General features: G+C 47.9%; 2 protein-coding genes across 2 annotated transcripts; both read left to right on the plus strand.

Moving 5' to 3' along the window:
* The first annotated feature begins 2,413 nt into the window (after positions 1-2,413).
* FAM117A (family with sequence similarity 117 member A) lies at positions 2,414-43,972 on the plus strand. The gene is made up of 8 exons (XM_044745821.2): positions 2,414-2,672; positions 26,516-26,685; positions 34,801-34,896; positions 36,318-36,428; positions 36,870-37,004; positions 38,122-38,323; positions 39,510-39,660; positions 42,739-43,972. Exons 1-8 carry the CDS (start codon positions 2,477-2,479, stop codon positions 43,037-43,039), a joined length of 1,362 nt encoding a protein of 453 aa, XP_044601756.1. The 5' UTR covers positions 2,414-2,476; the 3' UTR covers positions 43,040-43,972.
* A 2,184-nt stretch (positions 43,973-46,156) lies between these two features.
* SLC35B1 (solute carrier family 35 member B1) lies at positions 46,157-52,513 on the plus strand. Its single transcript, XM_014833564.3, has 9 exons — positions 46,157-46,640; positions 47,297-47,400; positions 47,992-48,122; positions 48,412-48,442; positions 49,031-49,188; positions 50,414-50,540; positions 51,312-51,418; positions 51,573-51,726; positions 52,292-52,513. Exons 1-9 carry the CDS (start codon positions 46,432-46,434, stop codon positions 52,342-52,344), a joined length of 1,074 nt encoding a protein of 357 aa, XP_014689050.1. The 5' UTR covers positions 46,157-46,431; the 3' UTR covers positions 52,345-52,513.
* Positions 52,514-56,024: the final 3,511 nt, after the last annotated feature.

Below are 56,024 nucleotides of genomic sequence, written 5' to 3' on the forward strand. Positions count from 1 at the left end.
ATCTCAGCCAAATTTGCATCTTTGGAGACTATGTAAAATATAAATAGTAATCCTTCTGTGTTTATAAGAAAGTTTTATAAGAATAGAAATTAGGAGTTTAGCTCTGGAGTCAGGCTGCCTGAGTAACCTAGGACATGTTACTTCTTTCTGAAGCTTCCTTAAAGAGGAGATGATAGGGGCCGGCCAGCAACATAGTGGTTAAGTTGGCATGCTCTGCTGCAGTGGCCCAGGGTTCATGGGTTTAGATCCCAGGGACAGACCTACATACCACAGTGCATCAAGCCATGCTGTGGTGGCGTCCCACATACAAAATGGAGGAAGATTGGCACAGATGTTAGCTTAGCGACAGTCTTCCTTAAGCAAAAGAGGAGGATGGACAACAGATGTTAGCTCATGGCCAATCTTCTTCACCAAAAAAAAAAAGAAAGAGAGAGAGTGATAAGAGGAGATGGTACCCATCTCATAGGTGTGGCCATGAGCATTAAATGAGATAACATATGTGTAGTGTTTAACATGTACCTGGCATGGAGAAAGAGACTCAATGAATGTTAGCTGCTACCATTACTGATTTTATTAATGAAGATGTGAGACAGGGAGGTCCAAGAAGATCTGATAGAGATCTGAGCTGGGAATCAAAAGGCCTCACCTTTTTGGGCCTCAGTTTCCCTACTTGCACCATAATAAGAATCATGGTTTTCTTCTTCCAGATTGTCACCACAATTTGAAAAAAAAACAAAAAAAGTAGATGAAGACTTTGAACTAATTGGAATGGAGGAATGTTGTAAATTGTGAGATTTTTAAACTAAGTAAAGTTTATAAAGACTGAGTTTTTATTAATTTGTTAGTTTTTGTTCGTTCCTATCTGCCTTTGGTAAAGTTTTCCTCTTCATGGAAAAGGAGTACAGCATTTCCCAGTCAATAAAAAAGATTTCAAATGTCAGATCTTTAAGTAAAGTCTTCAAATCTGCAAGAGTACACTCTTTGCAGACAAAACTTCTCTTCAGGATGTCCCATTACCTCAACTCATTCTTTGTATGTAGGCTGAGTTTAATATACAACCAACTCCTGAATTTCCACTTTGGGTATTATCTGCTTTCACTATTTAATCACAGAATGACCTCTCCTTGCCTTGCAGCACGCTCCCAGAATACCTCCTTTTCTCTGATTAGTTAGTATGGCTTCAGGGAATACCTTCATTTTAACATTAAACTGGGCAAAATAGAAATAGAACGATAAATCTGTAGCAAGATCAAAAATAGAATTCATAGCTAAATATAAATCTGAAGGGAATTATCCAATTATTTGGATGGTCCCTTATCGCAGACAATCCAGGGTTGATTGCCTTTTGCTTTTTCCATATATAGAACAAAATGGTTAATAAATACCATAAGTAATAATTTTTTCTTTTGAAGAGTAATAATTTTAAATAGCAACTTAACTGCTCTTTTCTTTCCCAAATGTCTTCATATATGTTATAGCATTGATTTTCACAACTGCATGCATTCTCTTTGGGGACCACCCAGTCTCATTTTGACTTGTAGGTCAGGGAGCATTAAACTGGGAAGACCAGGATTTACTAATGGAGTCACTGCAAATTTGGGCAAGTTTCTCAGTCACTTTGTTCCTTCCACTCTGCTGAGCTATACTTGGAATGGGCGACTCGGAAGGGAAATTCCCTGCTCCTTTTCTGTCTCAATTTAATTTACAGGCTAGCAGCTGGTTTTTTTGGTTGGACCAGTACCAAGTAGAGACTTGGAAACGTGGAGAAAAACAAATGTGGGTGTCACATGAGGCACGGTAGCCATTAAGTGCACGAATATAATGCAAATCGCATGCAAATATATGCAAACTTTCTATTAATTTGTAGAGTCTTAGTTTGGAGCTTGCAAGCAGCACTGAGATCCCATGAGGATTCAAAACCAATGTTTTTAGGTTTAACCAAAAGTAATGCTTTTGAAGTTATCGCTTTCTCCGTGCTTGCCGGGACTCAACTGCTGAAAGTTTGACACTCTTCCCTACCCCCATAATATTTCACTCATGCTTGTAGGATGGAAATCTTACACCGGCCCCGCCCCCGCTCAGCCTGACGTCACGTGACAACGTATTTGCATACTACCTGGGACTGGGTGTGACGCTCCCCTTTTCTGCGTGTTCTCATTGGTGGCGCGGGAGAACCAGCCCTCTTCCGGATGGGCCAATCAGTGGCCTCTCGGACAGAGGCAAGCAGGCGGGGGTGGGGTGGTAGATGAAGTCTTGGGTTGGATCGCTAAGCATATTTACCAATCACCTTCGGGAAAGAGAAGAGCAAGCCGAGGATTGGTTGGGAGGAGGGGTCTGGAAATCCGTAGGCCAATGAGAGCTCTGGGCTGAGGGGGCCGGTCTCCGCCCCGTAGGGCAGATAAGCAGCCGCAGCGGGGGTTGGGGGGCTGTGTGGGGCTCGCTGTGGGGCCGAGGCAGGCAGGCGGTCGGGCGGGCCATGGCGGGGGCCGCAGCGGGCGGCAGAGGCGGAGGTGCCTGGGGGCCGGGGCGCGGAGGGGCCGGGGGGCTCCGGCGGGGCTGCTCTCCCCCAGCCCCCGCCGGCTCCCCCCGGGCCGGGCTGCAGCCGCTCAGGGCCACGGTCCCCTTCCAGCTGCAGCAGCCGCACCAGCGCCGGGACGGGGGTGGCCGCGCAGGTGAGCCGGGCCTGGAGAGGGTGCTGGGGGAGGAGCCGTTGGGGGAGGGGGGTGCGCGTGACGGGGGGGAGGGGTACGGTGAGAAATATGAGGGTGAAGAGGATGGGGGCGAGAGAAGAGAAAGGGGGTCGCACAGAGTCTGCGAGAGCGGAGGGAGCGAGAACGAGGAGCTATGAACGTGGGGTGCACTGTCCGGACAGAGTGTGCAGGGAGTCGGGGCCAGGAGGTGAGGGGAGGGTCCTGGCAGATGGAGGCTGGCTTTAGGGGCGTAACCGAAAAGTGGGCAGAGGTGTCGTGTGGGGTTGAGTGGAAGATGCAAGGGTGGCAGCGAGGTGTGAGGAAGGAGTGAGTGGCGCCTGATGGGGGCGCGCTATTCAGGACTGGCGCTCGAGCGAGGAGCCGGTGGGCGCTGGATGTCGGCACGGGGAGGGGGAGGGGCATGGAGCGGAGCCCCGTGGAGCCATGTGTTACTTCTCCAACTTGAGGTTGGCTCCAGCATCCCGCTCTACAGCTCTGGAGTTCCTTTCCCCACCACTTCACGTGCGCTTCCCTTTATGCCACCTCCTGGAGCTGATTTCATCTCAGTCGTTGGAATAAGTTAGTTTAACGGCTTTTTCTGCGGTACAGACGCTCCGCTCAGATTCCCTACGTTCCTCTTGGTGTAGCGCAGAAGTTGTATGTTCCCAGATCATTGATTTGCTTAATATGGCTGTCTCATTCCAACCATAGTGTGTGTGTGTGTGTGTGTGTGCGTGTGAGCGTGTGTAGGACCTGGGCAGTTTGCCCCCTGCCTTTCCCTCCTCCCCCGACCTTGGCTGTTTTGTGCTGGGCATTGCCAGCCAACGTGGCAGTGGGGTGAGGGCTTCAATCAAGTACACTGTCGCAAATACCCCCACTTTCTGAACAGCTTTGAAACGGTGTCTTAATAGCAGCTTGATGTGGGTGTGGGGGAATTAGCGAGAAGCAAGCTTAACTTTGCTTTCATGCTCAAAGCTGTAATGGGTCCCCCACAAATGCAGACAGTTGGGAATGGGAAAAGGAACCTACTTGCATGAGGAGGTTGGCAATAAGTTGAAAGTGAGACTTGCATTTGATTCACACCAGATGTGAAAAGATCATTGCACACTTCCACAAAGCCTCAGAGTCTACCAAATGTACAAAAGTCATGGTCCTTGCCATCTAAGGGTGAATGGCATTCTCTAAGCCAGAGTTTCTTGAGCTTTTTGTGATTACTAAGCTTAATTACTGCACATCCCCTTCCTGAAAGTATAGCTACTGCTGTGCCTTCCCAGGTAGGAATGGAATTAAGACGGTTTCTGAAGCAGAAAGTCCAAGTCTACGTGGACCTCATTGTAAATGTTAGCATCGCATCCTGGAACACAGAAACTTGGTCAAATCTGGTAGCAAGATGGTGACCGACTAGTAAAAGTCTGCCTAGAGTCTGGTGGTGTAGCGCAAGGCAGTGCCCAGACAAACTCGTGCTTATCATGAACTAGAAAGAAAACCGCAAGACTACAAATCTGTTGGTTTTGTTTGTGCTTCCTTGGAGCCCAGCGACGTTAGTAGAACAGCAAGCACCAGAACCTTAGTCACTTTTAGTAGAAATCGACAGAAATACTGTCTGTGTAGTAGCTGTAAATCTATTAGCAGTCATATTTTAAGAGCAGTTATTTTGTGTCCACTGTAGAACTAACATTAAAAGGACAAAGACTGGTGGATGCTGTGGAAAGGAGAAGAGAGTAGGTTTGGATGACTGGGTTCTTTACATGGCCTGTTCCTTTTATAGGGCCAGGGGCCCTAAGATACTGATAAAATCATAGGAAGCTAGAGCTCTGCATAACTTGTTGGATGATTTAGGGCAAACTGGATGGTCTCTTGTTTGTGGCTTGGGTCCATGGATTATTTCCCCACCTAATAGTATCCCAGAGGCGTTAATAAGGCACTTACCTGGTATGTAGTGGGATTATCGATAGATTTTCAGTAAGGCAAGAGAGAGGAAAGAGTGGCCTGAGCCTGTGGACTTGTTTGTGGCCATACATTAAGGGAAGGTACCTGGCTTTTGGTTTGGCAATGCTTCAGGTCTTCTACATGTTGACTTTAACCTTTATGTGTGTTCAGATTGTTTCCATTCCTTGGCCTTGAGAAGTGGCAGAAGCGGTTTCCTCTAGGTCAGTAGGGTATGCGTAATAGAAGGAAATGCCTTGCACTCATAAACCCTTAAGAGAATGGCTTTGGGTGCCAGAATGCCTGGGTTTTGAGTCCAGGTTCTGTGATTTGCTAGTTGTGTGGCTTGGAAAAGCTACTTAACTTCTGTGCCTCAGGTTTCCTCATCTGTAACAGGTGAATAATAATGGCTACATCAGAAGAGTCAAATGAGTTAATAAAATACTCAGAACAGTGCCTGGTACATAGTAGGTGCTATGAAAGTGTCTGCTGCTTGTATGATTATTCTCTCCACCCGGCCAAGGTGAGAGCACTGTTGGCCAGAACCCATTGCCTTTTCAGGCTTCAAAGAGCAAACCCAAAGAGCAGCACCCATCTGAAACTGCAGGTTTCAGAATTTCAGGGCCTCCCTTTGCACTTTTATTCCCTCATCTTTTAAAATGAGCTTTCTAAACAGGCCTCTGAAACCCAACTGTTTGAAAAGGCATGTGAGCGGGGACTGGGTTTCGGGAACAATGAAGTGTCGTCACTGTTTCTGTCTCCCATCTCAAAGTGATGTAGTGCTCAGGGCTGTGCAGTTCTCTCGTCACCACACACCCTGTTGTGTTCTTGACAAGATATATTAGACCTTGTAAACAAGGGTTATGGTGTAAAGAGCAAGATTTACCTTCTGTGGCCGTTCATCCATAAGGGATGTCTTCAGAAAGTGAGGAATGGCTTCATTTTTATGACCCTGGGCTAGGGTTGTGGAAGGCAGGAGAGAATGGGGAGAAAAATGAAAGTCCATTCTAAGAAAGGTAAGAGCCACTAGTGGGTCATAGAAACCCAGGATAAATTTCTTACAGCAATTCCCCCTTTAAGTAAATTCTCGTTTGTGTCTTATGTCAATTGGAGGCTGCTAACTTTTATGTTCTTTCAGGACCACTGATGATGGGCACAACAGGACTAGGAGGTGAATTGTTCTGGGTTCCTGTCTTACCCTCCTGTTTAGTGTCTCTGTCTCTATATCCCTAGAATGAAGATAATGTTTAATCCAGTTGTGCAAATTCTTCTCCAGTGGACCAGCCCCACTGGGGCCACCTGGGTGCTGGGGGAGCCAAATGCTGCCTCTATACCTCCTCTGCCCACCAGAACCTTCTTAAACCAGGGGTTGGCAATTACAGCCTGCACGCCACATCCAGGCCTCTGCCTGTTTTCGTAAATAAAGTTTTATTGAGACACATACTCCTTCATTTAAGTATTGTCTGTGGCTGCTTTTGCACTACAGTGACAGAATTGAGGAGTCGCAATAGAGACCATATGGCCTGCAAAGCCCAAAATATTTACTATATGGCATTTTACAGAAAAAGTTGGCTTACCTTTGTCTTAAACAATGTTCCTGACCATTATTCCTATTTAAAGATCAATTTCAAATGTGTGTAGTATACACCTCCTCAGAAAATCCTAAGGGGGTAAAGAAAGCTAACAATTCTGTGTCCCCACTCATATTTTAGGGGAAAAGAAAAGGGGGTCATCAGGTTCCAGTCAGTTCTCAATCTTTGTGGAAGATCAGCACATGTGAATCCAGGCTACCCACCTCACTGTTGTCAGCTGACATGTGTTCAGTAGACATAAACTAATTTGGTTTTACAGAAAAGCTTAACTGTTAGGCAAATTTGCACCCCCTCCCTGTTACCCTTCTCTTAGACCTAACAACCCACAATTGCAGTGAACACATTTCAAAATCAGGTGGAAATTACTTTAGGCTTATCTCCGGTTTTGGACTTTTCTTGTTACCTGTTATTTTTCTGAACAGATCATTGAGAGCTGGCAGTAGGCGTGGCTGCCCCAAAATACTGGCTTCCCCACAGGGACATAGGAAGGGTTTATTTCACATGTCAATTAGGTTCTCCAGGATGGCTGGTTCAATGAATATAAGGCAGCATTGTTATTAGCAATGCTATTGGTAATTATTAAACTCCTTTCCTTGCAATGCTTTGAAAACTTGGTCCTTGGGGGATGGGTGTTTAGAGAGTTTTGGAACCACATGAAGGAGGTTGCTTATTAGAGACCCTGAGAGAAAGCCCTGATCAGACTGTGGTCCTTCTGGACCCTGGTGCCAGAAACAGCCTGGAGATTAGAATACAGTGCAGCTTTTCTATGCCAAGGAGCCATTTTGATATATTGAAGCTTGGGGGTGCAGTTAAAATCCCTTAGCAGCTACCGTTGTCCTCCAAAAACCTGTGATTGAGGCAGCTTCTGTTTGGGAAGCATTAAACACCAAGCACTTCCCAGCCTGACTCTGCTAACTTGCTTTTGACAGCTTTGCTGGCACCAGGCACATGGTCAGCAAAATGCACTGCTGAAGTATCTGACTCTTAAATGTTATCACTAGTGATGGCATCCTTGAAATTGGGGGCCACAGTGCCTAACTACTTTATCCTTTTGGTACCCAAACGAGTCTGAGTCCATGTGTTCTTCAATATTTTGGATAGCAAAGGATTATATATATGAGAAGTTCTCCACTTGTGTAACATAGAGCTAGATATTTTAAATCATTTGAGGTCGGTGGAGGAAGGGTGAGAACAACAGTAGGGTGTGGTGGTAAGAGGACAGCATTCTCTCTGGTTCCAGATGCAGATAGATCTCTAGACAATTTGAGGCAGGATTGCAAAACTTTCGTAGTTCTGGTGGCAATATGAGTGTTGCCAGAGTGTTTGGTGGGTTTTAGTAGCCAGGGGACTACTTACCTGCATTTTCTGCCAGTTTATACTGAATGGGGTCATGTGCACCAAGGCCACACTATTCCTTGATCTTAATGGAACTGTTAGAAATCGAGGGGCCTCCTCCAGTTTCTTAAAACTCTCACATAGAGCCTTTGTGCCAAAGGATTCAAACTTTAGGGTGTGAGATATTCTGGGGGCAGGTCTGGTTTTTCAGTTCTTAGTGACACTATCACATACGTCAAATGTTATTTGACACCAGCTCAAATGCTTTACTAGACTTACCTGGGCTTACTCGGTTCCACAGGTGGTCTGGAGCCCCTTAAAGGGGCTGGAAGGGACAACTCGGTGTTTCCTTTCCAGTTCAGAGCAAAGGTGGGTGCCCACCAGCAAGTTAGTTTAGTGAGAGTGAACAGTCTCTTCGTGGGTTAATAGAGTTACCTAGCTCTGAAATAGATGGAAGAGGGAGCAGGGAAGAGGGGAAGCAGAGGAGAGGTGAGTGGGAGATCTGGTCAGCTTTCCAGCCCCGCCTGAGTTGAATCTTCACAGAGGGCTCCATTATTTGGTTTGCAGGGTTATGAATTAACCAAACGTTAGCTGAATCTATTCACATTGTTAGGTCAAAAACAAATCCTGATCTCAGAGAGAAAAGAGTTTTGGATTATATTTGAAGTTATGAATTATCTGTGCTCCAGTTCCTCTCCAGTCGTGTGAAGCTCGTGAAGGGGCCGTTGTTCCTGGGAACAGCTGTATGGTGGGAGGTTCTGCACAGCTGGCTGCTCACACTCAGGCCTCCAGTTCTTGGTTCCCCCTGAACCTCCTGGTCTGGAAACTCTTCCTTTGGCATTTTGCAGTCTCCTCCACACTTTTCCTCAGGGTCACTACAAAGCTGAATGCCCAGCTTGGAGTCATTTAAATGTTTATCCTCAGGCCTGAATAAGCCTCAATTGACTTTTACTGTGTGGGAGCACCACAGCCAATCAAGGGTTGCTTTAACGAACTTAAAAGAATGCTATCAAAGTATTTCATAATAGGAAAACTTTTAACTCCAGCCCCTGGGGAACCTGGAACTGAAGTCCGGGCTGTGTACAGACACTTACCCTGCCCTGCTCTGCTCACGAGCCCCAGACAGCTGACACTGGATGGATGGAGCGCCTTGGGCTCAGCCCTGCCTGCACATTAGCAGTTCTTGCTTCCAGCTCCCTAGTAAAAGGGGTGGAGGTTGGGGATGGCCTGGGAAGACTCCTCTGAGGGCTTTGGTGTATCTGCAGCAGTGGGTCTGTGATCAGGAGTGGGGGAGTTTTCCCTCCGAGGCTGCCTGAATGTGGCTTCTAAGAGGACAGGTGGTATTTGGCAGGACAGAGGTTTAAGTGTGGGATGCATCTTCTCCGACCCTGAGCTCCCCATCTTGTGAATGGTGGGTGACTTTTGGCGGGGAACTATGTTAATAAGCATAGATCTAGTCTATCAACAGCTCTGCTACCTGAATCCCTTATCATCTGATCCTAAATGAAAACATGCAAGAGAGCATTGAGGTCTAACCTCCTTAAGAGGCAAAGGTAGGATTAAATATCCAACTCCAAAAGTGAATTACTAACATGTGCACAAGTGGATAAAATATAAATTCAAACTGGAGGAGGCGTAGAATGAAGAAATAGTCAATGTTAGTAGACTTATTTAGAGAATTACTAGGATGTTTCAAATAGGCTTTTTTTTTTTTTTTAATTGGCCAGTGTATAATTTTCCCTAAGGTTAAGTTTTTATTCTCTCCCTTCAAGTTCAAAAGTGGCATTGATGTGTCCTTATCTGGTCAGCTGTTTTCTTTAACTTTCTCAAATCTCTAGTCTCTTCTGCCCCATGCTGGAAATTGTGTGCCTGCCTTTTTAAAAGGTAGGCACCTCATGTTTCAAGTTCAAGTGCCATGGAACTCACCCTGCAGCTTGAACAGATTTGAGTGTTTTTGCAGAGGGAGGGCCAGGGCAGATGGGGAGTGTCGTGCTCAATAAATACTTGTTGGATTGAGTTGCTGGAAAGGCAGCAGGGGTGGGGAGAGTGAGCTGCACTTCCCCCAGGCTCACCTGAAATGGTCTCTCCCACTTCTGGTCCCCACACACTGTGCCCCCTTTATAATACCTCTCTGCAGCTACTTACTAGGCAACCCCCCCCCCCCCCCCCGAAGTGTTAGTGTTCTCTCTCTCTCTTTAAATCACTGGTCTCCTATTCATCGTGGTCATTGGGCTTGAAGCCCAGCTGGTAGCAAAGACGTGGCATTTCCATGGATGTCATTGCTAGGCCTGTAGGTTCTCTTCCCCACATACTTAAAGCCAGAGGGGGAGCTTGGGCAGTTAGTTACCAGGTCGAGCCATGGAAACAGCCAATGTTTAGGATTTTGTTATGATTTTGTAAAAAAGCCAGACTACCTGGCTTTAGGCTTAGATGTGGATATGGGTGAGAGGCCAAGGAGACCGAGATGAATGCTGGATGTCCTTACACTCCAGACAGATTTGCAGCGAATTCCCAGTGGTGCTATAATGTATAGCAAAGGCAAGCAGGCAAACGAAATTGGACCCAGCGACTTTTCTAGGCTAGGGAGGAGAATTGTCTATTGGCCCCAGGGTGGCTTCAGAGGTGTGATCAGCCTGGAAGCCCCCCTCTCCTAAGCCAGGCACCATCCTGTGATACGAAGCACTGGTGTTTCTCCTTCTCTTCCCCCCTAGATTGGGGAAATGCTGGGAAGAGATACTCATTATCATTCCCCAAGCCCTGGACACACACATGTCATCCATGGAGTCTGTGTTCCTCTGCCTTTAAAGTTGCCAACCCCAGGCCTGGTGGCTTAGTCAAAATGGTTTTATAAACCTGCCTAGCTGGGGGTAACTTTGAACAGAGTAAAAATGTAACTGGGAGGAAAGAAAGGCAGCTTCTCTTACCTCCTCCTCCCTTCTCTCCTTCCCTACCCCACACACTGTCTTCCCTTTAGGAGTTTTCTGTGCTCTGTGTGTGTTTGATCGCCCACACGGCTTTGAGAGAACCACTGCTGATAACACATGCGCTCCCTGCCCCACACCTGCGAGCTGGCTGAAAACCTGCCGCAAGGCCCCTGTTTGGGGATTGTCTTTGTAACTCATGCCCATCAGATACGACATACAAACTGGGGTTGAGGGTGGAGGTAGATAGCGTTTGGCATGACAGAGGGGATGCAGCCAGAGAGCTTTCACAATATTACGGAGTCTGCCTTTAGAGATTGGGGAGAGGAGGGCAATATGAGTCACGTCATGGGGTGTGTGCTCATCTTAGTGCTGAGAGCAGCACCTGGACTTTTTCTCATTAGAACTGTAATCCTGAGTAGCTCTGTGTTCGCAGCAGAAGACTAAAACAGCTACATCCGTGGAAGGAAAGAGTCTGTGAATCCCAACTCTGGTAGGCCCCAGAATTCATCTGTATTTTTCTGGGAAGTTGAGAGTATAGATAGGTTTAGTTTTGACAGTGTGTTGCATTTGTTTAGCTCTTTGTTGCTCATAGTCAGTACTCTCGAATATTTCTCACTCATCTTCACAACAGTCCTGCAGGTGCAGGTGGCATTTGCTCGTTTTTGCAGATAAGGAAACTGAGACCCACAAAGGAAGTGGCTTGCCCGAGACCGTGAGCCCATCCCAGGGCTCTTCCCACAGATGTGTGGAGAATCCGTTGTGAATTTCCTCCCAAGCTGGCATCCTCTGCTAACTGCCCAGCGCATGCCCAGCCTTTGTTTCTCTCTGCTTGTATACCTGTATTCCAGGAGCAAGAGTTCGTTTTTGTTCAGTTGACCAAAAGAGAATTGGAAAGGAAAGTGGACTGCAAAGAAGTCTGTTCCTTCAGCACCTCTTAAGTGACTATTCACATGGTGTGGCTGATTGGAAAGTGATGGTTATTACATTATATGTATGATGTGGTGGCTTTTGAGTGTTTCTAACTGGTTTGAGATATGCAATTTCCATATGGGATGAGAAGCTAATCAGGGATAGCTAGAGCCCAGGAAGCTGGCAGAGTTTTCCTGTCTCTGTGGGGTCATGGTCATGGTTACTGAGCTTGGGGCCATGTCAGGGAGATGCTCTTAAGATGGAGCTTATAGGAAAGGGTGTCTTTCTTATGTGGACTATGTGGAACCCAAAAAAAGCACCTGCGAATAAATGTGGATGGTGAATTCCTGTGGTAGGGAGTAGGTGTAGGTGCCATTGCGTCATAATGACAACTTCGTCCTCCGTGTAGGGAACCCCTGGTGCAAAGCTCCCCCCAACTCGCCGTCATGCTCTACCTGGCATGTCTCCCTCTCCTAGCTTTAGGTTCACTGGGAGTGGCGTCATTGTGATACATGATAGTGCCTTCATGAGACAAGCATGTGCCCAATGAGGGGAATAGCGGGGACTTGAACTAGGGAAAAATCTCCATCTAGGGACTTGGTATCATCGAGAATTGCCTGGCCTGCTTCACGGAGGTTACCTAACCCTCCCGAGAGGGTTATGGGCAGCTCTTACCTCCTTACCTGTCTTACAAAACCAGACGTTGTATAGAATTCCTGAATGTTCTAATAACTAATAATATGCTTACATGGAACCTCTCTCAGTTACTCCCAATTTCATAAGGTAAAATCCCATTATAACAAATATTATGCAAATGATTCTGTATAATAAAGCTATTTACATGGTTCATATAAATGGTTTGTTGTTGTTTTTTGTGGTTTTGTTTAAAGAAAAAGAAAAGAGTAACCAACTATCTTATGTAACAAGTACTTTTTCTGGTCCCTGTCCATGTAATGGTTCATCTCTAAACCAGAATGCTTGAGTGCTTGCTGTTTGCAGTGGAGGCAGGGAGAAGGGAGCAGAGCGGTGGAAGCATCGCCAATCAACAAGACCCCCTGTGCTTTCTCTTCATCTTGAACCTTCCACCCTCCGATACTTCCCTGTTTTCAAACAGAACACCACACAAAAACCCAACAAAGGATAGTATGTGTGTGTATCTGAATGTGAGTGTGTGTCTTGAGTGTGAATGTGGGAGAATGTGTGTGTGAAAAAAGTGCGTGTGAAAGAAAGCAGGTGAATGAAGCACGTGGGGCAAACGTTGAACGATAGGTGAGTCTGGGTAAAGGCTACATTTGTTCTATGTGCTTTTCTTGTTCTTGCATCTGTACGTTTGAAATTATTTCCAAATAAAAAGTTTAAAAAATGAACATATATGAAACTAATTTGACTGTACCAGGAGTTCTTTAGCATGGCAGTTTTCTTCTGTCATCCTTATAACATCTCTTATTCTCCCCATTTAACAGACGGAACAACTGAAGCCCAGAGAAGTTAAGTGACTTGGCTGAGTTCATGTAGCACATTGAGGCAGAGGCAGAATTTGGGCCCAGGTATTGACCTTATAGTAGGCTACCTCACAGGAGACTGCAGCTTGTCCTTACTGCTCGAGCTCGACGAGCTTGGCCTCAGATTCTGAGAATGATCGGTGCCCGCTGCTGTGTGTCCGAGCCCAGTCCCTGCCCCACACTGACCCAGCAGAGGGGTCAGCGGGGCTGCAACCGGCTGCTGAAACACACTGAGTGTATTCAGGATGTCCAGGTACCTTCCAGGGAAAACTGCTTCCTTATTCTAAGAAACGCTCTTACTTTGCTGTTCACTCAACTCTCTTCATTTCTTAAAATACATGAAATTGGAAGGCTCTCTTGTGGCAGAGCTGAGGAGTCATACTACTTCACGTTTTTATGGTAGAGATCTGAGGGGGAAAGGAGTTGAGTTAGGTTTAGAAAGTGATGCCAGGTTATGGGCCGGGGCCAGACAGCTGTCTCAGCTGTGGGCCAGTCGGGTGGTTGTACCGACCGCCTCGTGAATGTACAGGAGCCTGAAGAAGGGCGTTTGTATGGTTTAGTGCGGCACGACTTACAAGTGGACAAGAGTTGCAACTTCATCCACAAAGGGAGGGCTCACTCTTCGTCAATGAAAACTGTCCACTAAACCACAGGGCCCAAGGAGGGGCGGGTCTGGTGATCACCACTCAGCAGGCAGAGGTGGATGTTCAGACACTGCTGTTGGTTCTTGGGCCCTTTTCTCTCACACGAGAAAATCTGTCTCTGCTCCTGGAAGGCACTTGAATTATTCCTGACATTTTTGCTTACTGATAACTTCTCCTCATCTTCCAGAACTGGGGTAAGTGAATGAGTCCTACTCTACTTCTTAACAGAAAAAAACCAATTTTCTCAAAATATTTAGTTTTAGCATGCATCCTTTATCTGAAATGCCTCCCCGCAGCTACCCTACAGCCTTAAGACTGGTTAAGTTGACATCAAAAGAGTTTTTTCATGGGCTCCAGCCAGTTATGTGAAATAGACCAATGAGTATTTATTATATTACTTTGTTGTTGTTAGTGCCGTTGAGTTGATTCCAACCCCTAGCGACCCTGTAGACAGCAGAACAGAACCCTGCTGGGTCTTTTTGCACCATCCCCTCACCTTCTAGTGCTATGTTAGACAATGCTTTGCTAGACCACAATTACTATATTAATACCCCAGCTTATATACTTAAATTGTTCATCTTTGGCATTTATCAAGCTATATAGGCTATCCCCACTATTCTCTGATTCTTCTTGGCTCTGTCCTACCCTAAAATAAGTGCCGAGTGGATGACATCCAGAATCAGGACAATATACGGGAGGATGAGGAAAGCCTGCCCCCAAATTCCTGTTGGGTTGTCTGCAGCTTAGAGGTCTGTGTTGGAGCTGCTGTGCAAATGGCCAAAGCTGTCTGCCTAGAGGGGACCATGACAACTGAGCCTTTACCTTTCTGTTCTTGGTGGCACGGATAGGATGTCTTGGTAATTAACATTCCAAACTGTTTCCCTGGATTGAATTCTCCTTTTGCTTCAGGAGGATAAGCCTTTTCTTTACCTGACTTATAAAAGCAGGTGACATTACTCCTAAGCAGCTCTTGATTTAAGAGCAGATACAAGGCCCATCTTATTCTGGGGAGATGGTATAACTTACCTTCCAGCGATGTGTGTTGCCATGCCCTCCTCTGCCTCTGGAAGCACATGGGGAGAGGTGACCTGACAAGGTATGACCTTATGCTATGAAGTCGTCAGTGGTCTCAGGCATACATTGATAGTAGGAAAAATCGTCCCATTGTCATACGTTTTGAGGCTCTTTCTGGAGGAGCCATCTAATCTTGCTTGTTTGCCCTGGAGGCACTATATAACCTTTGAGCCTCCCATAGGAGGTCTGAGCAACCAGCAAGACCAGAGCTTCAGAGCAGGGGCTGCCCTGGAATGTTGCCCAGCACACTTCAGGGTTTTTCCACCGATAGGGCGCAACCTGGGAATTTGCCGCTGATTGGAGGTCAGGCTGGGTCAGTTCCAGAATGTCAGAGGCCAGATGGGGAACCACTAGATGGGATGTAGTGGTCTCCTGGGTGTCTCCTCTTTGAAGCTGGGGGGGACATAGTAGAACTTGAGTCAGGAGATGGAGATAACCAGAGAAGACTCTCTGCAAGTGGAACAGAATGGTTCGTGCAGGTTTTCAAGGCTGTGAGCATTGAGTAACCCTAATAGGATTTTAGACCCTGAAGGTGAAGCAAACTCTGTGATTATAACTTCCTGGCCTTGAGGAACATAACTCAGCAATTGCTCTTTGTAAGCCCCCTCCCTGCCCCCCAGCCCAGAGCAAACTGAACCAGAGTTAGGGTTAAGAGCAGAGGTCCTGACAGATTCCAACCTAGTGAGGTGTAGCAAGTGAGCAAACCTGCCCTCTGAGCTCTGATGTCTACTCCGTGGTTACTCCCAGCTTGCCCAGTCACGTGACCAGACCTTCTGCTTGTGGCTAGCCACAGGTAAATTGAACGCTATTTATACCCTCCTGCTGGGGGGAGGAGGTGGGAGAGATCATCTGGGAGCCCACAACACAGCTGTCTGATCAGCCTAGCTAAGGCAAATCTCCCTTTGACTTTGTCCTTCCCCTCCCTGAATTTATCTTGCCCCAGATAGTAGCACAGGCTCTGAACTTTCAATTTAGCTGAATTGATCAGTAGCCCTACCTTATTTGCCCGTTAATAGTTGGGGAATTCTAGAACTAGAGGAGGCTAAGACTCTTCTGGTGTAACCTGCTGCCTTCCGGGCGGTGAATGTTGAGACATCTAGGGGTATAGAATTATTTCTCCCTGGATCTGTTCAGGGGCAGACTCTGCAATCTCCCTCATTCAATTCCGATGAGCAAGAAGTTCTTCCTTTTATCTAGCTAGACTCTCCTAACTTTTTATTGCCCTTCATTTTTGCGCTACACAGAAAAAGACTGATAAATCCTAATTTATTTCACCTTCCTCCTAGGATCTAGCTACCTCCCCCCTAGCTATTTTTACCCATCTTCCCTGGGATCTCGCTGGTTTCCACATTCCTTTTGAAGAGCAATAATGGCAAATGAATGGCGGGGGGTGACTTGGCTGGATATAGCTGAGGTTATATCCAACACCAACTGTGTTTCTGGACCTATCGGAACCCCTTCATTCTGCCCGCAGTTTCGGTCTTGCTCCTGGGATGACTAGATACTTCTTAATTTAAAATCGTCTTCGCTTAGTGTCTTTATTCTACCTTGTACTGATTTACATCTTTCGATTCCTTGCCTCCAAGTAAGCCTCATTTACTGTTTCGTTTCTTCTTGCCCACCTTCTCTTTCCCCAAATTAGAAGTCCAAAGCAGTGACCCAATTGAATTTGACTACAGCCTGCCAAGATGGAAGCGCTAAAGAGTTTAGATCCTTGCCGAGGAGTGAATTGAATTTCTGTCTTCCCAAATCAAGCCAGTTCTTTTTTTTCTCACAACTTTATTTTGGAAAAATTTCAAACCTACAGAAAGGTTGTCAGCACAACGCACACACGTTTATCTTTCACCTAGACTCTGGTGAATCCAGGTGAAACACCACAATTTTCTGATCTCTCTTCTCTCCTGTGTATTATGTATATGTGTGTTTACATGTATACACATATGTGCATCAATAAGCACTTTTTTTATTGAGATAATGTTAGTTTATGGCATTATATAAATTTCTGGTGTACATCATTGTATTTTGACTTCTGTTTAGATTACATCATGTTCACCACCAAAAGTCTAGTTTTCATTTATAACCGTATACATGTGCGCTTTTACTGGCTTCACCCGCCACCCAGCCCCCTTCCTCCGTGGTAACCACCAGTCAGTTCTCTGTAGCTATGTGTCCGTATGCGCTTTTTCTGATAAACAATTTGAAAATAAGTTGCAAATATCATGACACTTCACCCTTCAGTGGCATCTCCTGAGTATAAGGACATGCTTCTACAGAATCACAATATCAGCATTACACCTAAGGAAATTATCCCATAATTCCATATCATCGAATATCCAGTTCGTTTTCAAATTTTCCCTTTGGTGGCTGTTTTTGTTTTTGATCCAGGATCCAGTCAAAGGTTCTCATTTAGTTATGTCTTTTTGAAAAGTCTATCTAGAATTCCCTTCCCACTCCTGTTTTTTTTCTTTGTTTTTTTTTGGTTTTGGTTTTTTAATGACTGACTTTTGAAAAGTCTGGACCAGTTGCCTTCCAGCTGTCTCACGTTCTGGATTTTTCTGACTTTGCTCTTGGTGGCATTTAACTTGTTCCTCTATCCCCTGTGTTTCCTGCAAATGGGGAGTTAGAGATGGAGCCTGATTCAATTCAGGTAAAAGATTTTTGGCAAGAACATTTCATGGGTGAAGTTGTGTACTTCATAATATACCACTTTGGGAGGCACATAGTGTCAGAATGTCCATTGCTAGTAATGCTAAGTTTGGTCACTTGAGGTGGTGACCCCCAGATTTCCCACTGCAAAAGCACTTTATTCTTCTCTTAATAAGTGGTTTATGGGTGATACTTTGACATTATTTAAGTATTTTGTTCCCCACAATGCTTCTCTTGGTAGTTTTGGCATCCACTGATGACTTCCTGATTGGGATATTACTTTGGGAGTTGGCATAAAGCAAGTTCTGAATTAACACTAGTGGATGTGGGATTGACACGAGCAGTTCAAAAGAGGAACAAAAAAATTTTTCTTTTGGGTTTTGGAATCATTGGGGGGAAGGTATCAAAATGGGGCCACCAAATTCAGTCAAAGTCTAGGTATTTTTTGGGCTGATATTAAATTGAGTATCAGTTGTCCTGGTTCCTAGCAAGGGAAGGGAATAGAACCCTCCCAATGGGTGGAGTAGTTGCTGAACCAAGGCGGCCAGGCAGTCACCACAGTTGCGTCTGACAATGAAACACAAGGGTGGGAAATGTACTTTCAAGAGTCTTCTTTTGAGGAGAAAAGGCCGGCGTCTCAATTTGCCCTGTGGCATTGCAGAAATCAGTTCAACTCTATGTGAGGGCATGTCATGGGCCCACCAACCTGTAATGCCTTGGAAGCTCTGTCCCCTCTTCCATAGGAGAATTCATGAGAGTGTGTGGGGTGACACGTTGAGAACAGAAATCAGGATAGTTTCAATCACCGTTGTCCCCTCACAGGATTTATTGTAGATGAAGCTCCCCAATCTCTGGTTCTTCCTTCACCTCACTTATCTTAAAAGAGCTGACTGGATGTCGTGATTTCTTCTCTGCTTGATAGGAATCAGATTGTTGTAAGAAGTGAAGATACTGAAGGGTTCATGCCTGTCCTCTGAGCTTATAGGCCACCCAGAAACTCATCGCTCCCAAATCCCCATGGGGTGAGGATTTTGTTTAGGGAGAGAAGGCTAGGCTATGTGCTATTTATGCTCTTCTGGCAAAGGCCAAGTAGATCCCAAAGGAAGGCATGCTCCAATCAGTAACTGCTGGTATTTTGTTTTATTTTTAAAATGTTGAAATCCTATAGAAGTCCTCTTCAGAAAATTCAGATAAAAGGTGAAAAGTTCACACCACTTCCTTTTCTTCTAACTGCATTTTCTTGAGAATTGAACAAATGTCTAACTGCTGTCTATTCTTTTTATACCCCTCCTCTCTCTCTGTGGGAATCACTTTTTTCCTCCTTGCTGATGCAAAGAGTTAGCATATTCCTTATTTTTCCCCCACGGTGTGACATCTCCAGATGGGTTTCTCCTGGCTCTTCCTTCGTGCTACCTATGGATATGGTCTGCATCCTGGGCAGTCAGACACACAGCCAGAATTGCTTTTACTTGGCTACCCACTTAAATATGGAGTTAGTAATTAATTGAGAGCCTGGCCGAGAAGTTTTTCCTGCATGCACAAATATCACCACTCTTTTTCATTTCTCTTTAGTTAACCCTTTATGGTTAGGAAAATAGGATGTTACTCTTTTTTTTTTTTCTTCTTTCTTTTTAATCTAGTTTCTTCTCCCTTCTTTGGCTGAAATGAGCTATTGCTTGGTGTTGAAAGAAGTATTCAAAGCCCCGGGTTTAATTTTCCCAGCTGGGATTGATGGGGTCTCCTTGGGCTTTCCAAAGAGGGCTTCTAACTCTTGTACAGTCATATAGGGGATTTCGGTTTGACCACAACTTCCCTCCAAAACCCACATGTCCCTGAGTTAAGCAGTTAAGCAGCGCTGGACCACAGGGAGCTCAGAAGACTGCCTGCACTGTTTAATCCCAGCACACGTACTGAAATGGAAAAATAATCCCTGTGAAGCTGCTAGGAGGAACTTCCCCTGCTTACTGCAAATCTCTTATTGGGGAAATGTTTAGAAATTCTGAATCCCTGTTTTAGTTTGCTCCTCTCCAGATTAACATTCCCCCCAACAAAAGCACTGCATCACAGCTAGGAGACGGGGACGGGGCGAGCCTGCTCCCTCCATGTCCAACTGTACACCCTGCCTCAGCCTCCTGGGTAGCCCTGCCCCTGCCTGCTTCTCCTTCTTAAGTGGAGATCAGTGACTGAAAATAGCAGATTGTAGGAAAACGTGTATAATATGATCCCATTTTATGAAAAATACATATGCATACATATGTGCCTGGAGAGAGAGCAGGAAGGATGTGCACCGTGGTGATCTCTGAGTGGGGGCATGCATGGTGTTTATTTTTCGGTTTTTGCTCATCTGCATTTTCTTATTTCCTCCAGCATATGTCTAGCTTCTGTTATAAGTTATTTTCTCTTTAAGAGGGGAGGCGGGGAGACTACTGCTAATAATGCTTCAAAGCCCAACGCCATGAGAAAATGACTCAGAGCTTGTTTGTTGGACCAGCTAGTTGTTGAGTTTCTGCCATGTGTGCGATCTCATTGGCTGCCTCTCTCTCCTTCCTTCTGTAATCCTTCTTAGGCATTTTGGGATTACTGGGCATCCTGCTAATGGAGGATGTGTGGAGAGCAGCCTTGTCTTATTTCCCAGGCTTCTCTCTCCTACATTGCCCCAAAGATAGTAAAATAAGTGGCCTCCCTAGATGCCCAGCTGGGACCATTTTGTCAGGGGCTGGTTTCTCCTTGTAAGCTGCTGAGCCTCCACCCCACACTCTGTCTCTGGCCAAGTTGAGAAGGGAAGCCACAAGTGCCTCAATTCCTGCTTCATCTGTTGCTTTCCTGTTTCTAAGAGCTGTCACCCTTCTCCTTCGGGCTCCTGGGGGCGGCATTTGCTGGTGTGGTCAGGCCTGAGCTGATTTCCAGACAGGGATATGAGGGAATATCAGAGACAGATTGGTGATCCTTCTGAAGAGGCATTGGCTGGGGGTAACTTCAGGTGCTTAGGGCCTCTATCAGCCTCCCCCTCTTCAACTTTGCCAGCAACTTCTTGTCCTGCTTCTCCTGTATCGCCAGTGCTTATCACAGCTGGCTGTGGTGGGCACTCAAAATCTGCTTACTGAAGGAATCAGTTTACTATGGAGTACCGGGCCCCTCTTGGCCACTCTTGGTTCCGTGTCTTGTCTGCTGTTTGTATGCTTCCGCCTTATTGACTATCCCCCAATGCACAGATGCTTGACCCCTGGCCCTCTGCACTCAGAGCCCCCTCTCCCCAAAGGCATACAAATGCAGCAGTTGGGAGACAGAGCCACGTGGCTCTGGAAGATAGAACCTAAAGTTTCTTATCTCTGGTGTGTGCTGTTGTGTTTTGTTTTTTTCCATTTGCTGTTGCCCAAGAACCAAAGCATCCGCCACTGCTCAGCTGCATGGTAACACGGCCTGGCTCTATGCCAGGATACTTCGCCAGGTGGTTGGGCTGTGGAGGCTGCTGCATGCGATGGGCCGATAATACCCCACAGTGCTGTAAACAGGACACTCCACCCTCCTGCAGCCACCCTGCCAGTGCCCCGGCAGCCTGCTGCTTTGTCATGGCCTGTCATGATATGGGTGTCTCTTCTCAGATAGGGGAGCCGATTGTCCTATATCCCGCCCCTCTGTTTCCCAAATCTGAGAGGGGTACTTTCCAGAAATGAAACCAGTTCATCTTCCAACCACAAGCAACCGTTGTGACTTCTCAACGCTTCTTCTCCTTTAAGCATAATCACACAATTGCAGGGCAGAGCCCAATGCCCAGATCTTTCCGGTATGCCCATGAGGGAGGGATAAGCCATGAGCCTCTATTTCCACTATACTCATTTGTGAGATTTCTTGGGGAAGGTTTGTGACTGAGGTAGGTCTCATTGGCTAGCACAACTTGAGTGCCGACCTGCAGCTGCCAAGACCCACGTCTACAAGCAGCTTAATTCTCCCTGCACCATTTATTCAAGGTGGTGTCCATGCTGGGTCAGACCATGATAGGAAAGGAAAGGGCTTTGACACAAAAGATGTGCACCTTCCCAGGGGATGGTGGTGGCCAGAACTCACACTGTACATCTTTTCTAGATAGTCTCCTCTTTCTTGGCTCCCTCACTCCCACCTTCTAGGGATTGTGGTTGGGGGAGGGATTAAGTGACAGTAATTGGTTTGACATAATCTATCTAATGAAGACTTTAAAGCGTTTTTGTTTCTCGTCTTCTATTCTTTATAGCATCTCTAAGAGGTAACTTAGACCAAGACTGTGCTCCTGCTTGTCAGATGGGAGAGCAGACCCAGTGAGGTTGAGTGGTGGCTGCAGTCACTCTACAGTGAGGGCAGAGCTGCAATCAGAACTAGGTCTCTCACCTCTCAGCCGCTCCCAGTTGACCCCTTGGTTTAGCCCTTAACCAGTTTTGATGCCCAAATTAGCAGGTGCTCCCCAAACCATTAGGAGTGAGGATTTTGAAATAAGTGGTAGATTTTTTTCCCTATCAAACTCTAATCTTTTTTTTTTAAGTGCCCCCCCCCCCCCCAATTTTCTGGGCATTGAAGGAAACATGGCATTTTAGTCTCCTCAGAGGGGCCCAGACATGCCAAGAATTTGGGAGTTTGGGAGGGGAGAGGGACCTTGCTGAGGGCTCTGGACGGAAGGTAATTCTGTCATCTTGTGGCTAGCTAGTGGCTGTGCCAGCATCCTAAGCTAGGATGGGGTCACTGTAGAAATAAGGCAGAGGCTCACCTTTCTCATTTAAGGAAAAGAAACAGGCGAGTCCTCCGGTTTGACTTAGAGTCAATGGGATCCTTGCAGGTCTAGCAGAGAGGAGGGGTCAGAGGCTGCTGCTTCTGGATGGGGGTGCTTGGTGTCTCCGCATTCCCATCTCTTCCCCCTTCTCTCCCTTCTTTCCTTCCTTTTTTGTTTGTGTGTGGGTATGTGACTTATGGATGAGGAAGTCAGGACTCAAGGACCTCAGAGTCTTTGTGAATAACTTTGGTCAGAGGTGGCCAGAAAGCATGTAGAGTTGACCAAAATGGGTGGTTGGATTCTCACACCAAATTCCAGGATTCTAGGTTCTCCCTAGCCATGGGATTCCTGGGAGTAAAGTACCACCTCTGATTACTGCCCTTGAGATTGGACTCCTACTATAGCTCATGAATGGGGTGGGACGTGAAGGGCACTGAGAACTGATGTAAAATAGGGCTGTGGTGATAGTAGAATGCTTTACCCTGGATTTCAAAGACTTCTTCAAAAAATAAACCCAAAAAACAGAAGAAGGTCATTGCAGACACCAGGGTCCGGCCTGCCATCTCCTGCCTTATTCCCTTTTCCTAAAAAGGAGCTAAAGAAGCAGTCCTTCCTCCAGGTGTTGAGGCAGGTATCTCTGCAACCTCAGAGGGTTTTCCTGATCTGATGCAAGAGGGCCTCAAGCCCCTGTGAGTTGATTCAGGAGGTAGGAGGCTTGGATTTAGATGTCAGACTGCTGCTGACTTGCTGGGCGACCAAGTCCAAGCAGAGATGGGGCTTCTCTGTGCCTTAGGCCCCTTAGGAGTCTTTCCAAGCCCTTCTTAGAGCTGACAGGAGAGTAAAAGATTACACACATGAAAGGGCTGTGGGGATGGGGCAAGACGTGAAAATACAGTATAATCACAAGAGAGTATTTAAGGTCTCAGTACGGAAAAAATCTAAAGGAGATTTTGTGGCAACCTCTGCCGAGGGGCTGGGAGAGGCAGCTTCAAGAAATCTTTCTCCCCCTCGATTCTTTCTCAGCCCTGGAGACATAGCCCTTGTCCTTCACACTGTTAGGACGCAGCCTTAGGAGCATTGCATTCTAGCCTTTAAGCCAATCTCTTGCTTGTCTAGTTTCCACCTGCATCTTTACTTCTCTGTCATGTAATGTTGTAAACTTACTTTCCAGGGCCCCTGCCTCATCGGTGGGCTCTTACAGACAGTTTGAGGGCCCCAGGACAGCATTTTGATGTCTGACCTGGCTGTTGGTGTGAGTCAGAAGCTCCCAGAAATATCCAGTTGCCTCCTTTGATCTTAAACCCAGGATAGGAAAATGAATAGTTGAAAAGATCATATAGGAGATGAAATTGGGGCTTGAACCCGGCATGTCTATCACCAATTTACTGGGCGACAAGGTACAGGGAGGGAAAGAAAGAGGTTGGGCCTTCCTGAGCCTCAGAAAAAGAGACAAACAGCTCTGAGGGCTTTACTTGTGGGGAGCAGGAAGAGCCTGGATGTGCAAAGTAGACGAGCTTAGAATCCATGGTATGATTGGAGCAGGTCTATCCTTGTAGTAACAGTTCTTTGATTTTGTTCAAATACTTAGGCACCTCCCAATCACCAGCCCTATGCTTTAGGCATTGCAGGGGGTACAAAGACAAGTTAGAGACAGTCCTTGGCCTCAGGTTGTTTATTATCTAGAAATTGCAAATGCCCGTAATGACAAGAGAGAGGGTGGTAAGTACTTTAAGAGTACAAAGTGTTGGGTAAAATCAGAGAATTCTGAGACTTTCCTTCCAGAGGATCCAGGAGACTCTGTGGAGTCAGAGACTCAGATTTCAACCCTGGACACATCACTCAGAGGAGGGAAGGCCCGGGACATGGGTGGGAAGTGGCGTGTAGTGTGGTTTGTCCAGGACATAGAGACCTTGAAGAGGAGTGAAATATAAAGGTAAGCAGGACCGGAACATGAGGCCTTTGACGACCATCTTTGAAAGGGAGCCTTTGAAGAGTTTTAACAGAAGTGTTAAGATCATTTAAAAGAGGTCTTGTAGTTCAATATATATTGATTTGGAAAAGTGTTTATGTCATAATGTTAAAACACCTTGTGAAATGATATGTACAATATGATCCCAATTTGTATTTTAAAGCATACACACACACATAGACATGCAGACGGTAAGACTGATAAGGATATATATCTCATAGTATCTTCAATGATTATCTGTGGATATTGAGAGTTGAGGGTTTTTTTCTTTTTGTTTATGTATTTCTTTTCCACAACTCACACTTAGTACTTTTATAATTGTCATTTTTTAAAAAATATTTTATTTTACCTTTTTCCTCCCCAAAGCCCCCTGGTACATAGTTGTATATTTTTAATTATGGGCCCTTCTAGTTGTGGCATGTGGGACACTGCCTCAGCATGGCCTGACAAGTGGTGCCATGTCCACGCCCAGGATCTGAACCGGTGAAACCCTGGGCCGCCGAAGCAGAGCACGCAAACTTAACCACTCAGCCATGGGGCCGGCCCCTAATTATGTCATTTTTAATTTGTTTTAAATGAACACATATTATATGATAGCTGAGGGAGATAACTTAGAAATATACCAGGAATTAGATAAAAACTGAGACTAAAAGTTGTCCATGCAATAACATTTAGGGTATCCAAATTGGGAGGGGGAAGACCCCTCAAATGTCCAATGATGTGGGAGTAGCTAAGCAAACTGCTGCATATCAACCTGGTGCAATATTTTTAGTCATTAAAAATGACAAATATGTAGACTGTTGATGCTTGGAAATGGGTGTATGAAATGGGTAGAACAAAGCAGAACTTAATGTAGTACATTTTGTATTGATTACAAGTATGTCAAAATGTATGTAAATACTTGAATGGATTTGGAGAATGTAGATAGTGTTGTTAGTGTCTCTTTTTTTATTGTGGTAAAACACACATAGCAAAATTTACTTATTTTATTAATTTTATTTTTTATTTATTAATTTTTAAAATAAAAATTATTTAACCATTTTAAGGTTACAATTCAGTGACATTAAGTACGTTCACAATGTTGTGCAGCCATCACCCCTCTCCGTTTCCAGAACATTTTCATCATCCCAAGCAGAAACTGCGTGCCCATTAAACAATAACTCCCCACTTCCTTCTCTCCCTAAGCCCCTGGTAACCTCTCTTCTACTTTATGTTCCTACGAATTTGCCTATTGTAGGTACCTCCTATAAGTGGAATCATACAATATTTGTCCTTTTGTGTCTGTTTTATCTTGCTTAGATAATGTTTTGAAGTTTCATCCATATTGTACCACGTTATCAGAACTTCATTCCTTTTTAGACCAGCATCGCATTGCACGTGTATGCCACATTCTGTTTATGCATTCATCTGTCAATGGGCACTTGAGTTTCTTCCACCTTTTGGCTATTGTGAATAATGCTGCTGTGAACACGGGTGTACAAATAGCTCTTTGAGACCCTGCTTTCAGTTCTCTTGGGTATATACCTGGAAGCAGAATTGCTGGATGGTGTGGTAATTCTATGTTTAACTTTTTGAGGGACTGCCAACTTGTTAGTGTCTCTTTAATATAAATCTCTTCAAGTTTATTTATACCTACAATCCCCAGTTCCTTTGCTGTGCTTAATGCACACATGAATTATCAAGGGCTTGGTACAGACGTGAAAGCATTTTGCTGTGTTTAAAGGAAAGAGGCTTGTAGATCTTGAGAGAGTAGAGTGTTCTGAAAGTGGCCGTAGAAAACATGGTCAACCCAGATGATTGAAACTTACAGATGATTCCAGAACCCTTACATTTTATCAACAGTTTCAACTCTTACCTCCTCCCAGAAAGCTTTAACCAAGAAAAAAGTAAAGGGGTTAGATTTATAATTGCTTTATTTTTGTCCCATGTAGTCAGAAGTCAGAGACAGAGGAGAGAACCAAAAGACTTGGATATTTTCCTAAACTGGATTCCTCAGTCCTGGGTAGTCAAAAGTAGTTGGATTGTGCTCTCTGTCTCAGTCATCTTGGCTCCCTGAAGTTAACTACTCTTGAAGGAAATATGAAGAGGCTTTCAGTTGACTGGGTTGAATGTGTGCAGTGTGTAGGGATCCTATAGTGGGTGCTGGAAGGAGGAAGAAGGACAGGAGATAAAAGATGGAAGAAAACTTGGGTTTTATCCACTTAGAGTTCCCTCTTTAATGATAGGAAACAGACCTGCTCTCGGGAAACTCAGTGTGGAGACCTAGGAATTCACAGTTCATAGTCCATTAAGAACAGGAAAAAGATAGAGAACGTGTATAAAGTAATCCCAATCCAAAGTAAAATGGCGTAAATTGTTTCCAGTGATAGAGGCCAGCTGGTTAAGTCAGGAAAGCGCTCGTCAGACTGTATGTGCTTTATGGGCCACTTCAAATTCTTTTAGGAGGGAGGTGGATATGAGTGAAGACGTGGCAGTCAGGCGAGGCTTCCTAGAAGAGAGAAGGTTGGTTACCACGTCTCCTTCCTCCATGCTGATGTCAAGGTGTGCGGGCTGTGCTCTCTTCCAGCCAGTGTCCCGTGTTCCGTGGCCCCAGAAAAGTCAGTGTGTAGGCCTCAGCCACCCCAGGTCCGGCGTACATTCTCCCTGGACACCATCCTCAGCTCCTACCTTCTGGGCCAGTGGCCACGAGATGTTGATGGGGCCTTCACCTGCTGTACCAATGACAAGGCCACCCAGGTAAGGAAGCTCTCTCCTAATGGGATAAGGGATAAGGATGGCGGGGAGGGCTGGCTGAGGAGGCCTTTGATCTACGTACCAACTCTCGGTCATTGAAATGACTTGTCCTGGGTTTGGGCTGTACGTGTTCACCATGTAACTTTTCATCATCTAATGTTTACCAGCTTGGTTTTCTTTGTAAACTTACACGAACATGAGTTTGCATTCCACCTGACTGTTGGAAGAGAGAAGTTAATCGGGGTTTTTCAGTTGGCTTTGAGGATTCATGTGTGGGTAAGCAAGAGTTGACTTTGGAATTTATTCTAGGTTTTAAAAAATGAGACTTACCTTGCTAAAATTAAACTGAGCCCAACGTTCAATTGAGTTTGCATTCCCCAGACAACTGCAAGAGGGGCCCTAAAAGTGTGTTAAGCCTGAGTAGATCTCACTGGAGCAATAGGAGTGGAAAGTTCTCAGATAATGGAGAGTTGATCCCTAGCCAGTCCTGTGATCGAGTCCTGTGGAGCCCAGGTCCCCTCCTTCAGGATTTTTCTTCACAACAATCTTTTCATTAAGAATCCTGGACTTGGGAGAACTCTTCATAGACCATTCAGTTCATTTGTCATTTTTTGAATAAGATAGTGTTAGCCTGAGCAAGAAGTCATCTCATATGTGAAATTACACAAAGATACTTCTTAATCTGATTTGGGACTTCAGCATTCTTAGCAGTGAAGTTGTTAGGAGTCGGATCTTCTCTTTTTTGATGTAGTTTGAACCCATTCCTATTCAACTTCAGAAAAAACGAGTTGTTCTCAGGAAAGAGGAAACAGGCTGGGAAGAACACAGGCTGGGAGGCAGAGTGGCGTCCCGGGGGTGCTGGGCAAGACAGCTCTTCCTCTGCGAGCTGGGGGGGCGTGCGCCCGCTCTGCCTGCTCACAGACAGGGTGACGGCCAAGTGGGAAAGTGTTTTGTGTGCTCACTTCCCCCTGCCTCCTCCTCTGAGAGCACCATGTCGGTCCCTGTCTTTGATATATTTTTTTTAATGAGATCCATTTTCAAATGTTATTAGTGAATGTTTGAATGCCCAGTACTGTTCTTGGCATGTTCAAGTGAAGAAGAAGGAAATGAGAACATGATTTGGCCTCTGCTAGTCTGGATGCCAGTTCCATGAAGGCCAGTAAACAGACAGCCAAGGGATGAGAAGGGGCCAAAGTCTGGCACAGCTTAGAGGAGGAGGATTCTCCTGGGAATACCCCACCTTGAACCAACAAGAGTGTGCTGCACTTAAACTCGATGGCCTGCTGTAGCTCTATGAACAGAATGTGGGGGGAAAACAACTCCAGGGAGCAGACAGAGTAGGTCAGCTTCCTGGGAGCCCTGGGCACTGGTGTTCCCTATATCCTTTGAAAAGGGCAATTAGGATAAATTATGCTTTCCCTCACAGCCCTGGAGCACGCACCCCTTTCTCTTTTGAGAGGAGTGTTTAGTCCAAATACTGTGTCTAGTCAAGGAGGGCTTCCTGGAGGAGCAGGACTTGAGGTTGCTTCGAGCGTGTAAGCTCACGACTACATCCCCCTTTGTCAGACTGCAGGCTTCTGTGTAGCCCACCTATCCCCGTCTCTGCCATTTCCTGCTACCAGCCTTCGAGGAAGCCTCCATCTCATCCCTCAGATAGCATTCTCTGTCAACTCACAGCCGGGTTGGCCTCAGATGGTCCCCGGCCGGATTTAGAGGCATGGGCTCCAGGCTGTGTGTTTGTGCTCAGGCTCCAGCTGCAGGCCAGATCTTTTATATAACAAGTCTGGGCTTCTTGCCACAGCAAGACAGAGGTCAGCGATGCGCCTCCATGGGTCTGGCAAGGCCGAGCTGTGCAGCTTTCCTCTCTCCCCGGGATGGGCTCCAGCCCTCGAGGAACTCTTAGCAACCTGTCAATATTGTGGCTGCAGTCAGGAGGTGGGAGAACTCTGATCAACGTAGGCATCCAAACCAAAACATGCGCTCTGCCCCAGTGTCGTTCCTGGCCTTCTGGGAATTTTCTGCTTCTAGGTTTTGGGCTCCATTCAAATTCCTACTTAAGCCCCCTGGCCTGGCACAACCCACCTTCTTCAACACTGGTATTACACCATGAAGACATCTCCCTAAGTAGCTGGTGTTCCTTTCCTCCTGAGCACAGGGGTATCAGCCAGAAAGACCTGGACGTGAGGGAGAGGTTTGACTGGGGACATACGAGGGAGTGTGGAGAAGATAGAGGAAGGTAGGGAGGCAGGGTGTGCCGAAGGCTTCTAAGTTGTTAAAAACAGATTGATCCCAGAACCTGTCCCTAATTCCTTTGAGCTCGAGGGGGGCTGTTCCCACCGCTGCCCTCACCTTCAGCCCTTTCTCTTCTAGCCACACCAGTGTCGCACATCCACCGTATCCGGCAGGCCCTCACGTCTGCTCTCCTACTTGTCCCCCACCCCCACACCTGAGCCAGCAGCCAGAGCATGTGTTTGGAGCTATGTCGGCCCTGGCATTCCCGGGGGCATGCCTTGCAGTGAGGGCCGCAGCCATCGTGATGGTTTAGGCTGAGCAGCTCCCCTCTCTGAAGCCCCTAGAGCCAGCGAGGGCCCTGCCCATTCCGAGCAAGTTTCAGACCTGGGCAGCAGACACAGAACACCTGCCATTTAGATAGCGAGGCATGCTGCATCCTCAAGACTTCTCACAAGACAAAACATGGGGTTAAAAGCTCTCGCTTCTCGAACATAGCAGGTTGCCAACAGTCCCAGTATTCCCTCCCTGGGCTTAGCTGTGTTTTAAGCTCTTAGGCAGGCACAAAGGATAGCACCGGTAGCCCCTGGGCAATTTAAAGTCTGACAGAGAGAGCTGGGTTACCCAGTGGTTTGGGGCAGGGAGGAAGACAGGTGGATGGATCTTACTTGGGAAACAGGTAGTTCTAGGAAGCAGGAGGAGGTGTGAAGATGGTCATCGGGGAAGCAGGGGTGCTTTGGAGCTGCAGCATGTTCTGAGCCAGGATGAGAAATGGGAGAGGGATGACCAGGTCTCCCAGAGATCAGCTTGGTGAGCACAGGAAGAGCTTGGCTGCAATGGGAGCTGGACACAGAGCAGCCAGCCAGGGAGAACTAGGAAGGCTTCTGTGTGGGGTCACCATCATCTGGAGGAGGTTTCTTTGTGTCCTGGAGGACTTTGTCAGGATTCTCCAGGTCAACCTGAGTACGTTTTCCCTTCTCTGGACCACCCTTCCCCCAGGTCAGCTGGTAAACCAGAGCCGGGCACCGCGGGCTTTGGGCTAGCCCCTGCTGGCGGCTGGGCCTGGGCCAGGGCGGGTGATGGCAGCACATGCTAGTGGTTGTGGTCACCCCTCTCTCTTGCTGTGCAAAGCATTTGAGTCTTCTTGCACTCTTCTAGAGGGAGGAAGTGGCCTCACCACAGCTGGGATGACTGTTTGAGCAAAGTTCCCCACTGATATTCTCATTCTGCAGACAGATGGGACCCTTGGTACCTGCTCTGCCTGGCCTCCCTGTCTGCTCCTCCCCAGCCCTGTTTTCTCTGTATCCTCCAGGTGTGGTGAGGAAGCCTCGATGGTAGGCCTGACTTACTCTTTGGGGAAAAAAAATGACAAACCTCACGGAGTGTCTTGCAGGCCAGAGGCGGAGGTGGCATGCTTTGGGGAGACTTCTCTTTCTGTGGCTTTTCCCTCCTTACCTGTGTACTGTCCTCCTCCTTTTCCCAAGCCAGTGCCTCAGGATTTAGTGATGATCCACAATTCAGCTGCCTATCACGGGCCTTCCTTTGTGGGTGTGGGGGCCTGGGCACTGCGCCTATTTTCCAGACCAGCAAGCAGGGTCAGTTGTTCAGCATATGGTTTGACAACAGCACAGACTATTTGCCAATGGGTCCATGATGGAAAATCTGAGGGTTGCGTAGTAACTGTAGGGCCAGAGATGGTGGCCTTGGCCACCTGCAACCAGAGTTCTCTGAGTTAGTGGGCAGACCATCCTCAGAGGCTTTCCTGCCTCTTCGTCTGGCCAGAGACCCAGGGCACTGATTCCCTGCTGAATTTCAGTTCAACACACAGTAACTGACCACCCATACCAGGCCAGACACCACGCTGCTCTGCACCTCCACACAGGTATGCTGGGTTATGTTCCCAGGAGCCAGCCAGGCTCTGCCAAGGTCACTGGAGACAGCACGGCCAGGACTCTTCTTGCCTCAGAGTCCAGACAGAAACTTAGTTGAGTTGTCCACAGAGAAACAGGTTCCAGTTTGGAGGGTTTTCCGCTCCATCCCTCCCCTGTCGTGTTGTTATATCGGGCTGCTCTTTAGAGAGCTGTCCCCCACCCCCACGCCCAGTTATCCTTCCACATGTTGCTTTGGGATCTCCGAATCCCAGGCCAGGCTTCCTTGGGCTAGGCCTCATTCAGTTTTGCATAACATGAGCATCATCTGCACAGTCGGCTGATTCCACTCATGGCTAGTAAGTAGCCCTGTTCTCCCCCAGCTGTTCCCTCCGGGCCAGGGTGTTAAAATAAATCTGTTCCAGTGTGTGCGTCCCTTTGACAACCACGACTTTTTTTGGTCTGCTGAGCTCAAGCTGGCTCTACCCTACTTCTGAAGGATCATCTGGAAGGACCACTTATGGTGCAGTCACAGCATAGCTTGACCCCTATTGTGCCATAAAGGGTCACTCTTTGAAGGGTAGTCTTCCTTAGCTGTGGCCTTTCTGTGCTCCAGGAGACCTTGGCCCAGACATCTGGGGCCCTGGAAATAAGGGGCAGCACATCGTCCCCACTCTTGATGCTCCCAGTTCAGTTGGAGGGGCCGAAGCCCACACCTGTGCACATGCCCACCTTCGGGAAACTCAAAGCCAGCATGTGAATGCCTCAAACACAGGATAACCTACTGTATTAGGTTCTTGAGGCTGCTGTAACAAATTACCTCACACTTAGTGGCTTGAAACAGCAGAAATTTATTCTCTTGTCATTCCAGAAGTCCAAATTCCATTCCACTAGGCCAAGATCAAGGTGTTGGCAGGCCTACACTCTCTCTGGAGGCGCTCTCTCTGGGAGGTCATTCCTTGCATCTTCCAGCTTCTGGTGGCTGCCAGCATTCCTTGGCTCCTGGCCACGTCGCTCCAATCTATGCCTCTGTGGTCACATCATCTTATCTTCTTCTGAGAGTGTTTAATCTCCCTGTGTGTCTCTCTCATGAGGACACTTGTAATGGCATTTAGGGCCCACCAGGATAATCCAGAGTAATTTTCCCATCTCAAGATCCTTAAATTAACCACATCTGCAAAAACTTTACCATATAAGGTAACATTCACAGGTTCCAGGAATTAGGGCCTGATATCTGTGGGAGCCATTTTTCAATCTGTCACCCTACTGACCTCATCTCCTGCTACTCTGCCCCTTGCTCACTCTGCTCCAGCCACACTGGCCTCATCATTCTGCTTCAGGGCCTTTGCACTTACTGTTACCTCCGTCCCGACCACTCTTACCTCAGATGTCCACATGGCTCCCTCCATCATCTCTGGTTTTTCTTTAGATGTTATCTTTTCAGTGAGGACTTTCCTGACATTTAAAATCCTGTTTCCCCACCCAGCATTCCTAGCCCCTTTGCTGTATTTTTCCCTTAGAACTTATCACTGTTTAAACTGTGCCCCCATCTAGAATGTAAACTCAAAGAGGACGAGGACTTTTGTTGTTTTGTGCCTTTATGTGTCCCCAGCACCTGGAACAGTACCTGACTGACACACAGTTTGCATTGGTAACTGTTTGTTGAATGTATGAATGATGCTTACTCTAAACCCATCTGAACAGAGGAGACCCAGAGCAAAGGAGCAGTCAGCATAAGGTGGACAAGTTAGGAAAGGCTTGCTGATGGGGATGCTGGGAAGAGTTGGCAGGCCGTCCTAGATGGGGAGACCAGGCTTACAGGTCAAGGGGCAAAGTAAGAAAAAGGAGAGGGAGCTCAGTTTGCCTGGGGAGGACAGAGAGCCAAGTGTGGAGAGCCCATGGAATGGAGGGTAAGAGGGTGATATCTACCACCAGGGGTGGGGGTTCAGGCAAAGCGATGGCCTTAGCAGCACAGCTGACACAGAGGAGGCAGAGGTTACTGGACAATGTCGCTGAGCAGAGAGCAGTGGGGTAAAGTGGAATGAGAAAGGAGGTGATCCTAGCTGCCCCGAATTTTCACATCCCTTCTAAACTCCGGTGCTAGCCTACACTTCTCCTTCCACCCCCTCCCATATCTCAGAAGAAAGAAAGGAGTTGAAGAGTTTGCGGGAGATGTTAGAACCGGTGGCAGCCTGAATGTGGCTGCTTTTTCCTACCTCTCACCACCCACTTGTGAGTACAGAACCTTCCTGGAGGAGGCGCCGTGGGCACCCTCACTTTATCCTCTCTCACCCCTCCTCTAGAGTCTCTGCCACCTTTCCAGGGATGACAGCCTTGCGTGGGACCCAGAGCTTTGATTAGCAGAGCTGTCACTCTATAGGGTTGGCTTTGGAGCCCTGGGAGGGGAGGAGCATTTGTGTGCCAGCCGGCGCAGGGGCCACCGGAGAGATGGACTTCCTTCTCACTTCTCGGTCTGTGCAGCAGCCTTTTCTGAGCCTCTGTCTGCCAATACTCTGGTTTAGAGAGATGTGGGCATTTGGAAGTAAACCAGCTGCTTGGTTGCCATGTGCTGTCAGACCAGCTTCACGTCAAGGGCTTTGGGGTACGGCCTGAAGGATGTGCTGTGGGCCCTTTTCCTAAAGGAGAGAACTGGGGCGGAATGGCTCTCCGGATGTCTCCCTTATGGTGCTAGTATCAGGAAAGGAAGTTAGGGCATCGTCCCACCCTGGCTGTGTTGCACAGCCCAGTAAAGGTCCTGATGGGTGGGCAGCTGGGAGAAGGAAGAGCCAGGCAGAGCCAGCCCCCTGTGGCCCCTCTCCACTGCAGCTGTCGCCCAGGCAGTCTGCTCCCACAGTCCCCCTCAGACTGCCCCACCGAGCTCTTCTTAACAGCTGTTGGGTGGTGAGTTGTTGGTTTTTTTCCCTCTTATCCTCCCCCTTTTCTGTTTGCAACAACCTCGGGGGAGGTCAGCAGATCTGCTGGAGGAGACGGTTCCCAGGCCCTCATGGTTTTGGCAGCTTGTGCAAAGAAGTTAGAGAGGAACTGGTTCCACTGGAGCGCTCCCCCTTGGGCCCCTCCCTTGGAATGGAAGTAGGGATGTTGGTGGTAGGGAGGGATCTTGTCCTCCTCTGCCTCACGCTTTGAGCCAACAGCTTCCTCCCTTGGGTGGGGACTCAGGAAGTGGGTCCACAACTCCCTGTGCCTCCATCTTGGGCCCTCAGTCTTCTGTGCAGCGGGGGAGGGAGGACAGCAGGCAGACTGAGAGCCCTGTTCTCGCGGGGGGCAGAGCAGGGCCCAGGAGAAGGAGCCATGGTAAAGCCAAGAGGGGTCAGGAGTCAGGGCTGAGTTCAGCACTCTGGCTCCCTTGTCCCTGAAAATGCCCCCCGCCTGCTTGCATGTTCAGGAGGACTTCGGGGCCCCCACTGCTTACTCTGTCTACAGGGAAAACTCGCAGAACTAGCTCAAGGCACCACACTCCACAGAAGGCTCCTGCTTCGGTCAAGGATGGGAGGCGGGGATCCATGCTGACCTTTTTCCTACTTGACCAATTCATGATTCCTTCACAGAGTCCGGTCTAGTAACTCACTTCCCTTAGGCTCCCAGGAACCTGGGCCTATGCTGGCCACATAGAGAGTGAGAGAGTTGAGGGTGCCAGTGGTTCCCTGAGTCTGTGCTCTCTTGGAGCTGGTTGGGGTGGGGCGGGGTAATACTTGTCCTCACTGCTGGGCACACCTGGAATAGCTGGGGCCATAATCCACATGTAAAAGTCATGAGAGTAAAGAGCAGGTTGACCTTATTGGCTCATCGGGGAAGGTTTCCTGGAGGAAGTGGGTTGGTAAAGAGGCAGTGCAGGTGGAGAAGCCTGAAAAGATGACAGAGGCTGGCAGTGTTCAGGAAGCTGATGAGCAGATAAGAGAGAAGGCTTCAAAGAGCTACCAGCTCTGCCCAGGAAATGGTGTGCCTGCTTCCCCAGAGCCTGCCTGAGAAGCTGCCCTGCCTCACTGGGTTTCTCTCCCTGCAGACCCCCCTGTCCTGGCAAGAGCTTGAAGGTGAGCGAGCCAGCTCCTGTACACACAAGCGCTCAGCATCCTGGGGCAGCACAGACCACCGAAAAGAGGTAACTGCCCCTCTGACTCCCTGGCCAGGGCAGCTGCCTCTTGGTCTAGCCCAGCACCGTGGATGTGTCTGCTCCAGAGTGAACTCACATTTCCAGTTTAATTTGCCTTTTCCTAATGAGATGGCTCCTCATAGCTGCCTCCCAGCCTCCTGGTGGCCAGGCCTTAGGAGCTTGGCCAGCCCCTGCTGGTGCCCTCCAGCAGCCAAGCAGAGGGTGGGAGCTGCCAACGTTCTCACTTTACTTTGAGGCTGGATCCAGAGAAGCAGTTCAGAGACTGGAGAAAGACAGAGTGAGTTCCTGGGAATTGGAAGCCCCCACCTCATGCTTAACTGTTCATCCAGCCTTATGTTTCAAAGAAGAAAGAAACAGTTATACTTTCCCAAGCACTTTTTCCTGGCTCTCCCTCTCTCTCAGGAGGGCTCCTCTTGTTGAGGTTGAGTAGAGAAAGCCAGAAATTGGAATTCCAGGGCTCCCAAACCAGCTCCACCTGCCATGCCTTGTGGCAGCCCCTGAGAAGCCCAGCTCAACCTGTTTAGAAGGGGAGTAGCTTCTGCCTTCTTGGTTGCAAGGAGAGAAAAAATTTGAAGTGAATGCTGTACAAGTTTAAGGCTCTGGGAAATACAAAGTGTTCAAAGTTTGTAATCATCAGAGCAAGCAAGTTATTGACACTAAGCATGGAGTCATGGCATGAATGATCCCCAGCAGCAAATCAAAAGCACTTTCTTCATGGCCGTCATCATAAATTGCATGGCTGTGGGTAGCAGGTCTGCTCTCTGAATTCCATTTAATTTAGGCCCATATTTCAGTAGCTCTGCATCTCCTGAGCATTTCCTAGCCGAGGGCAAGTAGGTGCAGCATTACAAATGTGACAGGGATAATATCAGAATTGTTGCTGATAATTCATAACTGTTAGAGGATATGGATCAGGACAAAACCTGATATTCCTTCTTGAGCACCTGCTCCTTGCTCAATGCTGTCTGCTTGAAAATGGGGGGAAATCCTTCCATCCTTCCTGTCTCAGGGCCTTTGAGATAGCTGTGAATGTACTTTGAGGAGTGAATTAAAAAACACCATTTCCCATTTCTATTAATAGAATAGTATTCCATGCCTTTGGAATCTGTGAGAGACAAAAATGGTTTCAGCGTTATTTTTAATTTTTTGGAAACTGATCCATCTATGGAACACATGGTAATTTAAAAAAAAATCAAATCCTCTAGTTAAGAAGGTATCCAGCTTGCCCAATGAACCTATCCTTGTAGTCCTGAACACCACTGAAGTGTTGTGAGATGGAAGATTAACTTCCATCCCCCTTTGATGTATTGTCATGGCCTCTGGCAGGAGCCACCCCTCAGGGAGGAGGGACCCAGTACAGTTTTGCTTTGCTTCACCTGCCTCTCCTCTCTCCCTCTCTGGGCTACCAGATTACCAAGTTGAAGCAACAGCTACAGAGGACGAAGCTGAGCCGCAGTGGGAGAGAGAAGGAGCGGGGCTCCCCACTCCAAGGGGACCATGCTGTGCGGGGAGCACTGAGGGTATGTTTTCCCCTCCTCCTCCCTCTGTCATCCTCCAGGGCAGGCCCCCCGCTGTGGGCAGATCCCTCTCAAGTCAATAGCTACTGAGCCCCACCACATTGCATATGGTCATGAGGGTGCCAGATGAAGTCTTAGTGCAACCTTGGACTTGCCAAGTAACAGTGGAAGGGCTTCTTGCTGCTCTGAATTTCTCTCTCCTCCAGCCCAGCACCCTCGACAGTAGAGGCAGTGATGCTCCTGAGATAATAAAACACACTCTCGACCTCTCAAAGCCCTAACTGCTAGAGAAAGCCCCCCTGAATGAACCTGTTGCAATCTGTGACTGTCCCCAACTCCTCCTTTCCTCTCTTGGTTCTGCTGTGCAGACATGACTGTCACCCCCTGGTCAGAACTGATAACTGTATGGGGGCTTAATGATCGCTTTGTTTGCCTCCTCCTCAGGCATCCCCTCCCAGCTTCCCCTCAGGGTCCCCTGTCCTGCGACTCAGCCCCTGCTTGCACCGGAGCCTGGAAGGGCTCAACCAAGAGCTGGAGGAGGTGTTTGTGAAGGAGCAGGGGGAGGAGGAGCTTCTGCGGGTGAGTGGGGGCCGCGTCCTGGATGCTGACGGCAGCATCTTGCTGAATCTGGACGTGGGGAGATGAGACTCTTGTTCTCTGAGGCTCACAGGCTGTGGCTACTTCCACAGAGCAACATGCACACTCCACCTTCTGGAGGGAACCCAAATTAAGCTTCTTAGACTTGAATTATTAACCACCAGAACAGCAGAGCTGGGTGGGTGTAACTGGGGAGGGCTTTGCGGTGGTGAGTAGAAAGAGAAGGTCCCCAGCTGGGAGCACTGGGTGAGGCCTCACTCTTTAGCTCAGCACCAGCTCACTGTTCCTGGCGTTCTTGGTGCCATCACCCTCACCCACCTGTGCCTCAGGTCAAGCGACCCCCTTGCCTTGTTACCACTTCCTTTTCCTCCATCTCCACCTGGTGACACGCCTTCATCCTTCATGCCCAGTCTCCTGTGTAGCCCTCTCCCCGCCCCACTGCCAGGCAGAATTATTTGCTACCTTTTCTGCCGCCTCAGGCACATTTTTATACTGACACAGTGCAATTGGGAAATGCCAGTTGGGCAGTAGTAATATAATTCTAGCAGTCACACTCCTCAGTTTATGATTTACTTCCTAGTTGATTTTTAATTTGCATATATGTAGGATTTTATACCCATCCAATCACATGCATACAACTTGGTGAGCTGTGAGTACAAGTATCATTGAATGTTACAAAGCGGGAGGGGGTATTTAGTCCTGATACTAATCTGCTTACTTGTCCTGCAGGGGCCTACCGTGGTTACAGAGCCGCTGTGTTATTCATCTTTGTGTTCAGAAGGTCCCTGCTCTCATGAGGCTTACAGCCTGGTGGGGGTGACACATTGGTGGAACCATAAAATAAATATGTAATCATAAGTTGGGCTGCAGGTGCTATGAGGGAGAAGAACGAAGTGCTATGGGAAAAATAGGAGGGGTTTTTCTTAGATTGGGGGGTGGTCGAGAAAATCAGAGACTTGAGACAATGGTGTCCTGTGTCACTGTATGTTATGAATCGAGGACAAGAACAACAGCATGCGGCAGACCCTAAGGGTCACTGCAGCTCTGCCAGCCTGAAGGGACAGGCCTGAGCATCGTGACCCACCCTCTTCCCTGGCAGATCCTGGATGTCCCTGATGGGCACCGTGCCCCAGCTCCCCCTCAGAGCGGCAGCTGTGATCACCCCCTCCTCCTCCTGGAGCCTGGCAACATTGGCAGCTCTCCCTCCATGCCCCTAGCATCCCCCCAGCCTTCTGGCCAGAGTGGCCGTGAGGAACACCGGGGTGCAGTGGAGGAGCTGGCAGCCATCCCCAACGACAAAGGTGAGTAAGCGGAGGAGGCCGAGGCGGCAGGGCCGACACAGGGGATGGGGGTCTCCATTCCCTTTTCCGCCTCTGATCAGTTTCAGGCCTGGCATTTTTATCTACTAATCAACTACAATATCTTTAGGAGTCATCTTTATTCTGTACATCGTGCTAGTAATAATAATGGTCCTCAATATAGATTCTTACTTACAATTTATATAAAGTCTCTGCACCTATACTTTTATTTAATCCTTTCTGTAATCCAAAGAAGCAATCCCTCCCATCCCATTTTTGGTGGAGGTTCAGCATGCCGAAGTGAAAGCCTGTGAGTCTGTTCAGGTGTTTGCGGTACCCTTTACCAGCAGTACCTATTGAGGTGTTGTGAATGACATAAAAGAAGAGAATGTGGTCTCTGGCTCAGGGTCACAGGGTTTGACCCAGATGGAAATCCAAGCTTTCTGACTCCAAATCTCCACTTTGTCCGGTGCCCTGCCTGCTTCACTGAGAGGGCGAGATACAGCCCTCCCTCCGCGTAACAATGATCCTTCCATTCTCTAGCGCTGTTGCCTGCATTGCCGTGAGGTAGGCTGGTCCAGGGCGTGATCTAACAATACACAGAGGCAAATAGAGCATGGAGTAACAAGGAATAAATGTGAGATAAATACAGATAAAGTCAATATTTGCAACCTAGGCAAAATGTATTCGCTGTGTGGAAAGCAAGAGGAATTTTATCCCACAAGTGGGGTTGAGTAAAGATTGCTTCTCTGAGTCAGTACAAGAGCTCTTCCTGGAAGAAGGGATAGATTTTCAAGACTGTGGAAAGGAAGAAGCTGTGGTATGTTGGCAGGCAGGGCGGTGCAGTCTTGGAAGAAGGCAGAGAGAGACAGAAGTTAAGACTCCTTTCAGTTTGAGACTGGGAGTTCCAATCACAGTCGACCTCCTGGGAAGATAGCATTGGTATTAGACCTGATTTTCCCATCAATTCAACTGTACTTTTTTATCCTGTATAAGAGCATATGTATTTTTGTGAGCTGTTTCAAAGATTTTTTTAAGGTAGAGTATATACAGACAACCTGGATTAGCATAACCGCTGCCCCCCACCCTACTGTGTCTCCCAGTCTCTCCCCTTCACACCAAGGCCTGCCCTGAGGAAAGCAGACACCTTCCTTCAGCCCCACTGGACTCAGCCTTGCTCTCTCTGCAGCCTCCTCTCCAGGCCACCCAGCCGTCCCTGAAGATGGCAGCCCATCTCCAGTCCTTGTCTTTGCCGCCTCCCCTCGGCCCAATCACAGCTACGTCTTCAAACGGGAGCCCCCAGAAGGCTGTGAGAGAGTGCGTGTGTTTGAAGAGGCCACGTGAGTACATCAGAGGGATGGGGCATGTCAGGGAGGGACGAGGATGGGTGGTTAGCCCGTGTTGTCCCACCTGACAGGCCCTTCTTCAGTCTCGGACTCTCTCTCGTCCTAGAGATGGTGTCAACTTCAGATTATCGGTATTGCAGTTTTTCCATGATCAAACTTGTTGACATTACCTACTCTGAGCACTTAAATCTTTGCTTATCATTATCTCCATAGAAACCTGCTCTCTGCCCACATGCCAGCCACAAACGCAGCAAGAGCTGGAAAGGAAAGAGATTTGAAACCTAAACCCTTTGTTTCTTCTATTTTTTTCCATCCCCCAGGAAGGTGTGAAAATTTGCTAGACCATAATCAGAGAGAGAGAACACACTAGTTCTCTTCAGGCAAAGACTAGAAGGGCCTCGTCCCCACTAGAGTGGCAGAGGGAGCCTGAGCAGCTTTCTGGTTGCTTCTGAGTCAAGTCTTCAGCCTGCAGCTGCAGTGGCTCAAGTGTCATGAACCCCTGGACAGAAATTTCCAGTCCTTGCAAGTAAGGACTCTGGAATATTCCCAAACCAGATTGGACAATTCAGAAGTCATTCTTCTGTGGATTTCTTTGCTACAGTTCCCTCCCATTAGCAGTGAGACTCGAGAGCCAACCTTTCCCAGTGCCCACACAGCCCCTCTTAGCAGGCACCCTGCTAAGAACTCCTTTCATTCCCCCTGCCACTTAATATTCATGGGGGCAGAGCCACCGTGGAAGTTGTGGTTTCGATGGCAGTCAAGAAGTTTAGTCATGTGTGTGCATGGAGAGTTAGCTAGGACAGGGTTTTGGGCCTCGATGGCTCCTTTTGTATCTCAGATGAGGGAGAAGTCCACCCAGGGTAGTAGCAGGTGGTACATATATACCCAGAGAGGGAGTTCGGGGGAAAACCATAGCCACCGAGCATCTCCAAGTACGCTGGGTCGTCTGGGATGGAGTTGGGGGGAGAGGCCAGACTTTGTAGCCTAAGCAGACTCCGGGCTCTTGTACCCCTCCCCAGTCCACGTTGTGGTTGAGTCATTACAATCTGGAATTGCTTGTGGAAATCAGGCTGTTGCTTGTCTTGATTCTTTTGTAGACTCATAATGCCAGAGGAGGTCTGAAACCATCTCTTCTAGCTGCCTGCCCCCATGTTAACCCTTAAGAGTGATGGTGATCTGTCAGTTACTTTCTAAGATTTCCTAGGGTAGAAATTCTCGGCTCATTGGGATCTGTTCATTGTATGAACTTTCCTCTTGGGAAGTTCTTGTGTTTAGTGGTTCTTCTGTCACATTTTCCTCTTCCTAGCTGCCCACCCTGTAAGATGGTCTGGATTTCTCAGGGAGGGAATCAAGCTGTTCAGGGTCATGCTGGTTGCCCTCATGTCCTTCGAGCGTTCTATGATCCCCTCTGGGTCACCTTCCTCATGTGTGCATGCACACACTGAGAGCATTCCCTCTCCCATGCATTCTCCATCCCTCCATAAAGTGGGATTCTTTTTTATTTTTTTAAATTATTTTGTTTTGTTTTGTTTTTTGGTGAGGAAGATTGGCTGAGAACTAACATCTGTTGCCAATCTTTCTCTTTTTTGCTTGAGGAAGATTGTCACTGAGCTAACATCTGTGCCATTCTTCCTCTATTTTGTTTGTGGGATGCCGCCACAGCATGGCTTGATGAACGATGTGTAGGTCCGTGCCGGGGATCCAAACCTACAAACCCCAGGCCACTGAAGTGGAGCATGCAAACTTAACCCCTAGGCCACTGGGCTGGCCCCAAAGTGGGATTCTTTAAACCCTTTTCAGTCAGGGCACACCTGCCACTGGAGTCCTCTGGCACCCCAGGCCTTCACTTCTTTATATTTCTCACTCTGTGCCAGCCTCTGCCCTCATCCTCATGCCTTGCTCTTCTTCCTGGGTTTGGAATTATTAGAATGCTACAGTTAAAATGGCTATCAACTTATCAAGCTATACACTAAGTATATATATTTTCTGTATATATATTATACTTCAAGCAAAAGTTTAAAGAAAGGTCATTGGTGGGAACCACTGGTAACAGCTTCCCCGTCTTCCTGCACATTTGTCTTCTCACCTGGAATCCTCACAACCAGCACTTCTCAGGGCTGTTTCACCCTCAAAGTGTGCCAGACACTCCTCATCTTTTTTTATCAAAATGTTCCTTACTTTAGAACTCTCTGACTTAACCTCCTGTCATTTCCCCTACATGATCAGAAAGTCAAGGATGAGTCTGTCCACGATAAAGGTGAGACAGGTCAGGCCAAGAGCACATGGTAAGTTAGAACCGTGATCTCCTGATAAGCTCTGGCTGCCTTTCTCACAATGATTGCTATCCTTTCCTCTCAGCGAGGGTTTTGAAAATCACACCTTTCAAATATGCTCAAGAATGAGATTCTTTAGGCCAGTAGATTTCAATGGGGGATAATTCTTCCCACCAGGGGACATTTGGCAATGTCAGGAGACATTTTTGGTTGTCACAACTTAAGTAGGGTTGGGGGGGTGGGGCTAGTGTCGGTGCTACTGGCATCTAGTGGGTAGGGACCAGGGATGCTGCTAAACATCCTAGGATACACAGGACAGCCCCCCACAGCCAAGAATTATCCAACCCAAAATGTCAATAGTGCTGAGGCTGAGAAACCCAGCTTTAGGCCATAAAAAGTCTTAGAAAGTCTTTGCCTGAGTCTCTGCTTTCAGGTAAGTGGTCTGCCCCCAAACACTGTTCACTGATGAAATCTCTCAAATGAAAAGATCCCTTGGTTTCCTCTTCTAGAATCACATTGTCAGAAAGTTCTCCTTCCTGTCTAACATCAATCCCTCCTGTTCCTAGCTAAAGTAGATTTCCTGTTGTTTAGCAATATTTCTAACAAATGGGGAGCTGAGGGGCCTCAAGACTGGTTGTTGCTCAGTAGCCTTTCGTTTTTTGCTCAAGTTACCATCCTGTTTGAACAAAGACCCAGCTCCCTACTCCCTGATGCCATGACATCTCTCATCCCTTCTCACTGGCTGTTTCCGTGTGTGTGTGTACACATGTATGTCTATGTCTCTCTCTCCATCCTCCAGGTCCCCAGGTCCTGACTTGGCCTTCCTGACTTCCTGTCCCGACAAGAACAAAGTCCACTTCAACCCGACCGGCTCGGCCTTCTGCCCCGTGAGCTTGATGAAGCCCCTCTTCCCCAGCATGGGCTTCATTTTCCGTAACTGCCCCTCGAGCCCGGGGTCCCCCCTGCCCCCTGCCAGCCCCAGGCCACCACCTCGGAAGGATCCAGAGGCCTCCAAGGCCTCCTCGCTGCCGTTTGAGCCGTGGCAGCGCACCCCGCCATCAGAAGAGCCCGTGCTTTTCCAGAGCTCCCTGGTGGTCTGAGGATACCACCCCCGCCACTTTACTGTGGAGACCAGTGCCTTGGTGGCAGGCCCCTCCCTAGCTCCCCTGAGGAGGGGGATGAAGGAGTCCTTCCCTCTCGGCCTTCGAGCACTTTCATTTATTGTGTCAAAGCCCCGGGGCCTCTTTCCGATGGACACTGGCCCCTCCAAATGTGAGGGGACCTGCCTTCTCCACTAGCAGCTGGGCAGCTCACAAGTCACACCTGTGTTCTTGCCACCTCTCTCACTTGGTGGAAAACTCACCAGGAAGATCTTGGGTCCCCCACTCCTGAGTGTGAGTCCAAAGGACTATATATGGGCCCCTTGTCCTTGTCATGGAGCAAGCTGACCATGATGGAAGGAGAAGGGACACCACAGACTTCCTCCCCTCTCCTCCACAGACACAGCATAGGAGACCCGAAGATAGATAACCCCGTCCTCTCAGCCCTCACCCACATGCCTCCCTCTCATTGGAGGAGCTGACCAAAGCAGCCCTAAAGGGCCCTAACACTTGACCAATCCAGCTGCTGGCAGAGGGGGAACCAAGTGTTTTCCCAAGTGGCATTTTCATCTCGCTTTCACCCTGACTAAGATTGTCTTAAGCAGCAGCCCAGCCTGCCGGCCCCAGGTGGGTAGTAGGGGAGAGGGAGAGCTGGCATTCCTCCAGGTGGCAAGTGGCAACTTGACACCCTCCACCTGCCCCAGGACTGGGTTGGATTAGAAAAATGCCTATTTTTCTTGTATCGATGTAGAAACTCTATTTTCTCCCAAAGACACTATTTTTGCAGCTGTTTGAAGTTTGTATATTTTCCGTACTGCAGAGCTTACACAAAATTGAAGAATGTTAATGTTCAAGTTTTCTTATCCTGTGTTTAGAAGTTGTTTTTTGCAGATTTTGGTGTTAATAGACCAAATAAATAAGTATTCCCAGCAACTTGAGGTTCTGTTAAATTTTTTGAGGGGAGCAGGAACAGGATGGAGATTGAGGGTATTATATTGATCACTTCATCCTTGTCTTCAAGAGGAGCCTTTATGTAACACATAATGACATGGGTGTGGGTGTTGTGTGGATGGACATAGAGTCCCTGTCCGCAAGCCACCAGGCCTGGATTCTTTACATGGACGTATAAACAGTGGGTCCATGGAAAAGCTGTCCAGAATGAAGAGTGTGTGAAAGTGGGGGAAGGAGTCAGTGGGGAAGTCTTCCATTCTTGGGGGAGTCTGGAAAGGTTCCCTAGGGAGACTGAATTTCAGAGAGGAAATGAAGGTGACTGAGGGGGAGACAGGTTGACATTGTGGTTGTTCTTGGCACTGGCAAAGGGAACAAGACCAGGGAATGGCGTTCAGGCTGAATCTCTTAAGCACAGTTTTAGGGAAACTTTAGCTCCTTTTGAGTATTCTTTCCATCTCAGTGAGTACTCACAAAACAGAGCGCAGAAGAAACTGTTCTTGTCCTTTTGCAGGCACTCAGTTTTATAGTGCCACACCTGTAAGAGCTCTCAGGCTCTGGGGCAAAATGGGAATAACCATCCCAACATTCTGATGGTGCTTTGCAATTTACAAAGCATTTTCACAAAAAGACACATTATCCCCATTGTATGGGTGAAAAGCTGACTACCTCAAGGGCAGTCATAATAACTACAATTGCACCTATCTGCTGAGACCTCAAGAAAATTCCAAAGCCAGGCTATCCCAGCTACCATTTATTGACTTGGTAAGCATCAGATACCTTGTTAAGTGCTTTACATAAAATGTCATTGAAATAACAGCAACCCAAAGAGAAATGTGGTAAAGCCCTCTGTACTAATGAGTGAAGGACAGAAAGATAGAATTGTGTCCCCCAAAGACACAAATATGAAGTTGGGGAGCTAGGATTGGGAACTAGATTATTTGAATCCAGTGCCCATGCTTCTAATCACAGCACTCTCCCACTTGTATTATATTCCCATTAATTTCAGATGAGGAAACTTGACTCAGAGGTCAAGTGAATTGTTTGAAGTCCTAGCTGGTAAAGAGGCAGAGGTGGGACTAGAAGCCAGCTGCTGCTTGGTGTCCTGAAATCATGGGCTGATTCAGTGGAGTGAGCCACTGTGCAAGAGAGCAAATCTGTAGGGGTTCCCCCTCCCCCACTAATATGAAGGAGACAGGGGGTTGAAGACAGACCTTGTCTTCTATCTCCTACCCCTCCCCCAAAAAGATGTTTGGCCTACCCCCAAAGCCTTAGTGAGTCAGGCCCGGAGTGATGGGTGTGGTGCGGCCCCGGGTTTCCTTCCTTAGCTTGAGGCTGTGCCAAAGGAGCAGGCTGCTGGAAGGGGAGAAGGAGCCTCTACCCAGCCAGCAGCCCAGAGTGCAATTAAATGGGGGCTTGGGGTTGGTAGTGGGAAGACCTGGGGTCAGTCTTGTCCTAGCTCTTGGTGCCAGCAGGAGGAAGCCCTTGGATGAGGGAGGGGTCCAACAAGGAGCTCATTAATGGGAAAGAATCTGGAGGGCAGCAGAGGGTTTGCTCCATTGTTGGTGAGTTGTAAGACCTTGAAGAAAATTCACATCACTAAGCTTCTATTTCCACCTCCAGGATGTGAGGAAATAAGATCAGCGTTGAGAAAGAATAACGACTAATAAAACCTTGAACTTGCACAGTGCACTACAGTTTATAAAACACTTTCACAAACCTCAGCTCAGTTGATCCTCAGAATAGTCAAGAGGCGACAAGGTGGCTATCATAAATGATCTATCCCTAGTTTACAGACTGGGAAAACTGTGGCTCGGAATTTAGGTGACACGAGTAGATTATCCTTCCTTTAAGTGACAGAGCTGGGACAAGAACCCTGCGGCCCTTGGAAGCCTAGTGATCTTGTGCCCCAGGAGGACCGCTCTCGAAAGTTGCGCCTTGGACCCTCTTCTGTTAGAGAGGGTAGAGTGGCTGACGCTCGGCAGCGGCTAGGGGGCACCAAGGCTCCACTAAGAGGGTCTTGGCGTTAGGACCCAGCAGAAGCCTGACCGCCGACTGGGGAAAAGCCTGTTGGATCTGCCCTGCCGGCCGCACCTCCTCCTTCCCGCCCACCTGTCTATCTTCGCACAGCGCAGCCAATTGGTGACCTCCACATCCTTATACGTCATCACTCAACGCCCGTGTATGTCCAGGGCCATACAGGCGCGCTCTGGGTTTCAGTTGTCCTCGGAGTTGCCTGATCGGAAGGTCTCGAGGGCGAGGCGTTAACCTCGGGGCGTCTGGCTCCCCTGGCCACCAGGGACGAGGTCAAGGTCCTAGGGCGGGTCCCTGTTCCTTGGCAGCGGTTGCTGGGTTTTGAGGGGTTTCCTCTTTGGCCGCCCTTGAGCTGGCGGTTCTGGCGGTGGCTGCAGGGTCCTGCTGCGTGGCGGTCGCATGCAGCTCCTATGAGGTCCCTGTCGCCGGTCGGCGATGTCCGGCTGGAGCTGTCGCCGCCGCCGCTGCCCCTGCCGGCTGTGAGCGGGTCTCCGGTCGGGTCTTCCGGGCGTCTCATGGCCGCTAGCAGCTCCCTGGTGCCCGACCGGCTGCGCCTGCCGCTTTGCTTCCTCGGCGTCTTTGTCTGCTATTTCTACTATGGGATCCTGCAGGAAAAGATGTGAGCGGATCCCTGGGGCCGGAACGCAGACATCCCCCCTTTTCCGCCCCATCTCCCCAACCTTGTTGCCCGGTTCGCGGTCCTCTTGCCCCCGCCCTCCCAGCACCCCGACGCCTTTGCAGCCGCGGCTGAGCCTCCCCAGATTTCCAAAACGCGAAAGTTGGCTCTGGATTCTCGAGACCTGGTTATTTTTCTTCCCTTAGTTGCTCTTTTGTTTGTTCGTTCCAAGGGCCTGGGTTTTACGGGCTGAGACTTCTACCCTCACACAGGTTTCCATGATCTGTGCCGGCTCCTCTTTGGAACTCTCAGATGCTTGCAAGACAGCTGATTCTTTCGCCCTCGGCCTTGCTGCTGTAACCCAAATCCCTTCTGCCGGGGTACCTCGTTTCACCATCTAATTTTCCGCATTTTCTCTAGCTCCATCCTTTACGGATATTCTTTCCCAAAGGTTGGGATCAGCAGGCTGAGATGTCTAGTTTCTAGACCCAGTAAAATTAGCCTCTTTTGTAAATAAGCCCAGTGATCCTTACCAAACTCTCCCTACATCCAGAGAGGCAAGATAATTTCAAAGCTTTCAGTGGCTCTGGACATGCTGGATGACACTAATGGAAATGTGCTAATTCCTCCCCTCTCTTTCTCATACATTTAATTCTTAGAACAAGAGGAAAGTATGGGGAGGGAGCCAAGCAGGAGACATTCACTTTTGCCTTAACTTTGGTCTTCATCCAATGTGCGATCAATGCTGTGTTTGCCAAGATCTGTGAGTACCTGGATAGTAATCTGTTGTGTTCCTCCTCTGTTTCCTGGGCATTAGGCAGTGATCCAACCTGAAATTGTAACTCTCAAGACCCCCACCCCCTTTAGTGCTTACACAGCCTCTCTGTTCAATGTATAAAACTAATGGCTTTGAAAGGGGGTAAAACCCTATTTTCCTTAAATTAAACCAGCTTCTGAGTCAGAAATGTGCAGAGAATGGGTCTTTTGTGTTCCAGATCCCCGCTGAGAATACTTAAATTTTTTTTCGTGGTCCCTTTGAGTTTCCTTTATGTGTTAGCTTCAAGCATATTTTGAGCTTTCTCTCTTTATTCTCTGGGGACTAGCAGCAGGGCTAACTTGTCCCTTGAACTGAATGAGCCCCCACCCCTGCGCGGCATGTGGTCTTGTGTTAGGCTTAGGTGGGATTGGAGAGTTGAATAATCTTCAGAGACTTCCCAGTCTAAGAGAACAGAAATAGCTTGTGCTTCTTGTCTCACTTGACAGACGGGTTCCTTTCATGTGGCTTTGACTTTTGCTCAGTGGTCCATCCTAGGCCCACCAGGTTTCCCTTGTGTGTTTTTTTGTCTTCTCCCAGTGATCCAGTGTTTTGACACTGCCAGGGTGGATCGTACTCAGAGCTGGCTCTATGCTGCCTGTTCTGTCTCCTATCTGGGTGCCATGGTCTCCAGCAACTCAGCACTACAGTTTGTCAACTACCCAACTCAGGTGAAACCTCAGGGTGGGAGGAGGGTTGGCTGAGAAGTTGTTTGAAAAGGCTTAAGTATTCCTCCCTCAGGTCTGTGACATAAATAAAAAGAGAGTGTGTGTGAGGACTTCACAGTGTGGAGAACCACAGGTCTGAGGTGTAGTGGTGGTGGGTTGGCTGTAATCGGGCTGTATTCTGAGGCTGTGGTCTCTGAGGCAGGCCCCACCCTTACTCATCTTAACACAACACCTAGCACAGTATCTGGCACGTCACAGATGCTCAGAAATTATTTGCTGAATTTAATTTCAGGTCCTTGGTAAATCCTGCAAGCCAATCCCAGGTAAGCAGAAGAAGATGGTCTCCGTCTTCCATCCTCTTCCCATAGTGCGCTCTGTCCTCTGCTAGAGCACTGTATCCCTCCGGGCATTGTCATCCCACCATAACTATCTTCAGGGACTTCCCCCCATCTGTTCCCCCTGCCCATCCTGTCATCTTTGTCACTTCCTGTGGTGTTGGGTGTGCATAAGCTGATAATCCTTACTAGGAGCTAGAGGTTGACCTAGTCAGCTTCATGGGGTCAATCATTTTGGTGGTGTGTGTGTTTATATTGTCATTAGACACCCTAAATCCCATTTCGATTGTCAGTTTCTTTCTCCCAACCTCTCTCTCTTTCCTGCTGTCCCCGCCCTTGCCCTGTTCCTTCCTGGACCTTTCACCGTTGTTATTTTGTTTTCCCTGTGTTATACTTGTTGTTCAACCCTATTGCTCAGTTGTCTTTATCTAGGTGCCACCCTTGTACTCTCCTCTTGTCCTCTATAGGCCTTCCTTCTTGGACATTCTTTTTTCCCATGAGTCTCCTAGGAGCAGAGTGTTGGGCTCATCAAACCCTATGGATGCCTGAATTTTCCACTCTGTTTTTTCCCTGTAGTCATGCTCCTTGGAGTGACCCTTTTGAAGAAGAAGTACCCAATGGCCAAGTACCTGTGTGTGTTGCTAATTGTGGCTGGAGTGGCCCTCTTCATGTACAAGCCCAAGAAAGTAGTTGGGATGGAAGAACACACAGTTGGCTATGGAGAGCTGCTCCTGGTATGTGATCCTGTGGGAAAGACAACCTTTCCCAGTGATCTTAACCAAGGAACATCCCCACTGAGGCAGGCAGAAGGCCAGTTCCATGTCTTAAGGGAGATTGTAATGCTCCTTGCTGCTCATTTCTGGTCTTCATCTCTTTCTGCATGGCTTCTGGCTCTGCTCATGTCATAGTGGGAAGCCTAAAAGATTTAACTACAGCTCAGCTCTCCTTCTGAGGAAGGGGTGACTCTGAGGCCTGTGTCTAAAGCTGGCGTGAGATCACAGAGACCTGGGGCCGGCCCCGTGGCTGAGTGGTTAAGTTCGCGGGCTCCACTTCAGTGGCCTGGGGTTTCGCTGGTTTGGATCCTGGGCACAGACATGGCACTGCTCGTCAGGCCATGTTGAGGCAGCGTCCCACATGCCACAACTAGAAGGACCCACAACTAGAATATGTAACTATGTACTGGGGGGATTCGGGGAGAAAAAGCAGGAAAAAAAAAATAATAAAAAGATCACAGAGACCTGAGAGCAAAAAGGGAAGGAGCAGTATGTCTCTCACTGTGGCTTTCCAAGAAACCTGGAAGCCAGAGTTAAAAAGAATACTATAGTAGCTATTGCTTACTATGTATTAGGCACTGTTCCAAATGTTTTACATATTAGTTGGTTAATTTTTACAATAACTTCATAACATAGATAGTATTATTTCCATTTTACAAATGAAGAAACTGAGGCAAAGAGAGGTTAAATCACTAGCCCATGGTCACATGGCTGTTAATTGGCAGAGTTAGTGGCTAACTTTGCCCAGGATTCTAATCTAGGCAGCGTGGCCACAGAATCCAGTCTCTGGAGCGCTCTATTCCAAACCGGGAGGCTAACGTGCTGGGGCTGGATTTTCTTTTCAGCTCTAATGGAAGAATGTGTGTGGCTCACCTCAGCCTGTTCTAGGCCCTGCATGCCAGGCTTCCTGGCGTTGTGTTGGGGAGTAGTAGGCTTCCTGTCCTACTCAGATGACATAATGACTGCGTGGTTCAGATAGCCTGTCATTCCAGTGCCTGGGGGAAGAGGGGGCTAGCATGGTCTCTCCCCACCCTCCACCTGTGACCGATTGGCAGCGTTTTGGTCTGAGGACTCTGTCTTGTGGCGGTGGCTTTCTGAGGCATCTCAAAAGTGAGAGTCCTGTGTGCTGGGTTAAGGAGGGGCCCTGTTGGCCTTCTCACTGCAGGCCGTACCCTTTCTTTCTCAGCTATTGTCTCTGACCCTGGATGGACTGACAGGAGTTTCCCAGGACCACATGCGGGCTCATTACCAAACAGGCTCCAACCACATGATGTTGAACGTCAACCTTTGGTCGACATTGCTGCTGGGAGCTGGTAAGGAGCAGTTCTGCTGTTCTTTCCATGTATCACCAGAGGGCACACTGCCCTCATCCAGTTGATCCCTAGCCCAGATGCCAGTTGCTAACTTTGCCCAGGCCAAAGGCCTACCTCAGTTCTAAGATGCCCTTATGTCCAAGCCCCTGAGAAACCTTCTTGGAGAAACCTTCACCATCAGGCTCTGCTTGTAACTTGTTCCTGGCACAGTCAGGGGTAGACCTGTGCCAGGTGTCACAGGAGAACACAAAGCAGTAAAACGGGGTGCCCTGGCAACTCGCCCTCTTCTGAGAGAGCTGAGATGTTGGCATGTAGTGTATACTGAGTATAGTTTGAACCTGAATGCATTTGCTTTTAAATCAGTGCTTCCTGACCTTATTCAAATCTGGGATAGTAGAAAGCAGAAGTATTTTTTGTACAGCACACTGGGGTTAACGGAGGAGGCCGCTGATGGCTAGAGGCGACCAGTGCTGGGGGCTGCCTTAAGGTAAGGCTGTGTGGATCATTAGCTCCACAACTTCTGAGGATCTCTGCTTTCAATCACTGTAGCAGAAGTAACTCATTAACTTCCCAGCCTTTCTCAGAAGAGTCTTTAGTTAGTTTCTTTAATCAGAAAAATAGGGACGCCTGATGGAACAATACAAACCCACTCCATACATTTTCCCATGCCCCACCCTCCTTCAGAATACTTTTGCGGGCCCTGTGCAGGGGGGTGTGTGTGAGTATGGGCACACAGGATGCACCATTCATCTCCTGACAATTTCTTCGCAGGAATCCTGTTCACTGGAGAGCTCTGGGAGTTCTTGAGCTTTGCCGAAAGGTACCCTATCATCATCTATAACATCCTGCTCTTTGGCCTGACCAGTGCCCTGGGTCAGGTAGGTGCCTTGAGAGGGGGTGGCTTGGCTTCCCCAAGAGACTGGCCTGACTAGAAGAGGGGTGGCAGAATGGGTCCTGATGTCCTGTCACAGACTTCAGACCTCGTGCAGATACCCAGTGACCAGCCTGACCCACCTTTTTCTCTCCCTCTAGAGCTTCATCTTCATGACAGTTGTGTATTTTGGTCCCCTGACCTGCTCCATTATCACCACAACTCGAAAGTTCTTCACCATTTTGGCCTCTGTGATCCTCTTCGCCAACCCCATCAGCCCCATGCAGTGGGTGGGCACTGTGCTTGTGTTCTTGGGTAAGTTCCATCCAGAGCAGGCATTTCTGGGCCACACAGAGGGACAGTGACAGAGCCTTATGTTTTTTTCCCTAAAATTTGCTTATATGTTTATAAAATTTAGTTATTTTAGGGAAAACTTTTTTAAAAGAGAAAAGGAAGCATTACCTCTAATCCGGCCTTCCTAATGTGCATTTCCTTTTAGTGATTTCCTTCCAGTAACTTGATTTCCCCAGACGCTGAGCAGGATAAAATTATTATACTTACTTTCTACCGATTAGTGTTGTTATAGATGAGCTGAGAGAACTGGCTTATAAGTTTTGACTCTCAAGTTTCTTTCAATCTTGCTGTATTGTATATATATATGTAATCAGTATCTTACAGTATATATTAAGTATGAGTGATTTTCTTCATTTGATGCCGTTCTCTTTTTTCTGAGGGAGTTTTATAAAACCAGTGTTTAGAAATTAATTTTATTTAAAGCCCCAATTTTGGAGAACCAAGGCTGACACTCCCCCCCACCCCCAATCATTGATAGGTTTCATTTTCCCCCATAAAACTAAGCCTGTTTTCTCGCCTTCCACAGGTCTCGGTCTTGATGCCAAGTTTGGGAAGGGGACCAAGAAGACATCCCACTAGGAAGAGAGAGACTACCTCCACTCCAAGAATATTTAAGTTATTATCTCCAACAGTGACATCTCTTGGGAAAATGGACACAATAGGGATAAGGGACTGTATTCCAGTCTTTTTTTTTTTTAAAGGAAGCAAAATCACATATTCTAAAAAAAGGACTTGGATTTTAACAAGACAGAGTTGGCAGTTTCTGTTCTTGGTGACCTGGAGCACAACCTAGTGCAAGTAAAGAGAGAAAGAGAGAGGGAAGAGGCAGAACTCGCTGCTCATTGCCTAAGCTGCTCCCTCTGGGGTGTGGCCAGTTTGGTTGGATGGCTAATTCCCCAAGAGCCTAAGCATTATAGGGAGGAACTTGGATAGACTGTGTAGTTATGCTTGCAGCCTCTGTTCCCACAGGTGAGGGTCTAAATATGCCAGGACAGGTAGCTGGCTGTTAGAGCCAGAGAATGTGAAAATCACTTTCTCTCTTAAAGCTCTGGTGGGTTAATATTTCTTTAAAAACTACAGGCATATTCTCTCCTCAAGAAACTTCCCTTGAGGTTGGGATAAATGAGCCCAAGCCAGAGTCTGTTGTGTTTTCACATTTCCCCACTGCCTCCCCTTCAGCCAAAACTCACCCAACGGCCCAAGTGGACCCAGTGTATATGTCATGAGCGGCTTTCGAAGGTCTGATTCCCTCCCTCCATCTCTGTGTCTGTTCTCTGTCTACCCAGCCCCCTCCTGGGGAGGCTAGGCTATTCCTCTGCCCCCTTCAGCTACTGAAGCCTTGCAGTCCTCTGCCATCCTGGCTGTGCCATGGTGTCACCATGCCAGCCTCTGCCAGTTGAAAGGCATGCTGGTGGAAGGCATGGCGGCTGAGTCCTGGCGTAGAGCCACTGTTGAGTTTTCTGGTTGGCAATGGGGGGAGAAGGCGGAGCATGGAGCAGAGCCACCTGCCCACTGCTGCCTTCAGAGCTGGAAGTCGCAATCCTCCACGGACCAAACTTTACACATGAAAGTGCATTTCCACCAGCTGCAACTTTCCCTCCATCTGTTCAGCAGCCCCAGCCTTGGCTGTCAAGATGGGAGCGCAGCCTCCTTCCTGAGCGGCTGCCTTACCACCCCCCGCCCAGCCTTTCAAGCCCTGCCTCACTTGCACTCATCTCACTCTCCGGGGGCCCAGGTGTCACTGCAGCTCTGCCCCTAAAGGCCTCCTCTCATTTTGAGCTCCTTGAAAGAAGAGGTTTTAAGTACCTGTGGCTGAACTTCCTTCCTTTCTCCACCCTTTTTCCCTCAGATGTTTTCATCCTGAAGGCTGCATCAATTAGCTCCTTACCTACTGGCCTGATAGTTCTCCCACACTGTCTCCTGTGGATTAGTTAGGTGGTCAGAACATGTTGCCAGGGCCGGGGCCTACAGGCAGTCCACATCTGGGCCTATGCTTTTAATGAGACATTTTTCAGCTATCAGACCAGTCCCCTCCACCTCTACCCCCTGCCATTCCCAACTAATGCCTGATGCTAGTCACCAAGAGCAGGACAGAATTTTCAATGGCTCAGCTTGGCTCTCACCTGATACTAGAGCAAGCCTGTCCCACCCGCGGTGGTGGTCTAGGAGCCCAGTTCTGGTATATTCATTTAGTCTCCTGTCCATTCATCTAACACTGCCTTCTGTGTTCCATGTACTGTGAACATGCTGGGAATTCAAAGTTGAGTAGGACCTGTGTGTACCCTCTAGGGGCTTGGCACTCTAATCGGGAGACCGATAGACGAGTCACTGCATCTCAGAAATGCAGGGCTAACAACGAAGGAAGTTGTCTGGGCACGGTGAGGCTTGAGCTGGAGAGAGTGGGAAGATGAAAGGAGGAGAGAATAGAGCTGTGGCTCCACCACCAAGTGGGAAATGGGGTTTTAAACTACCTGGCTTGTCCCCATTCTCCTGCCTCCAGTCAGTCAAGTGAGAGCACAGGGACGGAAGAGTGGCTCTGCAGTGAGGCATCGCTCAGCTCAATTGGAAGATATTTAAAAATGTGTAGGCCCCCAGTTTGCTCGGGGTGGCATCCTTACCTATGGGATCAGAGGAGCTGAGAGTGCCAAGTGAGACTAAAGTCAGTAAGACTGTTAGGTTATAATAGGGCTGATAAATGGGAAATACCAGACAAGTTCAAACAAAAGTGTTGTTGATCGCTAACCCTGGGCAGCCTGATGCCTCAGGTTTCTAAACATCAAAGGACTTCCATGTGCAGCTAATTCGCAGCTATGTGCAGAAGGGAGGGAACCAGCACACTTTCTCCCAAGCACTATGTTTTTAGTTTGGGTGTATTGTACTTACGTCTATTTTGGTCAAACCATCAGGTCCACCTCAGCTGTTTGTGCTAAGGCTCATGGTAGAGTGGTTTTTCCATTTCCTGTCCACCTCTTAGCCTAGGACAAGGGGAGTGACCCACAAATGTGATTTGGGATAAAACTATAGGGAAAGCTATTCTGGAATTGAACATTAAAAGGCAGCAGAGTTACGCATTGTTTTTTGAAGGATTTAAAGGGGCAGGAATTAAACATTCACTGTGGATAATCTTTAAAGGGAGGGTTTAGGAATGGATTGTGTGTTTTCTCACAGCCCTGGGACACCCTTGTAAAGAGGACCGAGCAAGCATCTTCACCTTTTAGAAATGGAAAAACTAGTTAGGGAAGCTTGGGTGATCTGCAGTAGATCCCTGGGTGTGTCCCAAGAGATCACCCAGAACTCGAGGCTCCCCGAGGTCTAGTGTGTCTTGGACCTGTGCCCTCTGAGGGAGAGAAGCAAAGCTCCTCAGGAGGCCCTTTGCCCCTGCCGTCTGGTCCCACTTGTCAGTGGAACAGTTTGCACATTTTATGAGTGGTGCTGGTCACTTTCCCCAGATGCCCTGGCAGAGAAATTGTCCTGGGTCTCTGTGGGATCATTCAGCCCTTCGCACTGAAAACACACCAGCTGTCTTTAGGAACAGCTATCTCATCTATTTATTGAGCTCCTCCCTTCCCAAAGCTCTTTAGTTTGTGACATTTTATCCTTGCAACACTCCTGGGAAGAGCATAGGCCAGAAACAAGTCTCCCCATATTTGAAATAGGGAGCCTGAAACTTGCCAAAGTATCAGCTAATAGTCACACGACTCCAAGGGAGGGCACGGCCCAGAAGGGAGTATCTGCTTATCACATGTCAGAGGTCAGCGAGCTAACCCAGTGGTTCCTGGCCAGTTCTGGGAATTCGTGGTCCAGAGAATTGCCAAGTAATTTAGGAGGCTGACATAGGTGTTCTGGCTTTTAATTTTTTCGCAAAAGGACATTTGAAAAATCTGCTATCACCATATGACTTACAAAAGAACATTTTAGGAAATCTATCCACCTCAGAATAAAGGACTCTTCTTCCAAAGAAATTATAGTTGGAAATCATACCACTATATAGATAATAAGATAATTTTTTAATTGCATAAAATGTTCAACATAAAATGTTATCCAATGATAATACATTGTAGGGTGTATTATGATGGTCGACTTGTTACAACTTGTTTGGGGCTCTATTCTCAATGCAGTCCACTGGAGCTGGAATCTCACATGGGCCTGCTGGCCAAGATGGAAGCAACCTGCAATGAGGTTTTACATCATTTAGAACATTCTGAGAGTCTGAAAACAGCATCCCCCTGACCTGGGCCACTTCTGCGTTCCCTCTACAG

The sequence above is a fragment of the Equus asinus genome, chromosome 13 (genome assembly GCF_041296235.1).
Source record: "Equus asinus isolate D_3611 breed Donkey chromosome 13, EquAss-T2T_v2, whole genome shotgun sequence".
NCBI classification, from domain to species: domain Eukaryota; kingdom Metazoa; phylum Chordata; class Mammalia; order Perissodactyla; family Equidae; genus Equus; species Equus asinus.

Excerpts from the sequence above, each read along its gene's own strand:
- FAM117A (XM_044745821.2), top strand. The coding sequence starts at position 2,477 with ATGGCGGGGGCCGCAGCGGGCGGCAGAGGCGGAGGTGCCTGGGGGCCG. Across the intron at positions 26,686-34,800 it reads CCAATGACAAGGCCACCCAG|ACCCCCCTGTCCTGGCAAGA; the intron begins GTAAGGAAGCTC and ends CTCTCCCTGCAG. Across the intron at positions 39,661-42,738 it reads CGTGTGTTTGAAGAGGCCAC|GTCCCCAGGTCCTGACTTGG; the intron begins GTGAGTACATCA and ends TCCATCCTCCAG.
- SLC35B1 (XM_014833564.3), top strand. The coding sequence starts at position 46,432 with ATGAGGTCCCTGTCGCCGGTCGGCGATGTCCGGCTGGAGCTGTCGCCG. Across the intron at positions 47,401-47,991 it reads TGCTGTGTTTGCCAAGATCT|TGATCCAGTGTTTTGACACT; the intron begins GTGAGTACCTGG and ends GTCTTCTCCCAG. Across the intron at positions 49,189-50,413 it reads GCTATGGAGAGCTGCTCCTG|CTATTGTCTCTGACCCTGGA; the intron begins GTATGTGATCCT and ends TTTCTTTCTCAG.